General features: G+C 41.9%; 1 protein-coding gene across 1 annotated transcript; it reads right to left on the bottom strand.

Moving 5' to 3' along the window:
* Positions 1-49,084: 49,084 nt before the first annotated feature.
* LOC147616169 (uncharacterized) lies at positions 49,085-69,564 on the bottom strand. The gene is made up of 7 exons (XM_086778815.1): positions 69,277-69,564; positions 68,176-68,286; positions 67,608-67,676; positions 67,280-67,411; positions 67,127-67,204; positions 66,912-67,040; positions 49,085-49,384 (listed from the first exon to the last, which is right to left on the bottom strand). Exons 1-7 carry the CDS (start codon positions 69,481-69,483, stop codon positions 49,190-49,192), a joined length of 921 nt encoding a protein of 306 aa, XP_086634941.1. The 5' UTR covers positions 69,484-69,564; the 3' UTR covers positions 49,085-49,189.
* Positions 69,565-72,089: the final 2,525 nt, after the last annotated feature.

Below are 72,089 nucleotides of genomic sequence, written 5' to 3'. Positions count from 1 at the left end.
TATTTTTATCTCAAATTCTAGTTTACTTATATATTCTTTGCTTACAATGGATTGGGTGTGATGAGATTTTTAAGCATACAAGAGACATGAAAACTCCAAAAGCTCACCATTTTCTCAGAAGCTCACAAAGAAAACTCACTAAGAAAACTCACTAAGAAAGCTCGAAAAAAATCACACCCAGCTTCTTCTAAGTTAGTTTAAAGTCCATTATAATCTTTGAACAAGGTTTTCATAACCTTCATTCAAGATGTTCAAGTCCATTGTTTTTGCTATGGTTGCAATACAAGTTAATTATGAAAGTCTCTTAATCTCAAGTTGTATGTAGAACCATTTTCACTTAGCAATTTGTTGAATATGGTTTTCAAGAGTGAGTATCTTAGATGTGCTTCTTGAGCTCCCAAACATCTCACTGTATTTAGGCAACCCAATTAATGAGAAGAATGTGGGGGAGAGTTTGAGCTGGAGCTCTTTAAGTGAACTTCTTCACACGCACATACATGACTAGAGAAGCACATAAGAGAGAGATGTATGGTCGAGTTTCCTTATTTCTTCTTACTCTATAACTATAACATAAAGATAAGAGTACATCTATAAGAAAAAGTACTCTATATACTATAAGGAAAAGTAGTCTACTACTAAAATACACAAGGTTCATAGTTTGAACCTGACTATATGAACTAGCACTATAACTATACCATAGCTCTAGACATTAATCTGGTTGTCATATAATCTATAAACCATTGGTTGGTGGCATATCAATCATTATATCACTAACCATGACAACATCATAAGTGTGGAGGTTTCGTCCTGGCGTGTTATCCATATCCGTACTATTTAAGCTTGATATCTCCATACTTCCCCTCAAGCTTAAGTTTATACCCTCCACTCCTAGTAGGAAGCTTCTTAACTTGCAAAGCTTCTTTATACCACCCAATGCCTTTTTTTGTGGAGATGCCAACCACCTAATCCCTTATGCTGACATAAACCGAATCCACAACATCACCTACTAGAAAGTTATCCCTTACTAAGTGATAATGTACCTCAATGTGCTTTGTCCTAACATGATACACTAGTGTTGTCACAATAAATAACAGTTGCCTTATCCATGGGCTTACCCATATCTATAAGTAGCTTCTGCAACCAAGCTACCTTAAATGTTGCCATAGTAGCACCCTTGTACTTAGTCTCTGTACTTGACAAAGTAACCATTAGCTACTTCTCTAATCTTGCTAACACATCACCGCTCCTAAAAGAGAACATAAAGCAGCTAGTGGATCTCTTGTCTAAACACTTCTAACCCAATGTACCCATTCACTTATATCCCAGCCTCACAGAGAAGTCCATAATGTACTATGAACATTATGTACCTAAGTATCCTCCTAGCTATATCTAAATGTGGCTTTCTTGGGGCTTGCATAAACTAACTCACCAATCCAATCAAATAGCTCAACTTTGGCCTAGTCGTAATATAAATCAAACTATCTACTATGCCCCTGTACATAGTAGGTAGGGTCTCCAAGAGATCACCTATATGTGTAGACAACCTCATGTTCTGCTCCTATGGCACTAATATTGGCTTACACCCTATCATCCCATACCTAGACAACAAGACCAAAGCATGTCCCATAACATGCCCAAAGCATGTTGTCTTTGTAACACTACAAGGGATCGGGCTCATACCCGCACTCCTAGCCGCTAAAAATGACTTGTGAAAAAAAGTAGTAGGCCCGTGTATCAGCGCGTGTATAATCGCGGCCAGAGACATGCGTGTAAAAGCGCGTGTATAGGAATATTCAAACGCGCTGATACACGGGTATATACATGCCTTCTGTCAGTTTAGTTGCGCTTAGACGTGCTGATAGAAGGGTGTATACACGCGTTTTGTCAATTTAGCTGCGCTTATACATGCGTATTTCATAGATTTGATGCGTCTATACACGCGTGTTTTACAGATTATCCGCATATATACACATGACTTTTTGCAGAGTTGACGCGTCTATACACGCGAACAGAGAGCCAAAAAAAAAATCCAGAGAGTGCTATTTGGTACCTGAATACTGTTCCAGCATTCTAGCACCCAATAACACTCTCTGGATTATTTTTTTTGGGTGCATTGGACCATCCACGAGGAAGATTTAAGACAAGAAAGACATGAATGCAGACATTGTCAATACACGATTCAAGACAGACATGAATGCAATACTATCGATTCACGATTCAATATTACTATCAAAATTTTATGTGTACACATATATACAAGGGAGTCCATATGTCGAAGTAGCCCATGGCTTCAGTTATTACAAAAATATATATACAACCGCATCCTCAATATGGAATGTGATACTATAAGTCTGAGTACTACTCATACCCAGATGATGGCTCGCTGCTTCCTCCATGATCAAATGAGCTCACATCGGTCAGAATGTCCGATGAGTAGTGCTCACGTCCACCCTCTGCAGTGGCGGCGATGGGTCGATCATCAGTAGCTTGTGCCTGTTCAAGTATTATATAGTATATAAGTATATATATATATGTAATTCAATAAACCAAAATCATTCGTTTAGAGTTTTCAAGTACCTGTCGACCGTATGGTCTCATGGCCATCTCAAACTACATGTCCGTAATATGTCCCTCGGCTCTGAAGAGGGCCCACGTGTCATGTCTGCTATGCCGGCGAGCATACCTAGTATCGTGGGCTGTGGGCTTCCTCCCCGTAACCCGTCGTTGTATCATAATCAACACAATTTGTAAGATTAAAACAATCATAGAATCAATAAATAAGTAAACAATCAAATAAAGTGACAAGATACTTACGAACTCTGCCTCCCATAACCAGATCCGAAATGCAAAGATCCAATGGTCTCCATCTAGATCCGTCGTGCCTCCACATGCTGCCTGCTCTTCACGCCACCCTCTGCTCGTTTTTTTGCCTCCTTCCACTCGCGTTTGTGCGCAGTGGTTGGCAGGTTTCTCGGCAGGATAGCCACCCGCAGCTACATTTAGCCCATCATCGTACGTGAGTTTTTTAAGGTGAGATCTTTTATTACTTAAGATCTCCCTTATTCGCGTCCTTCTCCATACATCCGAGAATGTAGCATGTGGGGGATTGGAGTACCGACTATGTACAGCCTCTATCACCTCCCCAACTAATCGGCTATTTTGATCTTTAAATCTAATAAAACAATTTCTATACAAGTTTGATACTACCCCATGCATGTACTCCATTACCTCTTTCCCCCCCTCGCATCCATCACTATCCCGCCCCTATCCGTCACATCATAGCACATCACTCCCTCCACCTCTCTCATCTCCTCCTCATCCTCACTGTCTGCTCTAACTCTTCTCCCTCTATCTCCTCTCTCTCACCGCGTGCCCTACTACCTCCCCCACCACCAAAGCGCCCGGCGCATCCTCCACTCCCACTCTTCCTACTGTTGCGGGTGGAGTCACGACTGGGGGATTGTCTACATGACAATGGCTATGAGCCGTGATGTGACGGTGGCTCTGAGGGAGTACGTGATGGTGGTTGTGTGTAAGATTCTTCCCTTGTAATCAATCCCTCTTCAGAAATATAAAGACCTTGTTTCTAACTATTTTAACCTAGAGAGAGAAAATAATCTAGAGAGAGAATATTCAGATTTTGAATATTTTTGGATAGAAAAATATCTCACCTTAGTAAAATAAATTCCCCTGAAACAGAAATTCAGAAATAATTTTTCAATGTGCAATTGGAATTAATTGGAAATAGGTATTAAGAATCTTAGTCTAAGGGTCTAGATTTTCAGAAATTTTTGGATTATGGTCCAATTAAGGTTCCTATGGGCCAATAGCATCAATCCATGTGTAGGGAGGAGATAAATCCTATTTGTAAAAGAAGATACCCAAAAATGAGTAAATGCTCACATAAGATGAAGAGTTGAAAATGTACAAGGTTTACTAGTAAAAAAAAAACTATGAGTAATATCAAAAAAATGAGATAAATTGAGTATCCAAAAATGAGTAAATGCTCACATAAGATGAAGAGTTGAAAATGTACAAGGTTTATTAGTAAAAAACTATGAGTAATATCAAAAAAATGAGATAAATTGAGTATCCAAAAATGAGTAAATGCTCACATAAGATGAAGAGTTGAAAATGTACAAGGTTTATTAGTAAAAAACTATGAGCAATATTAAAAATATGAGATATTTTGGGTATATTCATTCCATTTTGACACATATGTAAGAAAGGGGAGTTTTTAAAAGCAGGTGCATATTTCACATGCTTGAATGAGTTTTAAACTCAAAAATAATGTGATATTTTTATCTCTCATCTCTCTTGAACCAAACCAAATCAAAATGGAACCAAACCGAATCAAAAAGTAACCAAACTAGGTCCAAATCTAGTCCAAATTCAACCAAACTGACTTGAAAAATTCTAGAATCAGTTTGTTTGGTTAGGAGCTCAATTTTTCCTATAAATAGAAGCCTCCCCTTGTTCAAAAAAATATAGTGTCTTATGCATTGTTACTCTACTCCACCTAAGCCAAGAACTGTGAATTCTTTAATAATTCACTAGTTTTTGACACTTCTCTCTTTCTTCAATCTCCATTGGTGGCTCCATCAACATACTAAACCAATTGATTGGTTGGGGGCCTCTACCGTGAACAAAGAATCAAGCAATTTGTAAGGTAAGTATAGTGAATTTTGCTCTTTTCTATAATTTCTCAATGTTTTATCTCTTCTCAACCCCTCTCAAGCTTGAGAAGCTTAATTGGTATGGTTTTTGAATGCTATTGAAGTTAATTGATTAATGATAGTAAAGAATTACATAAATTTCCATTTATATTTAATTCTAATGGCTTTTTCTCTCTCTCACTCAAGAAATGGTCATACTCATGACCATTTCTCAATCCAAATGAAGCTTTTCATAAAGTTTTTCCTTAATCCAAGATTAATCTATGCTTAAGACCAAATTAATGGCTTTCCCTATGCTTTTAGTTTATGTATTTCATGAATATTGATGATTCAATCCATTATGGGTTAATGATCCAATTAGGGATCATTCTAACCATTCCCTTAATGATAAGCTTTATCTTTTTAGATAATTGAGATTTATCAGTCATAGCAGAGCGGAGCTATGGCAAAATTTTTATAAAAATTACACAACATAAAACAATTTCATTTAAAGCATGAAAAGAGGATTTCCTACCATATTCTAGGAACTATCATCCTAATTTAATTAAAAGAATTTTATTATGCATGGAGATGTGGATGTATGCATGTAGATGTAGATGTAGATGTATAGATGTGGATGTGAATGGAGATATGGATGTATGCATGTAGATGTAGATGTATAGATATGGATGTGAATGGAGATGTGGATGTATGCATGTAGATGTAGATGTATAGATGTGGATGTGAATGGAGGTGTGGATGTATGCATGTAGATGTAGATGTATAGATGTGGATGTGAATGGAGATGTGGATGTATGCATTTAGATGTATAGATGTGGATGTGAATGGAGATGTGGATGTATGCATGTAGATGTAGATGTATAGATGTGGATATGGATGTATGCATGGAGATGTAGATGTATGCATGTAGATGTATGGATGTGAGCGTGAATGCGGATGTGGATGTATGCATGGAGATGTGGATGTATGCATGTAGATGTAGATGTATAGATGATGTGAATGGAGATGTGGATGTATGCATATAGATGTAGATGGATAGATGTGGATGTGAATGGAGATATGGATGTATGCATGTAGATGTAGATGTATAGATGTGGATAAGAATGTGGAGGTGGGTGTATGCATGTAGACATAGATGTATGGATGTGAATATATGATATGTGATGTGAAGGAATCTAAAGTGAGGAGATGGAAAATGATGTGATTGGATGAGTACACATATAAATGGAATGTGGAATAAGTAATGTGGGTTGATGAGGGATAATGTGGAAAAATGAGAGTTAATATAGAAACTGTATTTGTAAACTGTTTGTAAATGCTGTTTGTAAATGACTGTTTTATGTCAAGAATGATGGGAAAGCATTTTGACCGTCTTGTGATTAAGGTCGTGATGATAAAGTTGCAACTGCTGACGGAGAGTCAATGGAGGACGTCTCGCGTAGCAAGGTCAGCCGAGGTCTTGACCAGCCTCAGTGTGATTAAAATGGTGAGCTTCCGGTACGGTGGATGAGGGGCCAAGGAAGCGGCCTATGAGTGAAGCGCTAGGTCACCTGCGAAGGATCCTAGAGGGTGCTGACCATACGGTGCTTGGGCTCTAGGTCGCCTAGGATACCCACGCGTGCGTCGAGGAAGATATTGGAACAAGGAGTAAGAGTTGTTTTCTGAAATCGGGCATGGATCTGGTTGATTGACCTTGCTGGTCTTCAATGGATGAGTCCATGGCTCTTTATATGGATCTGTTGGTTAATCTTGCTGATCTTCAACGAGAGTCCATCTTGATAAGTGATTATATTGCCGAGTATTATGGGCTAGGAACTAGGAAACGGCCCCTGAGTGGACAGGTGGTGAGCGTCCTAGTTGCCAATGATGCCATAGATACTCTGATGAAGGAATGATGGGAAAATTAAGAATCAACCGGATAAATTGGAAGATTCTGATCAGTGATACTATGGTTTTATTAAAGGATTGTTTTAAACTGGTTGAATCTGTGAAAAGGCAATTTCATATTGGGTGTGTGAGTGGTGTGACTAGTTTTATTTTTGCATGAACATCCGGCTAGGGGGCCTTGGAACTCTTTTCCTTGGTACCCGGGACAAAACCTAACCAAATTCTTAATTGGATCCCATCACTACAGTGGTTGGGCGGTTGGCTAACCCATGGGACTGGATGGGGTTAGGCTGGACTGATGGATCCGTAAATCGAGACTCAAACTTTTGTTTTTACGATAGATAAAATGAATCCCGGACAGTAACTTTTCTATGGATAGGAATCAACGGCTGTGCCTCTTGAATGGGGAAAAAAGCATTGATCCCAATGATCCAAGTGCAAGTTTCTTCTTTGATCTGACCAAGTATCTTATAGATGTAATTGGATCAGCTCGATCAGAAAAGATCTTGACTACATTAGAGTAAAAAGTTATCCTGGTGGAATCGCCCGTGCTTTCCGGTAAAGGAAGTTTTTTTGGGTTCGGTTTTGGAACAACCGACGGATTAGTCTCTTATCCGGATATCCGTGGGTGAGGCCTCGAATGTGGGACCCCTGTCCCACGCGAGAAGTGCTACTTCCGCTCTACTAGTATCCCGAATCTGTTGCTCGGTGGGAACAGGGATCTTACACTGTGAGCCCTGACATGACGGTGCATGAGTGTGTCTGGGACGAGGTATGTCTCCTCGGTGGGTGTGGAAGAGGAGAAGCTACATGCCGTCTCGTCGTCGGACTCGCAGGCATAGACGGCAGTGGAGTGCCCTGGATACTCGCGGTAGGGATATAGACACCACGCATGGAAGGAGGGGGATGGGCATACATGTACTCTATAAGCTCAACTGGACCAGGATGGCGCCCAAAATGATTTAGCGTCTCCATCAGCCAATTGTTATACGCAAATGGATCGAATGAAGAACCTGGATCCATAAAGAATCTGCAAAAATAAAAGTATATACATGATTGCATCAAAGCACAAATACAAGCTAGCACATATGATTTTTCACCATCAAACTGACATCACTATCTAGAGAATTCACATCTTCAACAACACTCAGAACTATAGAGTTATCCTCCTACAACTCTTCAAAAACTACATCACTATCACCACAACATCCATCTTGTGTGGTTATCTTCAAAGGTTGCACACACATTATTGCATGCATAACTATCACCATCCTCATGTACATCATGGGCTGTCTCTTGACTCACATTGAGAGATAAGTCATCATGATAGCATACTTGTATTCATCACATAAGCCATAGTTCACCTCCACATTAGTACCAAGTGAATCAGCACAAACACAAATACCATCATCCAAGCCACCTATCAGCTCTAAGACCATAGTATGGGGTAAACACAGTCACGTGTATACACCCGTCCAAAAATGCATGTATACACCCGTCCAAAAATGCGTATATATGCGCGTGAACCGTCTGTGCAGGCAGGATACACGCAGACATACACGCGTTCCTACACGCAGCCTGCGAAAAAAAATTTTGAAAGCGACCGACCTCCGACAAATCGTCCTTATAAAAAGCCCATTATCGCCCCCTGTCACAATCGTTCACCAGATGGACGGAGACAAACCCATAAAGGAAAGAGACAATAGCATAAACAAATGGAAGGAAAGAGACAGGGCAAACGACAAACTGACTCACCTCTGAAAAAGTGAGTCTTCTTTTTGGCTGGTTTCTTTCACCCGTGTGTTCTCCTTGTCTGCTCCTTGCACTTAGGTTTAGTGCTCTGTTGGAGGAGGCAACGATGAAGGAGAGCAGATCTATATTTTGAAAATGTCTATTTGGGAAAGGCGGGTTATTTTTAGGTTGAACAAGTCGTCGCGTGTAAAAGCGCGTGTATTTTTGCGTTTATCATAAATCAGTCACGTTTATCATAAATCAGTCACGTTTATCATAAATCAGTCACGTTTATACACGTGATTTTTAGGATGTAGCTGCGTTCATACACGCGATTTTAAAGATGTGGCCGCGTTGATACACGCGATTTTTAGGATGTAGCCGCGTTAATATACGTGATTTTTAGGATGTAGCTGCGTTAATACATGCGATTTTTATACTTTCATTAAAAATTGATTATGATTTTGTGTTTTCTGGTTTGTACATAGGATGTCATCAACCTCCTCAAGCAGTTCTGGTGAGGATGAGACAATGCGTCATCGTAATCGCGATGTGTGGTTGGGACAAAGGATCAAGTGTATGTGTAATCGATGTCAAGGATGCATTGTACGAGCATGTCGAATTACCTTGAATCACATCTCCATGTATGGAGAATGGAATCAAACAGGTTTAGAGGTGAGTAGATGTACCGCAATTATATAGAATCCCTGACTTGCTTGAGGCCTAGACATGATGGTATTAACCTTATAAATCCAAGGGCCGTGACTACCGTATATACCGAGAGTATAACTGCAGCTCTTTACTGACAGTATATACGAGTAAATCTAAGACTTGAAATTATAAGCGTTAATGCTATCCAGATGATGATTTTGAATGTGATTGATATGATTTTTAATTCTGTTTGAGAATTGATGAATTGATTTGGATTCTGATTGAAAATTTTGATTAAAAAATGATGATTTTTAAAAATTAGTTGAAATATAATGAAACCACAATGAGGGGGAATGGGACGAGTCCCTGTGATGATATTCATAACTAGAATGATGATAATGAATTCAGCAAATCACTATGAGATTAGTGGGTTGTGCTGTCAGATTGCTACTGTTAATACTTGACCGATAGATCAAGTTAAGGGATGTCAAATTGAGAACTTGCTTCATTGAAATTTCCGTGGAGGAATGTTCCGAAAAGGAAACTTTTTGGTCTAATGGACCATTATCATGTTAAAGATATGAATGATATGATCTGAATGAATTGTTATTTAATGATGAGTTCTATATAAGGGATATTTATCCCAGTGTTCTGTTGGGTTGACCAGAATATAAGGAACCCCAGAATAAAATTGGATCTTAAGAAAAAGAGCTGTCCTCTACCTTGCGAGATGAGGACATCTCGCACTTTTTTAAGTGGGGTAGAATGTAAGATTCCTCCCCAGCCATCGAGGTATATAGGAGTAAGAATCTCCCTTTCTGATCTTATAATTATTCCCTCTCTAAAATAAAAGAAAGTTTCTGTTTAAAAAAAGGAAGACCCTTTCCCTAGAATACTTCTCCCGAGTCCCACCTGTTTTAAGGATTTAGAACAATGAGTTCAGGAGTGAGAATCGGTGTTTTGGATACCAAGGTTTTGGTTTTCATTCGAGTACGGCCCAAAAGAAGTTCTTTATCTCTTGGGAAGTATAAGAAGTTATCCCCCAGATATTGTGGGCCTTATATTTGAATTCAATGAAAGTAGGTGACTTAACCTACAAGCTTCTTTTACCTCCTCATCTCAAAGTTCTTAATGTATTTCATAGAAATATGTGCCAAACCCAAATCAAGGAAAGACGGTAAAACTTCAGTAGCAAGATACTGTTGGCTTCTAAGTTACGCTAGCTCCTTCCTTTATATAAGTCGTAACCTTTAACTGTCGCTCACAGTAATCTTACTTCCATCGATCTCCCTTCTTCTTAATCTCCTTCATGGCTTGGCAACAGGAATTAGTTTTATCCATGATGATTTCTCACCTTCAAGACGCAAGAGTCTGTGAAGAAAGATTTTATAGAACAGTATGAGCGCTCACTTTTCCCTCACTTGGGAACTTCTGTAGCGCAAGTGACCAAATGGCGGACCTATCAAGACATAACTAGGGTAACACCCTGGGGTCAGCAGCACTTTCGTAACAATGTCCGCTTGGCCATGGTTATTGAAGCCTTAGGTTTGGGTCCCCGATACTACTGCGTCATGAGATCAAGGCATCTTGGGTTTTCTGAGCGGGTCTTCTTACTGGCGTGTTTTCTTCCTCATGAGAAGATATGCCTTTACCCCATTTTTGGCTTGCCTCTCAGAGGTCCTTTTGTTAGATCACCTCATACCACTGAGATAGATGCGGCAATAACCAGCAGAATCATTCCCATAGATGAGTTACCCTATACTTGTGCAGCTTGTGAGTGCTGCTTTTGTGACCATATGATGGACGGGCTTATGGAAGTGTAAAGAGTTCTTCTATCTTTACTGTATATGTTCCAAGAATGAATAAAGTTTAAATTTTGTTCTTGTCTTGAATCTTACTCTCTTTGAGACTTTTCTTGGTGGTTAATCTTTATTCGTGCATCTTGCGAAATTATCCCAAGTTGCAAGATGAGGACATCTCGCGTTTTTTAAGTGGGGTAGAATGTAAGATTCCTCCCCCAACCCCCTTTTGATGTCTAGTATCTTCCCTTGTAATCAATCCCTCTTCAGAAATATAAAGACCTTGTTTCTAACTATTTTAACCTAGAGAGAGAAAATATTCTAGAGAGATAATATTCAGATTTTTAATATTTTTGGATAGAAAAATATCTCACCTTATTAAAATACATTCCCCTGAAACAGAAATTCAGAAAGAATTTTCCAATGTGCAATTGGAATTAATTGGAAATAGGTATTAAGAACCTTAGTCTAAGGGTCTAGATTTTCAGAAATTTTTGGATTATGGTCCAATTAAGGTTCCTATGGGCCAATAGCATCAATCCATGTGTAGGGAGGAGATAAATCCTATTTGTAAAAGAAGATATCCAAAAATGAGTAAATGCTCACATAAGATGAAGAGTTGAAAATGTACAAGGTTTACTAGTTAAAAAAAACTATGAGTAATATCAAAAAAATGAGATAAATTGAGTATCCAAAAATGAGTAAATGCTCACATAAGATGAAGAGTTGAAAATGTACAAGGTTTATTAGTAAAAAACTATGAGTAATATCAAAAAAATGAGATAAATTGAGTATCCAAAAATGAGTAAATGCTCACATAAGATGAAGAGTTGAAAATGTACAAGGTTTATTAGTAAAAAACTATGAGCAATATTAAAAATAAGAGATATTTTGGGTATATTCATTCCATTTTGACACATATGTAAGAAAGGGGAGTTTTTTAAAGGAGGTGCATATTTCACATGCTTGAATGAGTTTTAAACTCAAAAATAATGTGATATTTTTATCTCTCATCTCTCTTGAACCAAACAAAATCAAAATGGAACCAAACCGAATCAAAAAGTAACCAAACTAGGTCCAAATCTAGTCCAAATCTAGTCCAAATTCAACCAAACTGACTTGGAAAATTCTAGAATCAATTTGTTTGGTTAGGAGCTCAATTTTTCCTATAAATAGAAGCCTCCCCTTGTTGAAAAAAATATAGTGTCTTATGCATTGTTACTCTACTCCACCTAAGCCAAGAACTGTGAATTCTTTAATAATTCACTAGTTTTTGACACTTCTCTCTTTCTTCAATCTCCATTGGTGGCTCCATCAACATACTAAACCAATTGATTGGTTGGGGGCCTCTACCGTGAACAAAAAATCAAGCAATTTGTAAGGTAAGTATAGTGAATTTTTGCTCTTTTCTATAATTTCTCAATGTTTTATCTCTTCTCAACCCCTCTCAAGCTTGAGAAGCTTAATTGGTATGGTTTTTGAATGCTATTGAAGTTAATTGATTAATGATAGTAAAGAATTACATAAATTTTCATTTATGTTTAATTCTAATGGCTTTTTCTCTCTCTCACTCAAGAAATGGTCATACTCATGACCATTTCTCAATCCAAATGAAGCTTTTCATAAAGTTTTTCCTTAATCCAAGATTAATCTATGCTTAAGACCAAATTAATGGCTTTCCCTATGCTTTTAGTTTATGTATTTCATGAATATTGATGATTCAATCCATTATGGGTTAATGATCCAATTAGGGATCATTCTAACCATTTCCTTAATGATAAGCTTTATCAGTCATAGCAGCAGAGCTATGGCAAAATTTTTATAAAAATTACACATAAAACAATTTCATTCAAAGCATGAAAAGAGGATTTCCTACCATATTCTAGGAACTATCATCCTAATTTAATTAAAAGAATTTTATTATGCATGGAGATGTGGATGTATGCATGTAGATGTAGATGTATAGATGTGGATGTGAATGGAGATATGGATGTATGCATGTAGATGAAGATGTATAGATATGGATGTGAATGGAGATGTGGATGTATGCATGTAGATGTAGATGTATAGATGTGGATGTGAATGGAGATGTGGATGTATGCATTTAGATGTATAGATGTGGATGTGAATGGAGATGTGGATGTATGCATGTAGATGTAGATGTATAGATGTGGATATGGATGTATGCATGGAGATGTAGATGTATGCATGTAGATGTAGATGTATGGATGTGAGCGTGAATGCGGATGTGGATGTATGCATGGAGATGTGGATGTATGCATGTAGATGTAGATGTATAGATGATGTGAATGGAGATGTGGATGTATGCATATAGATGTAGATGTATAGATGTGGATGTGAATGGAGATATGGATGTATGCATGTAGATGTGGATGAGAATGTGGAGGTGGGTGTATGCATGTAGACATCGATGTATGGATGTGAATATATGATATGTGATGTGAAGGAATCTAAAGTGAGGAGATGGAAAATGATGTGATTGGATGAGTACACATATAAATGGAATGTGGAATAAGTAATGTGGGTTGATGAGGAATAATGTGGAAAAATGAGAGTTAATATAGAAACTGTATTTGTAAACTGTTTGTAAATGCTGTTTGTAAATGACTGTTTTATGTCAAGAATGCTGGGGAAGCATTTTGACCGTCTTGTGATTAAGGTCGTGATGATAAAGTTGCAACTGCTGATGGAGAGTCAATGGAGGACGTCTCGCGTAGCAACGTCGGCCGAGGTCTTGACCAGCCTCGGTGCGATTAAAATGGTGAGCTTCCGGTACGGTGGATGAGGGGCCAAGGAAGCGGCCTATGAGTGAAGCGCTAGGTCACCTGTGAAGGATCCTAGAGGGTGCTGACCATACGGTGTTCGGGCTCTGAGTCGCCTAGGATACCCACCCGTGCGTCGAGGAAGATATTGGAACAAGGAGTAAGAGTTGTTTTCTGAAATCGGGCATGGATCTAGTTGATTGACCTTGCTGGTCTTCAATGGATGAGTCCATGGCTCTTTATATGGATCTGTTGGTTGATCTTGCTGATCTTCAACGAGAGTCCATCTTGATGAGTGATTATATTGTCGAGTATTATGGGCTAGGAACTAGGAAACGGCCCCTGAGTGGATAGGTGGTGAGCGTCCTAGTTGCCAATGATGCCATAGATACTCTGATGATGGGAAAATTAAGAATCAACCGGATAAATTGGAAGATTGTGATCAATGATACTATGGTTTTAATAAAGGATTGTTTTAAACTGGTTGAATCTGTGAAAAGGCAATTTCATATTGGGTGTGTGAGTGGTGTGACTAGTTTTATTTTTGCATGAACATCCGGCTAGGGGGCCTTGGAACTCTTTTCCTTGGTACCCGGGACAAAACCTAACCAAATTCTTAATTGGATCCCATCACTACAGTGGTTGGGCGGTTGGCTAACCCATGGGACTGGATGGGGTTAGGCTGGACTGATGGATCCGTAAATCGAGACTCAAACTTTTGTTTTTATGATAGATAAAATAAATCCCGGACAGTAACTTTTCTATGGATAGGAATCAACGGCTGTGCCTCTTGAATGGGGAAAAAAGCGTTGATCCCAATGATCCAAGTGCAAGTTTCTTCCTTGATCTGACCAAGTATCTTATAGATGTAATTGGATCAGCTCGATCAGAAATGATCTTGACTACATTAGAGTAAAAAGTTATCCTGGTGGAATCGCCCGTGCTTTCCAGTAAAGGAAGTTTTTCCGGGTTCGGTTTTGGAACAATCGACGGATTAGTCTCTTATCCGGATATCCGTGGGTGAGGCCCCGAATGTGGGACCCCTGTCCCACGCGAGAAGTGCTACTTCCGCTACTAGTATCCCGAATCTGTTGCTCGGTGGGAACAGGGATCTTACACTGTGAGCCCTGACATGACGGTGCATGAGTGTGTCTGGGACGAGGTATGTCTCCTCGGTGGGCGTGGAAAAGGAGAAGCTACATGCCGTCTTGTCGTCGGACTCACAGGCATAGACGGCAGTGGAATGCCCTGGATACTCACGGTAGGGGTATAGACACCACGCATGGAAGGAGGGGGATGGGCATACATGTACTCTGTAAGCTCAACTCGACTAGGATGGCGCCCAAAATGATTTAGCATCTCCATTCTGTACGCAAATGGATCGGATGAAGAACCTGGATCCATAAAGAATCTGCAAAAATAAAAGTATATACATGATTGCATCAAAGCACAAATACAAGCTAGCACATATGATTTTTCACCATCAAACTGACATCACTATCTAGAGAATTCACATCTTCAACAACACTCAGAACTATAGAGTTATCCTCCTACAACTCTTCAAAAACTACATCACTATCACCACAACATCCATCTTGTGTGGTTATCTTCAAAGGTTGCACACACATTATTGCATGCATGACTATCACCATCCTCATGTACATCATGGGCTGTCTCTTGACTCACATTGAGAGATAAGTCATCATGATAGCATACTTGTATTCATCACATAAGCCATAGTTCACCTCCACATTAGTACCAAGTGAATCAGCACAAACACAAATACCATCATCCAAGCCACCTATCAGCTCTAAGACCATAGTATGGGGTAAACACAGTCGCATGTATACATCCGTCCAAAAATGCATGTATACACCCGTCCAAAAATGCGTGTATATGCGCGTGAACCGTCTGTGCAGGCAGGATACACGCAAACATACACGCATTCCTACACGCGGCCTGTGAAAAAAAAAATTTGAAAGCGACCGACCTCCAAGAAATCGGCCTTATAAAAAGCCCACTGTCGCCCCCTGTCACAATCGTTCACCAGATGGCAACCAGAGAAGGAAAAGGACGGAGACAAACCCATAAGGAAAGAGACAATAGCATAAACAAATGGAAGGAAAGAGACAGGGCAAAGGACAAACTGACTCACCTCTGAAAAAGTGAGTCTTCTTTTTGGCTGGTTTCTTTCACCCGTGTGTGCTCCTTGCACTTAGGTTTAGTGCTCTGTTGGAAGAGGCAACAATGAAGGAGAGAAGATCTATATTTTGAAAATGTTTATTTGGGAAAGGCGGGTTATTTTTAGGTTGAACAGGTCGTCGTGTGTAAAAGCGCGTGTATTTTCGCGTTTATCATAAATCAGTCACGTTTATACACGTGATTTTTAGGATGTAGCCGCATTCATACACGCGATTTTAAAGATGTAGCCGCGTTGATACACGTAATTTTTAGGATGTAGCCGCGTTAATACACGCGATTTTTAGGATGTAGCTGCGTTAATACACGTGATTTTTATACTTTCATTAAAAATTGATTATGATTTTGTGTTTTCTGGTTTGTACATAGGATGTCATCAACCTCCTCAAGCAGTTCTGGTGAGGATGAGACAATGCGTCATCGTAATCGCGATGTGTGGTTGGGACAAAGGATCGAGTGTATGTGTAATCGATGTCAAGGATGCATTGTACGAGCACGTCGAATTACCTTGAATCACATCTCCATGTATGGAGAATGGAATCAAATAGGTTTAGAGGTGAGTAGATATAAATTGATAGTATTCAAATGACTCATGGTATCCAAATTAAATTAATGGAGTTGTAATATATATACTCTAATTGAAGTAGGATGCAGTACCACACCCTAACATGGTGCCCTATGCACAGCGAGAGCATGCAAAGCGTGACGAGATGATGCTGGAGCTTCGAGATCTATTGTCAGAGATGAGTGAGAAAGGGATGACAATAGCCCTGCACCCCACGAAGTTGTGGAAGAGGAAGTGTTTGATGATATGGTGTGGTATCTTTTTAAGGATGATCCCAAAGGTATGGACGACGATGATATGGAACAAGAGCATCTTTACAAGGCTTCATCGACACCGGTTTTTGAAGGGTGCACATTCTCTATTTTACGTGCTTCACTTGAACTACTCAATATACAAACAGTTTATGGATGGAGCAATGCAAGTCTTGACGCATTATTTAAGTAAGCATTCTAACTTGCAAATTTGAATTAGTGGTTTAGGGTTAGGGTTTAGGACTAATTGTTGATGATATTGGATGCAGGCTATTATCAAACATGCTTCCAAAGGGAAATAGACTACCCACCTCAAGAGACATAGCGAGGCGCTATGTGACATCTCTTGGGTGGAGGATTGGATTATGATCGCATACATGCATGCATCAATGATTGCATTCTCTTTTGTGGGATGCATAAGGAGACTCGACATTGTCCCACTTGTGGTGAAACAAGGTATAGAACAGATGTGAAGAGTTTTGATGTACCTCATAAAGTCTTGCGACACTTTCCTATAATTCCTCGCATCAAACACATGTTCAAGTGCAAATCCATAGCAGAGCTCATGTCATGGCATTCCTCACATCGATCGGATGATGGCATGTGGAGAATTCCCGCAGACACTCCTGCTTTGGAAGCAGATGAGTGGCCCGGCTTTAAAACAGAGCCCAGAAACTTGAGACTTGGCCTAGGTATGGATAGAGTGAATCCATTTGGTTTCAAAAGCACTGCATACAGTGTGTGGCCAGTTGTATTGGTGAATTACAACCTTCCACCATCAATGGCAATCAAGAAGGGACATCTTATGTTATCCCTTCTAATTCCAGGGAAACATAAAGTCAAGCATATGGATGGTTATCTCGAACCGTTGATTGATGAGTTGGAGGAACTATGGAGAGGTGTTGCGGTGGTGGACATTAGTAGGCCTCCCTCCTCTTGACACTTCGACTTAAAAGCAGTGTTGATGTGGACAATGCATGACTTTCCAGGATACAGTGATTGTTGGCTCTTCGTTATTTGATAATCATCATCGATTTCTCCCATCAGATCATCCTAAATATGTTGCAAGTAAGAGTAACATTCCTCCACAAACACTTTGTGCAAAAGATTGGAAGCGTATTTGGGAGTCTACAAATATTCTTCCTCCAGATGGCATGAACAGGTATAGTAATGTTTTTCAATCTTGTTTTGTGTAGTCTCTAATTGGATTAAAGGTCACATAGAGCAATCCCTTGTGTAGGTACTCCATTTTTTTTCGGCTACCATATTGGACCCATCTTAAGATCAACCATCTTCTTGATCCCATGCACATCTTCAAGAATATGGGATCTGGTATTTGGGAACATGTTATTGGTAAACGAGACAATGTTAGCGTATGGGAGGACTTGCGGGTCGCAGGACATATGCGTCAAGCTTGGCCACGAGAGGAGGGTGGGCACGTTCGTCTTCCGCCTACACCATGGATTATATCAAAGAAAGAGGAGAAGCAGGTAAAGCAGGCCATCACCACTTTGCGTACTCCCACATGCATGAGATCATTGAAGGGAGCCTTTACAACCACTAAGAAAAGAGGCGTTGAGCAACTATATGGGTTGAAGTCCCACGATTGGCACAAGATGCTCCAAGTAAGTGTTTTCCAAGTCTTGTACATTGAAATTAACCTTTGTAATGCCATAAACCATACATACATGTGCTCTTATGTGCGTAGTTCATACTACCTACTAGCATCGACCATTGTGTAAATAAGAGTTTGAAAAAATGTATTTATAAGATGGGCAAGCTTGTGAGGTATGTAAAACCCATGTCAGATCACCCTTCATTATACCTTGCAAAATGAACGTGCATGAGGTGAGCATGAGGTATAACGTACTATTCATTTATTTTTCAGATATGTTAGTTCCAAAGCAATTGATCCAGCCACGTTGGATGATGCGCGTGTTATGGCAGTGGAGGTGGTTTGTTTGGTAGAGGAGACTTCTCTGCAAACCATTCTCACAAGTCAACTACATCTCATTGTGCATTTAGTGGACGAAATTGCTTTATGTGGCACTGTGCATGCACGTTGGATGTTCTTCCTAGAGCGCTTCATGAAGACCTTAAAAGACTTTGTGAGGCAAAGTGCAAGGCCCGAAGGAAGCATGGTCGAGGGTTGGTTGATACAAGAGTCTCTTGTATATATTTCAGAATTTCTTGGTCAGGTGGATAGCTCTTTGCCACGACTATGGAGCAATGAAGAGGACTTGAGGATGACCTCTATTGTGCCTCAAGGAAAAGGACAGAGTAAAGTAATTGACAAAACATTGATTGATGATCTCAATTTCACTTGCATCCTTAATAGTGATGTGATGAGCAGATGGGTTACAAGATATGAGGATGCAAAGACAAAAAGGCAAGCAGAAAGAGCTCTCTTTCGGAGGCAACATGGCTCTCGTAAGGCATACCCTAAGCATCTAGCAACACTTCTGAATGATATCCATGTTGATTGGTTACATGAGGAAATGGAGAGAGCAGAGAGCGACGAGGGGCTGTATATCACGGGCGGAAGAATGGGAGTATGCACGAGGATGCATGTTAAAGATACATAGAACTAATGTTTTGCATTAGTTGTAAGTGATTTGCTTTTAATATTTATTCACATTGCTTACACAAATATTGCTTCTATTTTGGTCCAGTGCACGTGTGAAGGCAAGCATTTTCGAACACAAAGAATTGATGAAAAGAGGAATACACAAGATTGCGGTGTCATTAGTAGCTTTGAGGGAGCTAATGGAAAAATGGATGATTATTGTGGCACAATCCAAGACATATTTAGGCTTGACTTTCGTCGCTTCTTTGTGTATGTTTTGGATGTCAAATGGCAAATGAACATGGTGGAAAAAGGACCTAATGCAACGATAAAACGCCATGCAAGTGGCTATGTAACTATTGACTCTACAAAGTTTTGGCAAACAAAGAAAGATAGGCTCGTATTGCCACAACAATGTGAGCAAGTATGCATTTTTTTACTAATGTGTTTCATGTACATATATATCTAAGCTCGCGTACCCCTTGACTTTTGATATGCTAATTAATTACTGCAGTATGTGTATTTGAGTAGGTTATCTATCTACCAATGGTGCATGACATTAAATGGTGGTATGTCATCCCTATTGCACCATGTTCCAAAGTGATGTATAATACATTCACTGATATGGAGCATATGGAGGATGTAACAAGCCACAATGAAGATGATGATTTGTTTTTTGTGTATTGAACAGAATTTTGAGACACACACACACACACACACACACATATACAAGATATATACATATATTTGCTTCTTGTGTATTAGTGGTGCATATGAGAAGTTTGGTAGATATTTGTAATTATTTATTTTTTTGTGTACTGATGGTGCATATGTAGCTTCTACTTATGTAACATGAGAACTTTGGTTAGCTTCTACTTGTGTAAAATTTGATCATGCATAGTTATCGAGTCAGTTTTATTTTATTTATAGTAAGTACTCATGGTGCATATGAGACTTTTGGTGTAGCTTCTCCTTGTGTAAAATCTGATTATGCAAAATTATTGGGTGAATTTATTTTAATTTTATTTTTTCAACTTGGTTAAGTAGAATGTGTAACAAAAACATGTAGCCCAAAGTGGATAAGGGTACATCATTGTAAGGGAATGACTCATGTTTGAATCTTGATAAGACATAATATATCACTTAGAATAATGCAGCACACAATCTAGACCATCATTGTAACATAAAAACCTATTTTTGGTCCTCATATTGTCATCAAGAAGGAGACATTGACCTCAATATTATAGGGACACAAACTTCTTTCATGGGGGTAAGCATTACTATACACTACAAGAGAATTGGGGGGGGGGGAGGGTGTGTGTGTGTTATATCTATGAAACTTAACTGTATAATTTAGAGAGAAGGAAGTGAGAGAAGTGCTTGTCATCTTGTTGGTAAGAACACGGTTATACATAAATGAATTCATACATGCATTCATACATGCATTTATGCATGCGGTTATACATGCGGCTAAATCATGGTCATCCACGATTTAGCCGCACTATGTATAGTTATACACATGTGTATAACCATGTTTATAATTGGAAAAACTAGGATTTAATGTTGATGCATAGCACACATCATGTACAACTCACTCCCTTAACTATAGGTACAATCACTCCCTTAACTGCATGTACAACCACTCCATTACTCCCCTTCTTGATGAAAGCCCCACTTTTCATGCAAGGGATCATCTCTAATCAATCACTTATCTGCTCTTTCCCTCCTATCTACTCACTCTCATTCCCCTCTTCCCTCTTTCTCCACAAGCAAGCAAGCAATCTTGCCTCTTCCCCTTCCTCCAAAAGTAAGCAAGCAATCTTCCCTCTTCCCCTTCCTCCATAAGAAAGCAAGCAATCATCCCTCTTCAATCTTGCTCTCTCTTACCTGATCTCCCCCCACTCCCCTCTTCTCTCTTCCTCTCTCCTATCTATTCTCCTTTCTATTTATTGTTGTAAACAATTCTATGAGATTGAGAATGGTATTGGAAAAGACTATGGTCAATATCTATTCAAACTAAGGAAAATTTAGAACTTTCAAGACCTTATAGCCCTTTTGATCAACAGTGAAGATATGACTATTGGAAATACTTGATTCTCCAATAATATAAAAGAAAAGTCCATCTACATAGACACAGGTAGAGGTAAAGTCACATCTTCATCTAGAGGCAAAGGTGTGGGCCGATATGGAAACAAGAATCATAGACAGCAATAACAGGAATCCAGTTCATAAATAGGTGGAAGAGATTTCTCTAGAGGTAGGGGAAGCCACAAAGGTTGCGGTGGATGGTAAAGAAATCAGAGTGAGAATAGCATAGAGTGCTATTATATAGCAAACCATGGCATATAAATAAGGACTACTATAAATAGCAGATTGACATAAAAAGTATAAAGTTGCAACAAAAGAACTATGCATCACCATGTAGGTAGGATGAAGATAGAAGTGAGTAACTTTTTATGATGTAGCATATGCTTAATTCCACAACTACGGATGCACCAATTTCAAGAGATGTATGGTATGTTGATTCGGGTGCCTCTAGCCACATGACCGGCCACCATGGTGAGTGGTTCAAAGAATTAAGGGATTTAGAAAAACAAAGTTATGTTAAAATAAGTGATGATATAGCACACTTGTTGGGAAAGTCCCTATGTCTATGCAAGATGGAAAAATAAACTATCTCACCGATGTTCTCTTTACCGATATGCTTCATGTGCCAAACATAACAAAGAACTTGGTTTAATTAAGCATGGTCTACAAAGTGAGGTTTAAACCTTAGGGGATGTTATATAGAAGATTTCAATAACTAGTGCCACTTGGTTGCAAAGAGAAATAGAGTTCGTAAAATGCTTATATTAGATGTTAGCATGTCTATATTAGTGAAAGCTATAATGTTTGCATATGGTATAAGTGTAATTATAGCTGTTGATTTTTAAATAATGCATTAGATGACTTGAAGCAAGCACCTAGAGCATGGATGAGAAAAGATAGGGAAGTATCTTGTCACTATTTTAGATACCCAATGCTATTTTTTCATTTTATGTGAGAAAGACTAATAGGGGGATTATGCTAGTGGTCATCTATGTTGATGACTTGATTTTCCGGGAGATTATGCTAGTGGTCATCTATGTTGATGACTTGATTGTCAGGGAGATTATGCTGTAGTGGTAATCTATGTTGATGACTTGATTGTCAGGTGATAGTGATGATGGTATTTATAAGGTGAAGATTCTTCTTCAAAAGAAGTCTAAAGTGAAAGATTTGGGTGAGCTATGATACTTCTTTTGGTATATAGGTGATTTGGCTTTTACAAAGACAACATGCTTTGGGCATGTTATGGGACATGCTTTGGTCTTGTTGTCTAGGTATGGGATGATAGGGTGTAAGCCAATATTAGTGCCGTAGGATCAGAACATGAGGTTGTCTACACATATAGGTGATCTCTTGGAGACCCTAGTATGTATAGCCTACTATGTACAGGGACATAGTAGATAGTTTGATTTATATTACTACTAGGCCAAACTTGAGCTATTTGATTGGCTTGGTGAGTTAGTTTATGCAAGCCCGAAGGAAGCCACATTTAGCACATTTAGATATAGCTAGGAGGATACTTAGGTACATAAAGTTCATAGTACATTATGGACTTCTCTATGAGGTTGGGATATATATCTAAATGTGTTTAGCACATTTAGATATAGCTAGGAGGATACTTAGGTACATAAAGTTCATAGTACATTATGGACTTCTCTATGAGGTTGGGATATAGGTACATGGGTACATTAGGTTAGAAGTGTCTTAGACAAGAGATCCAATAGCTGCCTTATGCTCTCTTTTTAGGAGCGATGATGTGCTAGCAAGATTTGAGAAGAAGCTAATGGTTACTTTGTCAAGTACAGAGACTAAGTACAAGGGTGCTACTATGGCAACATTTAAGGTAGCTTGGTTGCAGAAGCTACTTATAGATATGGGTAAGCCCATGGATAAGGCAACTGTTATTTATTGTGACAACACTAGTGTATCATGTTAGGACAAAGCACATTGAGGTACATTATCACTTAGTAAGGGATAACGTTCTAGTAGGTGATGTTGTGGATTTGGTTTATGTCAGCATAAGGGATTAGGTGGTTGGCATCTCCAGAAAAAAAGACATTAGGTAGTATAAAGAAGCTTTGCAAGTTAATAAGCTTCCTACTAGTAGGAGTGGAGGGTATAAAGTTAAGCTTGAGGGGAAGTATGGAGATATCAAGCTTAAATAGTACAGATATGGATAACACGCCAGGACAAAACCTCCACACTTATGATGTTGTCATGGTTGGTGATATTATGATTGATATGCCACCAATGGTTTATAGATTATATAACAACCAGATTAATTTCTAGAGCTATGGTATAGTTATAGTGCTAGCTCATATAGTCAGGTTCAAACTATGAACCTTGTGTATTTTAGTAGTAGACTACTGTTCCTTATAGTATATAGAGTACTTTTCCTTATAGATGTACTCTTATCTTTATGTTATAGTTATAGAGTAAGAAGAAATAAGGAAACTCGGCCATACATCTCTCTCTTATGTGCTTCTCTACTCGTGTGTGTGCGTGTGAAGAAGTTCACTTAAAGAGCTCCAGCTCAAACTCTCCCCCACATTCTTCTCATTAATTGGGTTGCCTAAATATAGTGAGATGTTTGGGAGCTCAAGAAGCACATCTAAGATACTGACTCTCAAAAACCATAATCAACAAATTGCTAAGTGAAAATGGTTCTACATACAACTTGAGATTAAGAGACTTTCATAATTAACTTGTATTGCAACCATAGCAAAAACAATGGACTTGAACATCTTGAATGAAGGTTATGAAAACCTTGTTCAAAGAATATAATGGACTTTAAACTAGCATAGAAGAAGTTGGGTGTGATTTTTTTTCGAGCTTTCTTAGTGAACTTTCTTTGTGATCTTCTGAAAATGGCGAGGGCAATTACATGGTCAGGGGAGAAGGCATTAGGAAGTGAATGGGGTCTTCTTGGGCCCTTTAATTTGCCCAAGCCTAATCAAGGTGATTAAGGAATAGCCAAATGGGGGGTTGCCATGTGGACTGAAATGTTGGGTTTTTAAGAGAGGTGTAAGAGTGGTCAAAGGGTGCACTTTTTCCCCCAAAAGGGGGGGGGGGGGGGGGGGGGGCAATTTTACAATTTTCGGACCTCCATAACTTCTACATACAAGCTCCGATTTGAGCGGAGATTACAGATCCGTGATCTACGCATCAAGAGCTTTCCATAGATATGTTACATGATATGGTTTTATCCGCTAGATTTTAAATTCCATTTTCCCCCCAAAATTCAAATTCGAATAAAGTAGCCGTTTTGAAGCTTTTAATTAGAAAACGTTTCTTCTTAAGAGAAAAGGTTTGACTCCCTTAAACTGCCAAATAAAAGGGCCCAAGAAGCCTTCCATTGAGGTCCTAATGGTTAAGGAGGAAGCATTAGAATGTCGAGCGTGAGTACATGCTCCCCCTTTCCTTGGGTAGATCATATTTTTTGCAATGATGTTGCAACCTCTTGGAACCAATTTGTCCAGCGGGTCATAGGTGGTGATGTGGGCAGATAGCTTTTTATGACCCTTGTGGCCACATCAAATTGCAAAGATGGTAGTGTATGCTCCCATGAACGAATGGAGGAAATGGTTTCCAACGATACTTTTACAAAGGGTGTCATGTCTCTTGTATGCTTAAAAATCTCATCACACCCAATCCATTGTAAGCAAAGAATATATAAGTAAACTAGAATTTGAGATACCATGATGAGGAGACTATCTATGATCATTACATTTAAGAACTAGATAAATGGTTAGTGTATTTCAACTTACTACTTAATTTCTAACACCATTAAGAAATATGTTCCATAAATGTAATATGATCACACATATGTTGAAATATACAAGTAAATAGGGTGTGTGCGGGAACAAGCCCTTAGCAAGAGGCTATAAAAGAGAATATGTAAATGTGAGAGAAGCTATAAAAAGGTGAGAAGTATCTACTGGGAGAGAATAAAGGGTAGCATAAGGAGATTTAGGAGATGTGGAGATATTCTGGGAAGAGGTGGAGAGAATCAAGGAGAAATCAATGGGATTAGATGCTTGGATATAAACTCTATAAATTGAGGCATAGACCTAATGAGAATTTGCTAGTTTTTTATTATCCATGCCTACATTAAGCTATCAATTAATTGATCACTAATCATGTCTTAATTATCATCTAATCTCTTTTCTAATGATGTTGATTCTAGCATTTGATCCACCATAGCTCATCACATTGCTGCAAATTTAACATGGTATCAGAGCCTAGCCTAGAATCCATCAAATTTATGAGCCCATTATCTTGCTAATTACCTAGCTAATCAAGATTAGTAGATAATTAAGTTTTTTCCTCTTTTTCAATTAGCCTCTGTACCCCCAGCTCGTGGTGGAGGAGCTCTCTCTCCCTTCGTACAAAAAAATGGCCCAAACCACTTTAGCCACACATAGCCACAAGCCTTGTGCTTCAACCCATCAAGACAAACCAGCAAACCGCCGGTGCAAGTAGCAGAAAATCGCATTTTGTCCAGCGCTTGTTTTTTTGAAGAAAATTGAAATCTTGTCTACACTAGATGGAATGGCTCTAATTCCTCTTAGCCCTAGGGGTTTTCAAGGGTACTCTACAAATTGGTGAAGATAGTTTTTTATTTGATCAAGTCTATAGTGAGATGATCCAAGCTATTGATCAAATCTGCAAGTGACTTTGGCAAAATAGAGATTAAGCATTCAATGTTTGGTCAAATATTGTGTTTCTTGGCTTAATCCTCTACTCGACTAATTGCTATTGATGGCCTTGAAGGATTTGAGCTCATTTGAACTCTAAGGCCCCAGATCTGGACTCCCCGCATACTCTATTTTTTGCACACAAAACAGAGGATTAATTTGCTAATCAGTGATTAATCAACACTAATCACTATTTTTGGTGCAGTTGAGGGTTCAAATTAACCATTGGGCATGTGATACAGATCCCTATAACTTTAGATTGCAATTCGGAGATGGTTTGATACTCTAACCATTTCGTACAGATTTGTTATCCTTGGTTTAATGTAATTTCTGGTGAATTTATGCTGTTGTAATCATCACCTAAACACCAGATTGAGTTGTAAAAGGGTAGACGCTGCCCTTGAATCTTGAAATTGGATCAAGAGGTAAGACCCGCTTCACATCATCATGAGTACGGCACAAGAGATAGCCAAATTTAATGAGGAGCAATTTTACACATGGCAGACAAAAACCATGTATCTGCTTATGAGGAAAAATCTGTGGGGGGGCTAGTTGAAGGAAGAGATGAATGCCCATAGGTGAGAGGGAAAAATGAGTGGAAGAGCATGAATGAGAAAGCATTAGGACTTATCGCACTCAGTTTAAATGATGAAATCATTCATTACATCACAGGGATACAATGAGCAAAAGATGAATGGGATGAACTCAATAAATTATTTGGCACTCAAGCAAAAAATTTAAAGATAAATGTGTTAATGCAATTCTACAAACTGGATATGAAGGAAAGTGAACCTTTAATCACACACTTGAACAAATATAAAAGCATTAAGCAACAACTGCCAGCCCCATTGGCAAAAAGGTAGAAGATGATGAGGCACTAGTAGTGCTTCTGAAGAGTGTGGACAAAGGTGAATATGAAAACATTGTAGCAACATTAAAGAATGTACCTAAATTAAAGCTGCACAACGAGATAGAAGGAGCTCTACTAGAGCAAGAGACCAGAGGTAAAGAGAAGAAATGGCTCGACTCAACAACAAGAGAAGAAAAAGCATTCTTCACCTGAGGAGGATTCTCTCGAGGACGAGGACGAGGAAGAGGCAGAGTAGGAGGAAGGACCTTCACTCGCCATAACTGTGGAAAGCCAAGACACATGGCAAGAGACTGCTACATCAAACCCAGTGGAGAAGGAACGACATTGGCAAACTCCTAAGGAAGCGAAGTCAGATCATCTTTTCATGGAGGCTCCTAAGGAAGGGGAGTCAGATCATCTTTTCAGAGAGAGAGAGAGAGAGAGAGAGAGAGAGAGAGAAACCCCACAACCCAATGTAACCTACCCCAATAGAGTAAAACCACATCTGAGGAGCCACCGATGATGTAGGCCATGTGGTAGATGTATGTGTGAGCAATTTAGTCAAGGTCACGGGCACTTGTAGTAGCCTTGGACACATAGAGAGAGAGAGTGTCAAGGACTATGAGTTTAGGGACTTGAGGCACTGGTCGCGGAGTATCAAGTAAGAGGGAAACTTGGTATAGGGTCCAAGTGTGCTAGGAGTATTCACTTGAGGGGAGGTGTTGAAATATACAAGTGAATAGGGTGTGTGCAGGAACAAGCCCTTAGCAAGAGGCTGTAAAAAAGAATTTGTAAATGTGAGAGAAGCTGTGAAAAGGTGAGAAGTATCTACTGGGAGAGAATAGGGTAACATGAGGAGATTTAGGAGGTGTGGAGATATTCTCGGAAGAGGTGGAGAGAATCAAGGGGAAATCAGTGGGATTAGATGCTTGGATGTAAACTCTATAAATTGAGGCATTGGCCTAATGAGAATTTGCTGGTTTTTGATTATCCATGCCTACATTAAGCTATCAATTAATTGCTCACTAATCACATCTTAATTATCATCTAATCTCTTTTCTAATGATGTTGATTCTAGCATTTGATCCACCATAGCTCATCACATTGCTGTAAATTTAACAACATATTCATGCAAAAAGATAAAAATGGTTCATAAATGTAATATGATCAACCATAAATCATAATACCAATCTTGTAGTTGCAACTCAAAAGTAAAACAACAAAGAATTCTCATAACATGCATGATAAGCACATTTAAGATGACATGTGTTTCAAAAGACATTGATAAAACAACATAACAATGCTTAATTAAATAAAAATAACAATTTCATCTCCTGAATCCAAACTAATAATCCCAAAAAGATATTGTCCGCATGACTAACAATCCAAACTATTTGCTTGTGCTAAGCATTAAGGACAATTTGGACTCAAAATAGGCCTTTTAAGGATTTCAACATGTTCTCTCTAATTAGTGAGTTATGTACCTTTATATGCATTAAGTGATGATATCATATGCAATTAGTGAGTTATGTACCTTTATATGCATTTTCTTAGCCTGACTATTTTGTGTAACAGCTTATTGAAACATCAAATATTGCTAGAAGATAATGAGCTTATTCAAGTAGACCGCACAAAGATATGGACTTACCAAAGGGACACATTTGTGCTACCAGAGCACTGTGAAGCAAGTCATCTTTGTGGAAGACCTGACAGATCATAAATGGTTGTTTGTGATCCAAATAAATCCAAGTGGGAAACAAATATTCGAAGAGGTGAAAACAGCAGTTGACTGTTTGCCAGATACTGAGGAACTCCCCCCAGATCATGTGATGGTTGAGCATACACCACTAGCACCTATTGAACAACAAGAAGAACAAGAAGAAGACATACTAGTTGAGGAAGTAGGTGAGGCTCACACGGGATTAGGATTGGATGAAGGTGTACTCATTGAGCAAATACATCTTAAACGAGGAACAGACACAAGAGATAATCCAGAAGAAGAAGAGATTCATGCTGAGTATGATCATGGTGCATCGACAACTCTCATGCTAGATCTAGAAGAGGATGACGACATGGATGAATTACCTTCTACTACTACAAGACAATTGGTTCCGCCAATTGACAACAATGATGGAGTATTTCTAGAAATAGATTTATTTGGAGCCATGGATCTTGCTGAGACTCCCTCGAAAGCTACCACATCATGCATTGGCTTGTGGTTGAAGGTGAAAGCTACAAAACTAGTTGGCTTGCAGGGGGAAGCTAAGGAAGCAGGAGGTGTAGAGGGCCTCCATGACTCATCAATATGGCACTGCAGAATGAGGCAGAGGAGGTAACAGACAAAGAAAAGACTCGAGGCTCAATGAAACAAATTCAACTCCAAAGTATGCATACTAACTATCCCCTTCTCCTTGATATGTCATGTCCATGATGCTTATATTTATCCCCCTGACCATAAAAATTATGCTTGTCATCACCATCATAACTATACTCATGATATATGCCATGTTCATATCCTTGCACATGATGTTTATCCCTATGAGCATCATGACCATGTCCACATGTTTGTGATGACCATCATATCTATACACATAATGTTTACTGCTCTCCATGCCTTCCCAACACATAAAAAAAGGGGGCAATGTGTCCTCCGAAAGCTAGCACATGCACGCTAGCTTCCAACAAAGAACACATTGCCCCTTTTTTATCGGCATTTTTGGACTTTGCTTAATCAAATGGTGGAAATGAGTGGTCATGAAAGAGCTGATTTCCATGGCTTTATGGTAGATGAAGCACAAGCCAGTTAGAATGCCATAAGAATAATGTACAACAAAGGGGCGAATAAGAAGATGGAAGTTCATGAAAGATCATGTCTTTTCCATTGGGAACAGAGCTTGATAAATCACAATACTCCATATGTTAGAAAATAAGATCAAACGAAACCCAAGGAATTGTGTGAGAAATGGAGAATTGCACGTTCAACAGAGGAGGCAATGTCTCAAAGTAGACATATTCATGCAACTCGTGGAGAAGCAAGCGAGTGAGGCAATCAAACATCCCTACCATGGATAGTTGGTTTAGTTTCTAGGAAATCCATATTACACATTAGGGGGGGATCGATGTCGGGGATACTCTTGCTAACTTTTTGTGTGATTACCATAACGTCTTTTAAGTTAAGTAAAGCTTAATACTTACACGTCAAAATTTTAGGTTGTCTCTACCGAGAGGAGGAGCTACCAAACACGCGAAGAACAAATCTTGCAAAGTCTAAACATGGGAGCCGGATGGCAGGAGAGAGTCATAAGAAAAAGATAAATATATGAGGGTGAAAGCATGGTTAGGTGGTACCAAAATTCCACTATTTTAGTAGTTCTAGAAAAGTGGTTTAGGATCCTTGAAAACCCCAAATAGAAAACCAAAAACCCCAAAACAAAGGTTTTTGGCCATTTCATGTAATCATGAAACCATACCAAGGTTCACTTTGTGCCACTTTTTCATGATAACTTCAAATTTGCACGCACGAGCAACTCCATCCCTCAATTTTCTTAGACCCTTAATCGCCTTCTTCAACTTCTGCATTGCATCTCTTCAACACAATGTTTTGAGCAATCTAAGCTCATCATGTGGAGGGCTTGATCAGAAAATTGACAAACTGGAGGAAGGTCGATTGCCCTCCGTGTGCTTCTAGGAGTGCAGCCTCAAAGAAGGGTGCTTCGAAGGTGAATGGCCCTCCGTGTGGTGCTAAGAGTGCAGCTCAGAGAAGGATACTTCCGAGGAGGGGTGGCTTCTCAGAGTGTAGACATCAAACCTCTTTGGGCACTGGCTACTTTTGAGATAATTCAGTAGGCAAACATGATCCCCTAGAGAGAAAAAGCAACTATGCTGAAGAAAGTTCAAATTTTGAGCCTTCGAAAAGCTGATTATGAGAGCAAGAGAGACAACATATTACGCCAAGAAGGAGTCTCGGTTGCGGTACAAATGTTCATGGTGGCTGAGCTGGATAGCTTGAAAAGACAGCTTGAGGAAATAAGAGCAACGGCTTCTCCGGATAGTATGCAAATAGGACGTGTGCAAGGGCAGATCAAAGCATGCAAGATAGGGTTGTCCTTATATGGCGTGGATCCACATACATTATCTAGCAACAAATACATATTTTAGGTGAAAAAATTATAAGTTTCTCACTGAAAAGCTTTGTCTGCATTAATAAGCACTTTTTAGGTGTTCCCAAAGCACTTTTGTAGTGCTCAATCAGAAGTTACATTTTTTTAGTGCCCAAAGTACTTTTACTGTATTTAGGGTCCTGGAAAGCACTTTTGGATAGTCCAAAAGTCCTTTTATAGTGCCCAAAAGTCCTTTTATAGTGCCCAAAAGTACTTTTTATTGTGTTTAGGATGATGGAAAGCACTTTTCACTTTTGGGGAGCTTAATAGTACTTTTATTTTCTTTAGGATCTTGAAAAACACTTTTGTAGAGCCCAAAAGTCTTTATGTAGTGCCCAAAGCACTTTTTTTAATCTTTAGGATATTGGAAAGCACTTTTATAGTGCCAAGAGCACTTTTTATTCTATTTAAGATTTTGGAAAACACTTTTGTAAAGCCTAACCAAAACACTTTCTTATCTTTAGGATATTGGAAATCACTTTTGTAGTGCCCAAAGCACTTTTTATTATCTTTAGGATATTAGAAAGCTTTTTTTTAGTGCCCAAAGCACTTTTTATTGTATTTAAGATCTTGGAAAGCACTTTTGCTGAGCCCATAGCACTTTTGTAGGAACTAAAGCACTTTTGTAGTGGCTTAAGATCTTTAAAAAGGTGTCTAAAACTGCCTACTAGCAAGTGGTTACTTTGTGTGGTCTTGTATTGCTTAGTACTTAGTCTTTTCATGATAATGATGATGTTTTTTAAAATATTGATTTTAGTAAATGATATTCTCCTTGTAGGTAAGATACAAAAAGGCCTTGACTAAAGAGAAGCTAGCAATCTGCCACTTTGAATTTACAGAGGCATTAGTTCAGCAGCTTAGGGGTGCTGGATTGCTGACAATCACCCCTACACCATATAATGTAGAGGCTTGTGACTTTAGCACAATATATCTGGATGGGAACTGTGCTGGTCGTGGTCTAGAAATGGAGGCAAAGGATGTGGTTGTGATGTACATGATTGCATGTAGACATCGATATACCACCCTCTATGTTTTACTAGTACCTGTGCTACCAAGTAGACTTGTCTACATCCGGGGTGCCATCAAAAAATCCCTAAGTTTCTAGAATATAATTTGAAAAAAAATTGGTCTCCACTTTACTTTTTTGAATCTCATGTTGCACATCATGATTGTAAAGCAACAATCATTCAATAAGCAAGCAAATCATGGACACACTGGAGGATACTACAGTGGCAACTTATTTTGAAGCAATAGTTAAGAGAAATGTTGAGATAGGTACAGAGCTAGAGAAGCCTCAAACAGTTGAAGAGTTTCCTAAATAGGCCAAAAATGCACTCCACAGCCTCGGGGGGGGTCACTATATGTAAATCCTCTATATCACGTGCGTTCAAGGCCTATTTAAAAAGTCCCTTATCTGTGAATTTTTTAGTGAATATAATGTATCCTTTCCTATTCAAATCTGTAATTTTTTTTTAAAATACAATAAATAAATCCCCTCTAAATATATTTCTGTAAGTTTTAAATATTTAAAATGTCCTTCTGTTGAACCCACGTGATACTTACATATTTATACGAGTGACCCCCCCGAGTCCACAGCCAACTCTAGAACCAGGTCTAAGTTCTATGTTTAAGTCAGATTGTGGGAGTAATATAATGGAGAACGAAGAGATGGGACATGCAAAAAAAGGTGCTGAAGTGGCAAATGTCGTTTTGCATCAGGAAGAGGATGATGTTACACATAAGGATCTTGCTAAAATAAAGCAAACGATAGGTGAAGGGTAGGAAGACACTGGCACGAAACAGGGTGCAGATATAGAGAGGGAAACGCAGAATAGGATTTTGGATCTCCCACAAGTTTAGATAAGCTAGACTGTATAGTGAGACAGATGGCTTCCAAAATGAGTCGGAAGCCAGTGTATGACAGCAGTAATCCGGGTGTACCAACGAAGAAGGTTAAAGTTGCTGATGTGAAAGGCCAAGAAGATGTTAGTGCACTTGACTCCAGCTAATACGGTGTTGTTGCTCAGCTAGGAGCTTCTAATCCACGACCAAAAAAAAGTACTACGCCCACTCATCCTATGGCATCTTCTCATCCACCCAAGTCACATGCATGTAAAAATCTCTAAGACTGTTGTGTTTCCACTACCCCTACTTTCATGGTTATCTTCTTTGTATCAAGCTGCCAGCCTTTGCAGATGCCTGTAATGAAATATTTTGTTTCTTGCTCAACATGTCTTGCATGGCCCTATTCAATGCAACTCTTACTTGTCATTTCAATATGGTCTCATCATGTCTCTATGCAGCCATTCACCTGAACCATAAAAAATTATGTTGTTTTTTCCCTTGATTTGCAATACTTTGTATTTGTATAGGGGAAAAGGTTCCATAAGAAGTGAGGTTGAATTTGAAGTGATTGATAGAGGCAGCCACCAAAGCATGAGACGCCGATGAGATTTAGGGAAGGCATGACCAAGGGAGACAAGACTTAAATTATAGACATGAATAATACCTTGATGTATGCATTTGATGTCAACGATAGCAGTTAATCTGTACAAGAATTCAATCTTCATGATGTCACTCAGGTCAGAGATAGGGATAAATGGTACTATGTGAGGAAAGATGCAAAGTAGTTCTTGATACATGCGAACGTGCGCCAATGTGTTTATCTAGAGCTGTTTAAGGATGTACAATGTGGAGAAGAGGCTGCAACTTTGCTTGCCAAATGCCTCTAGATATTTGTGGGGATATGTGGGGCAAGAGAGCTACAAAGTGTTTAGCCTCCCCTTTCCTAGGGATAAGCCAATATTCTAAAGAACCTATAGCAACTTTGGAGAGGTATCAGCCATAGTTCAATGAGTCGAATGCTCTAATCATTGATGACTCTTTCCACAAGGTCTTTGGAAATCCAGAGGCCACTTTTTTTGTCGTGTCGTCAGGTATGACTGATTTGGATGAGGAACACTTCGGCAAGTTCTTAATGCAAGATCTAGGGTAGTGGTGGCTGTATAAGTGGGTGAACTCAATGGAACCTAGAGAGTGGGAAAAGGCGGATCCTTGGGGTATGTAAACAAATCAAAAACAATTAAGGGAAGTGAAGAATGTGAAAGACAACCTAGAAGCAGGTTATGAAATGAGTAATGAGGAGTGGATTTCTTATACATATTCCCAATAATAAAGGACAAGCCAAGCGAGGCAAGGTCAAAAGTACAAACGACCGTAATGCTCAAAGTGAGATTAGGCCATTAAGCTGGGCAATGATATTTTGATTGCAAAGACTATACTATCATTTTTTGTGTTGACTTTGTATATCTATGTAATTTCAATATGAATGAAGATTGTAAAGGATTTGCTACAGTGATACGAATATATATGGCAATTTTATCCTTGTAGATTTTGGTGTAGTTCAACTCACACTTTCATCATTTGTTTTTAAAGAAGAGTAGAAATTTATAATAAAAGAAAATCACTATACAAGAGAGACAAGTGTGGAAATAAAACTTCACACATGGGATGAAGTAGAAGCTCAAGGTACAAAGTAGATAAAACATGAGTAAAGGCACAAAAAAAGAACTGTTGAAATTTCACCCTGACAAAAGAAGTTCAAGCACCTAAGTTTCAAGAGGAGAACTACAGGTCAAAAGGCATGGAGCAAAGTAGGATCAAACTATAGGTTAAAAAGCATGTTGTTATAAATATTTTCTTTGGTCTCTTGATCCAACCTATAAAGGTTTGTATGACCAAGTATAGGCTCCATATGGAACTTGACGACCCGGACCAAGTGTGAGTACATGAGAATAGGAGGCTTATCTATAAGCAGCTGCCAAACATCATCGTGGAGTTTTTCGTAGTAGTGTTCTATAACTACCAATGAACGTGTAGCCAAAACATTACCCCAATTGTTCGATCATGCTCTACCAAGTTTTTACTTTATAGCAATGCAATTAATGATGTAAAACTCTATACCATTCTAGATGTCTTGCACATTTACAACAAAGTTGTCTCCCACACACAAGGTATCACTCAAGGCATATGAGTGACCTGCATACAATAGGACATCAGTATTATCCTCATCACTTGAGCTAACCTCACCCTGTTCAGCATTAGCCAAGGGTTCAATAGTGTGGTACTCCCAACTCTGTACAACTAGCTTATTCCTACATCTTCTCCAATGCCCATCGATACATTGATCACAAAAGCATGATAGTGTTTGACATCTTATAGCACATGTATCAGTGGTGGAATATCCATTCACTGAATGCATAGAGAGGGACTTGTCTATGGGATTGTAATCCCACTTATTTTTTCTTAACACATCATGTACCTTGATCTCCCAAAAGACCCTATGCACATCATTGTGAGAAAACCGTGCCCTCAAGAAAGTAACACAATTGCGTGCACATTTTAGCATGCATCCATTTGGATTTAGTTGTTCATGTGTCAACTCTCATTTTATAACTGCACCTACTCCATCGTGTTCTCCCTTTCCATGCCTTGAACATGGAAAATTCCATGACATCTCCAAGCCAAATGTGGTGGCAAAGTATCTCGCCACAAAATAGAATGGACACTCCAACTTGAATTGTGCTGCAAAACCATCTGACCACACCCAATGATATTTCAACTCATGCCCTTGATCCTTAAGCCACCTATCATGCAAAAGCAGACAATGCTAGATGACAAACAATGTGTCATGTGTTTTATCATCAGAGATATAGAAGTGATAAGTCTTTTTCATGTCATCTTTGTTGGCGTGAATATAAGTAATGTGTACTAATATTGTGACTTGCTCACAGTACCAATGCGCGTAGATTAAATCTCATTATGTTCCTTAAACGAGTAGTTCTCTGCAAATTCAATCATTGATACCACTACATCATTAGGAAATCTTGTCAAATAGTCTTTGCACTATTGTGCTTGCCACCTATAGATGAAGTTATGCACCATGAAGCTCTTGATTTTGTCTTAGAAAAAGGATATGAAATCCAGACATCCCATTTGCACCACTATGAGATTTTTCCTCTTTTTCTTTACACCATCCTCATTGACTCATTCTATGTCTTGAAACACTTTAATAGGCAGCAAGAATAATGTATTGCTTGTCTCAATTGGACACAAAGCCAGCTTTTTTGTGCCACAATGAGAACACACTCCAAAAATATATTTTTTGTCATGAAACGCAAAATCTCAGCTTTTGTGCAAAGCAAAGACCCGCAAATAGATGTGATGCCACTATAAAGAGAATGAGGTACTACATAGGTAAAATTTCCCACACTCTTGACATAAAGAGATCAAATACACATTCATGTTCTATCATGAAGCCTTCGACAGATATAATTGAAAGCATCAGAAACATCATTTGCACATGAGCTATGCAGTAACAAGTATATTTGTCTTTCAATTGTCATTGTCATTGAAGTAGGGCTTAAGCCCCTCAAAGCACCTCAACAAGATCTGAACATGGGGATAGGTTGACTTAAATATCTTGAATAGCTCTCTGCCTACATGAAGGAAACATTTTCAGTCACATGAGAGAGCTTAAAGCATGAAACAACCATTACAATATGGGAAAACAAAACAAATGGCATTTGAGAAAACAAATAGCTAGTAACAACAGCATAAAGAACTTGTTTGCCCCTGAAAATCACATTTCAAATCTCAAATAGCTTACATCTTCTGATAAGTACTTTTCAAATAGCTTACATCATAAGCACTTTTTCAAATCTCAAAAATCGCTTCCAGTACTTTTAGCAAACAACAATAGCACAAAACACTTATGGGATTCTCAAAAGTGCTTTTTTAAGATGAAAAGTGGTTTTTGTGTGATGAAAAGTGCTTCTCATCAAAAGTGCTTGTTTTAAGTTGAAAAGTGCTTTTTTCTAATAGATCTACATAATAAAAACCACTTATGTCTTCTGAAAAGCGCTTTACAAATCTTAGAAAGTACTTGTGAAATGCTTTAACACTTATGTGCTTCTTAGAAGTGCTTTTCTCAACAAGATAAACATAGTAAAAACCAGTTATGACTTTTGAAAATCACCTTTCCAATCTCAAAACCACTTATGACTTTTGAAAAGCATTTTTCCAATCTCAAAACCACATGACTTTTGAAAATCACTTTTATAATCTCAAAAAGTGTTTTTGGACTGCTTTTAGCAAATAACAATAGCAAAAAGCACTTTTCAAACTAAAAGTGTTTTTTTGACTTCTCTTTTCATGTCAATAAACATAGTAAAAAATGCTGATTTGCTCAAGCAGTTTTTCAATCTCAAAAGTGCTTTTGGACTACTATAAGTACATATAACAATAGTAAAAAAACACTTATGTGCTTCTCGAAAGTTATTTATCAAACTCTTAAGTGCTTTTTCACTGTGCTTGAAGCAGATAAACACACAAAAAGACACTAATGTGCTTCTCAAAAGTACTTGTGGAGGACAGTCTAGATTGTAAGAACAACTACTATGTAAGTAATTTCGATTAGTCTAGATTATTGTAATAATAAGAACAAGAGGAGTAAGGAGCACTGGAGCATGGCCTAAGATCATAATAACACATGTTTTAACAAGAAAAGGTTACATGAATTCTCTATGACAAAGTAGCGTATATGCATAATTCACAAGCCAACACATGTCACAAAATGTTGGTGAAAAATTAGCCAATTCCTGTTCAACGACGAATGGGCCAAGAACCCCAAAGTACTTCTCCCATCATGGAAGCGACTGTGTGCCTCCCTCTGCATAAGAAGCGACTGCTACTATGGACATTCGAAAGAAACAAGCTCAAGGAAATACCTACTAGTAAGGAGCTAGTAAGACTTCTATGTAATGCATTCAGTGATTGAGTGTGCTAAAAAAAACAAAACATAGCAACAAAAAGCACTGTAGAAAATAAAACATGGAGAAGAAACTAGATGAGGTTGAGGAAGGCAACCATTGTCATTCCTCAATTTTGAATGTTGTAGGAGCTCCTTAAAAATCTCTTTTTGAGTTTCTGTGCCAATGCCCTCTGTTGTCGAAGCAAACAGCTAGCCACAACTTTGCAAATCTTCTTTTTCCTACTGTCATCAACGTACGATGGTTCAATAACCCTAACATTGCTCTTCACTCTCTATCGATGCTCCCTTTGCCTCACACCCAGTATTCGCTGATTACTCTTATACCTTCTTACCTAATGTCATTTGAGCTAACTATTGGTAGTGCATCCAACTGAAAACTCAGTTCGTGTCCCCTGTCATGTCGAACATTTTCAGCTTCATGCTGCTGGGTAGTTTTAACATCATGTTGAGAACTTTTAGCTTGGCTAGGATGGTGCCCAAGCAACTGAAAATCCATCTCCTCCAAGTATTGACCTAGAAAGACGTGATCAGAGCATGTTTTTGAGGCAACCTACTGTCCAAAGCCTCAATGGGTGCTTTGGGGAGAGAGAGAGGGGGAGAGAGGGAGAGAGAGCGCATGTCATTCAAATAAGCGGGAAAGGAGAGGAGTTGCTGAACGACATGGGCCACTGGGTTGGTGAAGCTGTTATGGGACAAGAAGATGTGGAAGGGAAAAAACAAAGAAAATATTTTTTCCAAAGAGCATGTCGAGGAGTGGTTGAACGATGTGGGCCATTGGGCTAGTGAAGCTGTTATGGGACAAAAAGACATGGGAGGGAAAAAATAAAGACAATATTTTTTTTCTCAAATCTTGAAAAATGTCCTCAAAACCACTAGAAAAGAAGTGTCAATGACACCACTTTTTGGTACCACACCTAACCGTGCTTCCACCCATGATGCATGCGTATTAGACATGGCCAACTCTCTATTGCAAAGTGCAAACAACATACACCACACCTAACCATGCTTTCACCCATGATGCATGCATATTAGACATGGCCAACTCTCTATTGCAAAGTGCAAACAACATACATACATGTTGGAAAAGCATGTAGGATCTGGACCTCATCTAGAGACATTGATGGTGGCTAGGATTTTTAATAAGAATGTTTCTCGTACAATTGAAGTGGCTCGCCTTGTGGAAGGACCAGTTATTGGTGGAACTCCAATGTATCAAGACACTCAGGTATTAGAAGGTGATAGGGAAGCAAACAGCTAGCCACAACTTTGCAAATCTTCTTTTTCCTACTGTCATCAATGTACGATGGTTCAATACCCCTAACATTGCTCTTCCATCTCTGTCGATGCACCCTTTGCCTCACACCCAATATTCGCTGATTACTCTTATACCTTCTTACCTAATGTCATTTGAACTGACTATTGGTTGTGCATCCAACTGAAAACTCCAATTGTGTCCCCTGTCATGTCGAACATTTTCAGCTTCATGCTGGGTAGTTTTAACATCATGTTGAGAACTTTTAGCTTGGCTAGGATGGTTCCCAAGCAACTGAAAATCCATCTCCTCCAAGTATCAACCTAGGAAGGCATGATCGGAGCATGTTTTTGAGGCAACCTACTGTCCAAAGCCTCAATGGGTGCTTTGGGGGGAGAGAGAGAGAGAGAGAGAGAGAGAGAGAGAGAGAGAGAGAGAGAGAGAGAGAGAGAGAGAGAGAGAGAGAGAGCATGTCATTCAAATCATAAGCGGGAAAGGAGAGGAGTGGCTGAACGACATGGGCCACTGGGTTGGTGAAGCTGTTATGGGACAAGAAGATGTGGGAGGGAAAAAACAAAGAAAATTTTTTTTCCAAAGAGCATGTCATTCGAATCACAAGCGGGAAAGGAGAGGAGTGGCTGAACGATGTGGGCCATTGGGCTGGTGAAGCTGTTATGGGACAAGAAGACGTGGGAGGGAAAAAACAAAGATAATATTTTTTTTCTCAAATCTTGAAAAATGTCCTCAAAACCACTAGAAAAGAAGTGTCAATGACACCACTTTTTGGAACCACACCTAACCATGCTTCCACCCATGATGCATGCGTATTAGACATGGCCAACTCTCTATTGCAAAGTGCAAACAACATACATACATGTTGGAAAAGCATGTAGGATCTGGACCTCATCTAGAGACATTGCTGGCTAGGATTTCTAATAAGAATGTTTCTCGTACAATTGAAGTGGCTCGCCTTGTGGAAGGACCAGTTATTGGTGGAACTCCAATGTATCAAGACACTCGGGTATTAGAAGGTGATAGGGAAGCAAACAGCTAGCCACAACTTTGCAAATCTTCTTTTTCCTACTGTCATCAACGTACAATGGTTCAATACCCCTAACATTGCTCTTCACTCTCTGTCAATGCACCCTTTGCCTCACACCCACCAGTATTCGCTGATTACTCTTAGACCTTCTTACCTAATGTCATTTGAACTGACTATTGGTTGTGCATCCAACTGAGAACTCCAATCGTGTCCCCTGTCATGTCGAACATTTTCAGCTTCATGCTGGGTAGTTTTAACATCATGTTGAGAACTTTTAGCTTGGCTAGGATGGTGCCCAAGCAACTGAAAGTCCACCTCCTCCAAGTATTGGCCTAGAAAGACGTGATCGGAGCATGTTTTTGAGGCAACCTACTGTCCAAAGCCTCAATGGATGCTTTGGGGAGAGAGAGAGAGAGAGAGAGAGAGAGAGAGAGAGAGAGAGAGAGAGAGAGAGAGAGAGAGAGAGAGAGAGAGAGAGAGCATGTCATTCAAATCATATGCGGGAAAGGAGAGGAGTGGTTGAACGACGTGGGCCACTAGGTTGGTGAAGCTGTTATTACGGGACAAGAAGATGTAGTAGGGAAAAAACAAAGAAAATATTTTTTCCAAAGAGCATGTCATTCGAATCACAAGCGGGAAAGGAGAGGAGTGGCTGAATGATGTGGGCCATTGGGCTGGTAAAGCTGTTATGGGACGAAGACGTGGGAGGGAAAAAAACAAAGACAATATTTTTTTCTCAAATCTTGAAAAATGTCCTCAAAACCACTAGAAAAGAAGTGTCAATGACAACACTTTTTTGGTACCACCTAACCATGCTTCCACCCATGATGCATGCGTATTAGACATGGCCAACTCTCTATTGCAAAGTGCAAACTACATACATGTTGGAAAAGCATGTAGGATCTGGACCTCATCTAGAGACGTATCAAGACACTTGGGTATTAGAAGGTGATAGGGAAACTCTGTGTCACAAAAGAAGGCCATTTCATGTGGTTAATGTGGAGGATATAAAAGTTTCCATCATCCCAAGTATAATTATGAGAATAAAAATAGACAGCCATGAGGCCAACCAAGGAGAAACTTTTTCATAGAGCGAGATCTGACACTTCAACATAACACACCTGCAACATAACTCCGATGTATGTTGGATTGAAGGTGTATTATGGAGCAATCCATTCATTGAATACAGTCGAAAATCAAGAGAGTGCCTTTAAATATTCATGTGAAATGCCTAGGATGATGAATCATTGAAGAAACAAGGAGGATAAAGTGCAATCAAATCATCTAAAATTATTCTATAGTTGTGCCATGTCCATGTTTCTTTTCAGAGAGAAATCACCTAGGACTAGGAGGCAAGAGGTCACAATTCATGTGGTTTTTTCCTCATGATGTAAATTTGGATTCTTGGCACCTAGATAGCAATATCTCACCCATACCAATTTTTCCTTATATTTGGCCCAAGAGGGAACAAAATTGACAAAAAAATGGCAAAGGCATTGGTTTATGCTGGATTTAGGTTGGATGGCATAGTAGTATAGCTGGTGAAATGTCAGTGCATCCCCGGATGGAAACATCAAACATCATAGGTGAAGGCACAAGTGAAAGTATTGCTAGTGCTGCATTAAAGACTCTTGCAAGTGTGAATTCAATAAGATGGGCATGGACTCAGTTGGGAGAAGTGGAGTTCGCATGAATTGGCAAATAGGAATTTCAATGGAAAATAGGATTTCAAGGGAAGCAAAAAATAGAATAGATTCTGCATTGACAATGGACCGAGTAGTATTGATTGAAAAGGTTGTTAATCTCAGTATGAGTATGAGATATTTGAGATAGAAGAAGATGGACCAAATAAGAAGTCTTATGAAGTGCATATACAATCTCAACCTTGGTGTACATTCCCAAATTTTTAGAAACATGTACAAGGAAAAAAGTATTATGTGGCATGCAAACACATTTACTACATGTTCATGTGAGTTTTGGGGCTTCATCAGAGTGAAAACATGTTTATACACCAGCCAAAGATATCCAATCATAATGTGAGGGAATCTCTCTCCCATCCATGGACCTATCCGTGATATGGCTCTTAGGTCATTAAACTTTATCTCATCGAGGGGCCTATCCGTGATTTTGCATTGGTGAAAAGAGAAGATCTACTGTTATGACACTTATACTATGCTTGGATAATTTTTTGGCACTTATGATTACACGATTTTTTGGATAATGTAGAGCTGATATTGTGACACTTATAGTTGAATACTTTTTTGGATAACGTAAGCCTTGTTATTATGTTTTTTATTATGTACATCTATCCACTTGCCATTGCCATGTTTTTTTCAATATAAAAATAATATATATTTACTTCAAAGGTACCATGGTATTAATAATTTTCGGATAGCATAAGCCTTGTTATTAGGTTTTTGATTATGTAGATCTAGATATCCATTTGCCGTTGCCATATTTATTTCAATATGTAAAAATATATTTTCCTCAAAGGTACCATGGTATTAAATAATGTTTATTGAATTGAGGTATCCTACTAAGAAAAACATGAGACCTTTCTCAAAAGCTCACTAAATGCTCTAAAAATATCACATGATAAGCTCGTTAAAAAAAATCCCCAAAGAAGGTTACGAGAAACATTAGGGAAATTTTAGGGTCTAAAAATTATATTGCAAGAAATGCCACCTCAAGTTAGAGAGAGAGTATGTAAAAATGGTATCTACATCAAAAAAATGATCGTGTAAGAAATGCCACATCAACTTAGACTGAGTCTACGTCAAAATATGTATCTTTATGGTAACAATTAATAATAAAATATAAGAAGAATGTTAAAAATTAATAAAATATAAAAAACCTAATTTATGATAATGAAACTTCTTGTAACCGAAATCATTGTGAAACTTTTTGCCTTTTCAAATGCACCCCTTTTTGGGTTTTGCCTCTATTTACTTGTTTTGGGTCCAAACTTGGAGATTCCCTTAGGCGAACTAACAGAATTATGTAGGTTTTCTATGGATTCTGAGCAAGGTGAACCATGAGGCTTATTGAGGAGCTCGAAAACCCAACAAAGAAGCATATTTACAATTTACACATAGAACTTGAAAAGGAGTATGCACCAATGTGGAAGTGCAACAAACAAAATACATTAACAAGCTTAGAGGTAAATAATCTTTTGTAGCACCTATTTTTGTTTACAGTAAATCATTTACCATATTTTTCAAAGTAAATATGTAAGCCTAGCTTTTTGGTCCATTCAAGATATGGAGAAGTCCCATTACCAAGCCAAGACTTCATTCTTCCGACACACAAGGAGAAATGGTGGATAGATAAGAGCAAATATTTTGTTGGAGGCATTCCAATGGTTTTATGATAGAATACTTCAGTGGAACGGACTGAAAGAACTAAATAAAGAATTTAAGGTAAAAATAATAATAAAACTTATTCATAAACAAAGAAAACACGCATGGCACACATCTCTAATGCAACATCTAAATGTTTTTAATGGAAAGCATTGCATCGACGGTACCAAAAAAAATGGGCCTCTGCATCAAAATTCAATATCTAGATTTCACAATCAAAAAGCATCATTCCTCGGACTTAGATATGGTCTCTTCTTTGTTACATAATCTTCTCTTTTTTGGTGGGAGATCATTCCCTGACCTATCTCAATCTATGGCCTCAAGACTATGAGGTTTTATTGTAACAAAGTAGCTTACGTTTTCCTTGCTTGGATCCTCTATTCCACATCCAAGTGCATATGATAAATATGTCAAATTCTAATTTTTATTGAATGAAAAAGCTCATGTTCCAAATCCAAATGTGCACAATGCTAATTCCTTCTCTAGAAACATCAATTTGGCTGCATTCCACTGTAGTGGATATCCACCTACAAATCTAGACAATGTTTTGATGACAAATAATGGCACCACTTCTTAATCATTGGTCCTCTTTCTTTGTGAGGGTATGCTACGAAATAGCTGTGTTGCTCTTGATGTACAAGAGAAGACTCGCGCAAGTAGGTATGGGCAACCAATCCTTTGAGTTTTTTGAGATTTGTTGGTCTTCCATATGGGTGACCCAATCATCAAGTACAAACAAGCTATAAAGATAAGGCAATCACAATGTGAACCCCATAGTTTCATTCATGCAGTCACATTTTGCAGAGCCTTTTTATCAAGTTTTAACATTTTATATCTACTCTATACCTCAGAAAGAAACCGAGTTTTTTGAGCTTTGTTGGTCTTCCATATAGGCAACCGAATCAAGTACAGCCATCATATCAAGGTAAGGCAATCACAATGCGAACCCATAGTTCTTTATAAACTAGCATTCATGTAGTCGTTATTTTAAATAACATTCCTATCACGATTTTACATTTTTAACCTATTATGTACCTCAAAAAACCACTACAATGCAATAATGCAAATAGAAAGTTAATTACACAAAAAGTTTACTTGATCACATTGTAATGCACTATTCTATTGCGTTTATACATTTCAGCCTATGTTGTAACACACAAGACTGCTACAACGTGAAAAGACAATATGTTTCACAAGGAGATACCTTGATCGCATTGTTCTAGAGAACTATTCTATCATGCTTGTGCATTTTGACCTATTGTGTACCTCACAAGATTGCTACATGCAAATACACAGTAATTGCACAAGGAGATACCTTGGTCATGTTGTGGAGAACTATTCTATCGTGTATGTATAGTTTGGCCTATTGTGTAACTCACAAGACTATAGCACAATGTACATATGTAATAAAATGAACAAAGGAGATACTTTAATCGCATTGGGGAGCTCATGTGGAGTGCAGTATTGAGGTGGTGTCCTTCCCATGGTATGAACTAAAAGTCCTAGAAAAGAAATAGGTTGAATATGCCTTGCATGCACCTAAAAACAAGTTGCCTTTGGTGACACTAACCACATGTCCCTAGTGCACCTTTTAAAGTGACATCCGGTACATGACCCGATGAGTTTATTGATGTCACCAAAAAAGGTATACTCACACGTGCCGATGTCGATCCCACATAATGTGCTTTTCTTTCCTATGATTTTTGGCATGTACATCTTCCAAGCGATGTATTCTCACGGTGTTCTTCACGTTGTAAAGCACTTCTATGAAAAAATTCAATAAGCCAATCTTCAGCCACCTCCTGCAAGCATAGTAAGGCTGAAGACTGGCAAGTTTAAATTCCATGCATATCGCTCTGACGACACGCTGGAATGAAAGCTTTCACATTGCCATGCTCGTGCACTTATAGGTTCTTTTGATTTCCCTCAGTGCATAAACATACTACTTGAACCTTTGTTTCCTTCCCTCCTTAACAAATTTAGTGGACTTTTCCCTTCCTGAACCTAATACATGTGTCCAACTTTCGGGTCTTCTGTCTTATTTTTTCTTACAGTCTTCTTGGTGCATGCCATTTGATGCATACAACAAGGTGGTGAAAAACAAACAAACTAAAATTAGAAACATTGATCAAATCATGGGTATATTTTGAAGTAAGTGGTTTATCTACGTGTTTAATAATTGTTGTTATTAAAACGTCTATATTGTATTGTAACTTCTTTATTTGGTTGCAGTATGATTGTAAGTACATATCTTGCAGATCTACAATGTAGGATATTTCATCTTGATTATTCTGCCATCTCACAAATCTTGCAAAATGACTCAAGAAGCTTCCTTGATATCTTTAATTGGTTCTCAAGGGTGAACTTCGAAGAGGTATAAATATATGTCATGGCGTATAAAAAAAAGTAAGTCGAATTTTCCCATGTAGAGATGTTCGTGGCTTATATAACAAAAAATAAGTTGAATTTTTCCATGTTCTCATTGTTAGAATTTAGTCCCTTAGATTGTTTTTAATATGTTTTGTAATTTGTAGTGGACATTGGAGCTTGGTGATTATCCATTTGATGCAAAGAACTTGTTATTGCACCAATCTGGTTAGAGGATTCCATGCCAAAGTAAAACTATAAGTCTTTCTCTTATCGTTTCATTTTTTGTTATGCTGATAGTGAATTGAATATTTAATCTATGTTATGTTGCCCCTGTTCAATGTAGGTTTGTTGCCCATTTTCAATGTAGGTTTGCTATGTTGACAATGAATTGAATATTTAATCTTTGTTATGTTTCCCATGTTCAACGTAGGTTTGTGCAAAAAAAATTGAATACTATAGAGGCTCTAACTCAAGAGCCAACTTATAATAACGACCAAATGAGATATATTAGATGTCAGGTTGTTGCAACCTAATTCTCATTCTTAATGTGGCTATCAAGCTTGCTTCAATGCAAGGCTGATGATAACATCATTGCTAAATTCGAGCTTCAATGGAGGTGAAATCTAAACCAACTCCTAACTAACCCAAGCAAATATTATATTATTTGTCTTAAATTTCTAATCTAAGAAGGCATGGGCCTATTTGTAGAGACAAATTTTATCATCATACACACCACTTGACTTGCTAGAATTTCACAACACGAAATGATTGTTGAAATATACAAGTGAATAGAGTGTGTGCGGGAACAAGCCCTTAGCAAGAGGCTGTAAAAGAGAATCTGTAAATGTGAGAGAACCTGTGAAAAGGTGAGAAGTATCTACTAGAAGAGAATAAAGGGTGGCATGAGGAGATTTAGGAGGTGTGGAGATATTCTGGGAGAGGTGGAGAGAATCAAGCAAAAGAGGTGAAGTGAATCAAGGAGAAATCAGTGGGATTAGATGCTTGGATGTAAACCCTATAAATTGAGGCATTGACCTAATGAGAATTTATTGGTTTTTTATTATCCATGCTTACATTAAGCTATCAGTTAATTGCTCACTAATTACATCTTAATTATCGTCTAATCTTTTTATTAATGATGTTGATTCTAGCATTTGATCCACCATAGCTCATCACATTGCTGTAATTTTAACATGGTATTAGAGCCTAGCCTAGAATCCATCAATTTGTGAACCCATTATCTTGCTAATCACCTAGCTAATTAGGATTAACAAATAATTAATATTTTTACCTCTTTTTCAACAAACCCTCTATACCCCCAGCTAGTGGAGGAGCTCTATCTCCCATCATACATCAAATTAGCTCAAGCCACTTTAGACAAACATAGCTAACACACTTGTGCTCCAACCCATCCAAACACAAGGTCAAACCGCCGTGCAGAGCTGGAGAAATTTGCTAATTTACTGGCGTCGTTTTTTTGAGGAGAAATTGAAATCTCTACTTCACCAAATGCAATGGGTCTAATTCCTCTTGGCCCTAGGGATTTTCAAGGGTGCTCTACAAGCTGGTGAAGACAGAATTTGATTTGATCAAGTCTACAGTGAGATCTAAGCTCTTCATCAAATCTGCAGGTGATTTTGGTAAAACAAAGATTAAGCATTCAATGTTTGGTCAAATCTTGTGTTTCTTCGCTTAATCCTCTACTAGACTAATTGCTATTGATGGCCTTGAAAGCATTTGAGCTCATTTGAACTCTAAGGCCTCAGATCTGGACTCCCCGCATACTCTATTTTTTGCACACAAAATAGAGGATTGATTTGCTAATCAATACTAATCACTATATTTTGGTGCACAAAATAGAGGATTAATTTGCTAATCAGTACTAATCACTATATTTTGGTGCAATTGAGAGTTCAAATTAACCACCATTAGATATCTGATACAGATCCCTATAACTTCATATTGCAATTCGGAGATGGCTTGATACTCCAACCATTCCGTAGTACAAATTGGTTACCCTTGATTTAATATAATTTTTGGTAATTTTATGCTGATAAATCTGTTGTAATCATCTCCTAAACACCAGATTGAGTTGTAAAAGGATAGAGACTGCCCTTGAATCTTGAAATTGGATCAAGAGGTAAGACCCCTTTCACATTATCACGAGTACGGCACAAGAAATAGCCAAATTTAATGGGGAGCAGTTTTATACATGGCAGACAAAAACCATGTATCTGCTCATGAGGAAAAATTTATGGGGGCTAGTTGAGGGAAGAGATGAATGCCCAAAGGTGAGAAGAAAAAATGAGTGAAAGAGCAAGAATGAAAAAGCATTGGGACTTATCACACTCAGTTTAAATGATGAAATCATTCATCACATCACATGGATACATACAATAGGCAAAAGATACATGGGATAAAGTCAATAAATTATTTGGCACACAAGCTAAAAATTCAAAGATGAATCTATTAATGCAATTCTACAAATTGGATATGAAGGAAAGTGAACCTTTAATCACACACTTGAACAAATATAAAAGCATTAAGCAACAACTGGTAGCCATTGGCAAAAAGGTCAAAGATAATAAGGCACTAGCAGTGCTTCTGAAGAGTGTGGACAAAGGTGAATATGAAAGCATTGTGGCAACACTAAAGAATGTACTTGAATGGGAGCTACACGAGATAGAAGGAGCTCTACTAGAGCAAGAGACCTGAGGCAAAGAGAAGAAATGGCTGGACTCAACAACATGAGAAGAAAAAGCATTCTTCACCCGAGGAGGATTCTCTCGAGGACGAGGACGAGGAAGAGGCAGAGTAGGAGGAAGGACCTTCACTTGCCACAACTGTGGAAAGCCAAGACATATGGCAAGAGACTGGCACAGCAAACCCAATGGAGAAGGAACGACATCGGCAAACTTCATGGAGGCTCCTAAAGGAAGTGGAGTCGGATCATCTTTTCTGAGAGAGAGAGAGAGAGAGAGAGAGAGAGAGAGAAACCTCACAACCCAATGTAACCTACCAACAGGTGAACCAGCCTCATTACCTCCTGAGTTCCCAGAGATATGATGATGAACCAGCCTCATAACCTCCTAAGTTCCCACAGATATGATGGTGCAACTTGAAAGCATGTACAATAAGTTGTCTAATCACAAAGGTTTTGAAACCTAAACCTAGCCTCACAACCTCTTGAGTGCCCAGAAAGATGATGGTACAACTTGCGAGTATGTACAATTTAGGGGGGCAAGCAGGAACACTTCAGTAGTCTAGCTGTGAACCTTTTGATAACCTAAAACTACTATGCACGTTGATCAACCAATTGGTTGCTCTTGAGAAAAGTGTAATTTTCTATTGATCGGGAGAATCAAAACTGAGCAACATACTGGCTGTTGGAATACATTTGCTCAATTAAAACACTTTGAAAACCTCGTCTTTTAGAGTTCAGTAGTTGTAGACTTGGACATTTCTGAATTTGAATTTCCAGACCACCACTTTTTAAACCAATTTGAGGCCTTCTTAATGTGTTTCTGAGTGCTCCAAAATGCTTCTTGTGTTCCACGTCTCATGGCACCCAAGAAGGATTCACCATGGTTTACAAGCTTGTTTGTTGCAGCGTCCTTGGATGTCCCCTGAAATACATCAAAACATGGTCAAGGTGACGCAGATGTAAGCTGCCCCAACTCATCCCACATGATTATTCAAGAGTTCCTCTTTTCTTATTTAAAAAAAGATGCTTTTAAATTGCATATTATGAGTCACAAATGTAGAGGCTGTGCCAAAAAGGAGGTAAAAGCTACATAAAAATACTTGACATCCCGTTACTTTTTAGACATCATTTATCTACTAGCCTGTAGCCAATATATGCCCATTGCTAAGAACCAGCACTAGCTATTCACACAAATGCACAATATCCAGTGATAAATTTTGCACACTAGCTATTCATATAAATGCACAGTATCAAGTGGCAATACTTTGCGCCAAGAAGAACGGATAATGCAGCCAGTGGGGAGCCACTACACCGCAGAGGCTTGAGCATACAATTGAAAAGAGGAATAAGGCAAGAGCCTATGCTGGTTTGCAAGATGGCATGCCAACTTTCAAGCCATGGCATTGAGATTTGTGGCCAGGCAAGAGAGGGAGAGACTGCATTTTCTAGTTTTACATGTATGGAACATTAGACGTGTTCAGAAGGTTAGACTCTAGAGGTCAAAATAAATGTAAAAGATGGAAGGTGGTGAAGTTGCATTGATAAAAACAACTGATTTATGTGTCACATGGAAGCTCATATGTGTTAAAATATTGCATCTTTCTCTATTTATGCTGTCGTGGAGCTGTCGGCCTGTTTCCTACAGCCGACTGCCTCATGCACAAGTATATAAGAGTTGCTCCCTTTATTCATTCAATCATATCATTCATTGCCCTATTTGCTGGCTCTTGTACTCTGTAACCTCAAGCTAATAAAGCTCAGTTCTTGCTTGCAATCTTTCTCTCTCGCATGTTCATTGCTTCCGCTTGTGCACATTCTTTCATGGTATCATTCGCCTAGGCTCTGGCTGCTGCACAATCTGTTCCTCTACGTTTTCTGCTTCCCCAGATTCTCCAGGCTGTAGATCCTTCAAACAGTGGCTGCGTTTCTTCTTTCTTAGCTGCGTTTTTGCTCTACAAGCTCTCCAACTGCTGTCAGCCAGCCCCCAAGCTGTGTTTTCTTCTACAAAGGCAAGTGGAGGAGTTCTAGCTGCAGATTCAGTGAGTGCATCAGACAAGTGGCACATCAGCTCTTCTCCCTCCAAGATCCCCTCCCTCTTTTATGGTAGGAGGTTCCCGGTGGTGTGTTTTTTGGGTTTCTTTTGCTGCTGTCCAGCCTGCATCTTCAGAGGGGGCTATTAGTCCCTAGTTGGATCCTGTGGAAAGGTGCTTGAGAGAGCACGTGGATTGCTTAGCTACAGAGGTTGTTTGAGACATAGCTTCTTTGAGGCAGACATGGGTCTCCCCCTGCACGAACAAGGAGGACAAGTTCAATGGTTCAAACTATGATCACTAGAAGCTACAGATGAAGATCTGGTTCACACACACGGGACTCTAGGAGATTGTTCAGGGCCACGAACGAAAGCTCGAACGCCCTACCAACTCTAGGAAGTGGACTCAAGACCACGAGGATGCCTTTCTCGCAGAATTTTCAGCTTGGGAGAATCAAGACTCAAAAGCTCACTCTGCACTTGTACGAGCCATCTCACCAGAGGTCTCCCCGCCGTGCAAACATTGGATTGTGCTGCTGCTGTTTGGAGAAAGCTGACAGATCTATATGCACGGGACTCTACAATGCGGTCTGTCAACCTATTGGATCAGCTCTTTTCTCTGGAGTTTACAACAGGGACTTCCATGCAATCATTTGTGATGAAGGTTAAGGTAATTCATGACCAATTAGTGGCAATGGGTACTACCCTGACCTCTTCTCAGTTAGCTGCTCTCCTCCTCATCAGGCTTCCTGCAAATTATGACATGGTTTCCTGAGCTTTGCGGGTTCAGATCACAACACGTTCCCTCGAGTTTGATGATCTGTGTACTCTCCTCTTGGAAGAGGAATCCATCCTAGTTTCACAGGGGAAATTGAAAGTTTCATCGTCTATCGGACCTGATCAGGCACTCTCGACGGTGCACAAGAAAGTTCAGAGCCGGTGTTACAAGTGTGGGAGAGAGATCAAAGCAAAACAACACAGCATGAAATAGGTGAGTGAGTCTATATATAAGGGTGAGTGAACATATGTACAAGAGCCCTCTGTTGTGAGGTGACTCTGAGTAGAAGAAGACCAGTGCAGAAGCAAAGACGATGTCGGAGATGAAGCACGGTCGGTGACCAAGGCTCGCGTCGATGTGAGGCAAAGGCACTCCGTGAGGTGGTCAGTGTCGAAGACTCGCGTCGGTGGATGCAGAGGCACTCCAAGGTGGTAGTGAGCAGCGGAAGGGATGCAGACTCTGGTGACAAGGATGCTGCGGTACCTGAGTGATGATGAGGAGCAAAGAAGGCTGCCATCCCGAGTGGTGGTGGTGGTGCAAGCTCTAGTGACAAATACCTAAGTGGTGGTGAGGAGCAAACAGGGCTGCCATCCCGAGTGGTGGTGGTGCAAGCTTTGGCGACAAGGGTGCTGCAATACCTAAAGGGTGGTGAGGAGCAGAGGGGGCTGCCGTCCCGATGATGTGAGATGGTGAGCAGAGAGTGGGCTACTGTCCCAAGGTAAACTGAAGAAGAAAAACGATGATAAACTGTAGTAGAGAGTGGGCTCCAAGATAGGTAGTGATGATAAAACACTGAAGTGCTGTACTGTGTAGCAGAGAGTGAGCTGCTGTCCCATGAGCTGAGGAAAAACGCTGAAGTCCTCTACTGTAGGAGAGAGTGGGCTGTTGTCCCAAAGGCTGGCCTGATATAAAACGCTGACGTACTGACCTGTGGTAGAGAGTGGGCTGCTGTCCCAAGGTGTGGCCTGATGTAAAACACTGATGTGCTGACCTGAAGAGCCAATGATGATGAAGCAGATGATGTGCAGTTCCCAGCAGCAGCAACAGCAACAGAAGTGGTACCGAATATGTCTATGAAGTCGTGATAAGGCAACGCTATATATAGTATGTGGGGCTGCTGGTGGGCCAGGCCAGGTGCTGTCGGCCAGCAGCAAGACCCACAAAACATGAATAAAACCTAAGAAAATCCAGAAAATTCCCCTTTCTAAGACAAATACCATTTTCAGACACCCCCTCTCAGGCCAAAAAAGGGGACCATGAGAGAAGATAAAGGATGCCAAGGTCCCACACTCACACACTGGCAGAAGGAATGTATCCCCCTCTGGAAGCAAAGTCTGACAAAGTCAGAGAGGTAGATCGTGATGGAAAAGGTGGTGAAGATGAGGTGATGTAGATGGAACGATCGTCCCCCAAAGTGAGATCTTCAACGGGGCTCTCCTTTGAGTAAGAAGTCCCATTCCCTGTGTGGTCCAGATCAGAGTTTGGAGAATCAACTTTTGGTGAGAAAAATTGGTCCTCCGGGAGTGTGGGTAGACGATCCATGTTGTGTGCTCTCGAGGTCTTCAATCCCTTTGCTCACGATAGCTCTGATACCATGTGAGGACAAAAGGACGAAAGGACAAGATGTACAAGAGATCAGAGCAGAACAACACAGCATGAAATAGGTGAGTGAGTCTATATATAAGGGTGAGGGAACGTATGTACAAAGGCCCTCTGATGTGAGGTGACTCTAAGTAGAAGAAGACCAGTGCAGAAGTAAAGACGATGTCGGAGCCGAGGAAAGAAAGTGAAGCAAATAGAAAACACAGATGTAGGCCAACGTACAAGACCTGTAAATGCTGGAAAATGATGTTTATTGCTAAAAACTGAGTACGAGGGAAGCCCGTAGGTGCTGTACAATGATAAGAAGCAAAAGCAACTGCTAATGACCTCAAGAGAATGCTGAAAAATGAGATCAAATGGGGGAAAGGGAGACAGCCCTTATATACTCTCCAGGAGAGCTGGTTGGCCAGCTGTAGCAGGCCGACATCTCCACAATAGCATAAAAATGCTATAAAAGCATTAAGAAATAGGAAAAAAAATACCTAAATAAAAATGCACATGCAAGGCCTCATAAATGGCCAGTACAAGCATGAAAATGATCAATAGATACATACACACATATATATATACACACACACACACACACACACACATATATACACACATACATATATACATATATATATATTTATGTATATAAAATAAGAAATATCTAGCATCCATACAAAAATAGCATGAAAGACAATGGTAATACTGAAATGAAAACTAATCTATTAACTACTGAGCAATGACCACTGACTAAAATAATTAAAAAACGGGCCAAATAAGTGTTGTACATTGAACCTCATGTTTGGTACGAAGAACTTATCCGTACGAGGTATGGTATGTATGGAGTGGTCCAGAGAGTACTAAAGGTACACATCGGATGAGTACGGGTACGGAATGCAACTATGGGTACAAGCTCTAGTAACAAGGGTGTTGCAATACCTGAGGGGTGGTGAGGAGCAGAGAGGGCTGCTGTCCCAATGATGTGAGATGGTGAGCAGAGAGTGGACTGCTGTCTCAAGGTAAACTCAAGAAGAAAAATGATGATAAACTGTAGCACAGAGTGAGCTGCTGTCCCAAGATAGGAACGTTGAAGTGTTGTGCTGTGTAGCAGAGAATGGGCTGCTGTCCCATGAGCTAAGGAAAAACGTTGAAGTCCTCTACTGTAGCAGAGAGTGGGCTGCTGTCCCAAAGGGTGGCCTAATATAAAACGCCGATGTACTGACCTGTAGCAGAGAGTGGGCTGCTGTCCCAAGGTGTGGCCTGATGTAAAACACTGATGTGCTGACCTGAAGAGCCGATGATGATGAAGCAGATGATGTGCACTCCTCGGCAGCAGCAACAGCAACAAAAGTGGTACCGAATATGTCTATGATGTGGTTGGAAGAGATCAGTGCTGCAAATGGCAACGCGCTTGGGCGGATGAAGCCAGATTACAACAATTCTTGTTGCTCAAGGTAGTGGGGCGGTAGAAACCGTTGCTTAAGGTCACGGACAAACTCGTCCCACACATAAGCTGCCATACCTAATCTGGTGTGGGCATGAGCCCACTGAGTCCACCAAGGAATGGCCTCACCTTCCAAGTACCAACTGGCTAAGATCACTCTGTCAGTATCTGTCTTTCTAACTGCGGCAAAGTAAGCTTCAAACTGATGCAACCATGAATAGAGAGTTGTGGGGTCGAGTTTACCATTATACTTACTGAAGTTCATTTTCTCGGGAAAATGATTCGAGGATGCCATCGGTGTCAATCTGGCGTCCAAAGCTGCTAGGTAACGCTCGTGTTCCACACGTCGCACGGCTTCGTCTTCACGTTGTCGGATCTCCAATGTACGCATCTGCAACTCAAGCAAAGAGCTCGGCTACGGTCGTGACCCCGCGAGAGGGTCCCTGTGTCGAGGATCTAGAATCTAGGGTACGGAAGGAGAGGGAGAAGGAGATGGAAAACGCGACGCTGGAGAACGGGTACGTTCTTCTAGAGCCTCAATCTACGCCTTCTGCTCTTCCAACTTGGTCGTCTGGTCTGCGATTGCTCGCATCATCTGCTCAAACATCTCTGCAACACTCAAGCTTGGTGCACTCTAGTCCCATGGTTCTTGGTCTCTCTCGTCGTCGAAGCTCGCCATAGCAGGAAAACGCACTTCCTTTCTGGAGTGCAATCTGAGCATCCACTATGTGTGTGGGAGACTTCCGGAGGCTTCCGGAGGCTGAAAACCAACCGTCCTTCGAGGGACAGGGGTCACTCCGAAAGGGGTAGCCCACCAGCGTCTGAAAACCAACCACACGAGCGAGAAAAAATTCTGGTTTCTTTGCTGAATCTTTGCACTTAAAGTAGGCTCTGATACCACTGTAACATGCGGAAGCTTCGGAGAAGATCGGTAACTTCAATGCTCAGAAATCAGCACTCTTTTCGCAACGGAATTAACGCACAAAACTGAATGAAGATGTGCAGAAAAGAGAGAGAGAGAGAGAGAGGACCAGTATTGGGTCCCAAATACCCTCTGTAGGGCCCCCACCACGGATGGTGTATTTGCTTTATTAGAATGTTGTAAATCTGAAAAGAAAATACAGAAATCTTGACCTTTCTTGGCTGAGAAATCTCTGCCCTTGACCTGCAGTCCTCCACCCCTTTGCTTTAGCAACTTCTTTGCTGTCCTAGCCCTGGTTTGCTTGAGCACTTGGTGAATGATGAGATAAAACCATTATTGACTCAATACACACATGGAAATGATTTTAAAAGTCCAATCTATATCTATCTCAAAAAGAGATAGATTTGCCACTACAGTGTAGGCTTTTTCTCGTACTGCCTTAGAAGTTTCCAGCTGCTCTACCTGTCTCCACTCTGAGGCGGTGGGAAGAAACCCGTATCTGGCCAATCGCAATCCGCATCTTTTCCCTTGGCTAGCTGGCACTAGGCGCCTGATTTAGGGTAGGACTGGACACTGTTTTAGACTGTTTTGGGGACTGGGCAACCTGTACGGGCTGCCCCATACTTGCCCTTACAGCCATAAGGGGCTGAACAGCCTGTAGGCTTCCCCTAGCCTGCCCCTAGGGCTGTCCTACAGCCCTCCATGGCCTATCCATGGCTGGTCGGTTCAGCCAAGGCCTTCCTGGCCCTCATGGGAGTGTTTCACACCATCCCCATGCCCACACTAAGACTTGGGGTAGCCCTATGGGCTGGCCCCTTGTTCTAAAAGCAAACCCTAACTAACTACACAGTGATCTGGCATCCGGTACCATACCAGATACACAAAATCATTGTCATCATTCCAAAGGGAGACTCACAGCACGGACTGGCACTGATTCATGTGCAGGACAATGCACACCTGACCTTGGACTCATGTGCAGGACAATGCACACCTGACCTCGGACGACTGGGATGGATCCCTGGCTGACTCGTCCCGGACTGGGCTCACATGGGACCAGTTTAACATCCCAGATCCTGCACCTTCTGTATAGATATGTCTACGTGGCATCCAAGTGCCGGATGCACGTGACAAGTCCCAAGCAATGGGATCATCTATCAATAATGGAAGACTAGGTCCATTCTCATCCCTCCACCAATTTTTGTGGCTTGGAAGGGATTAGAGTGGTGGAGGTTAAGCATGTTGTGGCGTGAACACTACTGGGATGGGTGACCTCCCGAGAAGCGGCCCCCCAATTTCCAACAAATGGATCTGACATTGTGTTTCAATGCCTTGTAACAGTATCAAAGCTAGGTTCGCGTGTCTTTCGCATACCTCTTTTAGAATGGCGTCATTCTGAACTAGGCATTTTAGTTAAACAATAGCCCACCACAATGATGGCAGCAAGCAAAGCTGTGCAGATCAACTTATCTAAGCCATAACTTTGAGCAGTTTCTCCTACCATGAGTGCCAGCAGGCAGCAAGCTGGCTGCATAATTTATCTGACCAAAAATAAGTGCAGCATCAGTCAACTGCCTCTCCACCTATCAAGCAAAGGCTATTGACATAGCCTCATATCAACTTCAGCTTTCAAATTGTTAGTAACCTTAGTCATGGGCAGTAGATCTACAAATCCCTTTCTTCTCTGAGCTGAAATGGCCCTCGGTCCAAATAACAACTTTCAGCAGCGCTGCTCTATAAACAAGAGACAACAAACTTTTTAGGTGCATGTGGAACATAGAATAAATCCTCAACTGGCCTCATCCCCCTCCCGTCTACCTTCCCCCTGCTGCTTCTCGCCGTCGCACGCCCCCCCTCTCCCCCTCCCCCCCCGCCTGTCCCCCGCCATCTCCTCCGCCTCTCTCCCCCGCCTCCTTCCTCGCTTCCTCCCCCACCATCTCTCCCCCCCCCCGCCTCCTTCCTCGCGTCCTCCCCCGCCATCTCCCCCCCCCCCCCCCCCCCCCCGCCTTCTCCCTCACCTCCCCCTCCGTCTCGCCCCTCCTCCCACCGCTAGCTCCCCCGCCTCAGCGCCCCCCCCCCCCCCCCCCCCCCCCCCGCGGCTCCGCCCCCGCTATCCTCTCTCCTTCCGCCTCTCCGTTTCCTCGTAGGGCTGTGTCCCTCCCGTTGGTGACCCCGGTCTCTGGCCTTTTCCCTCTAGAGGACTCCATGGAAGCCGCTCCGACTACCCCTGCCGATTCCGGTCTCCGTCTGGAGTTCACAGATGCAGATCATCAGTTGTTTGTTTCCACAGTATCCGCTCTTGAGGCCTCCTCCTTGGTCTGCAAGATAGTGGGTAGCCGTCCGATGCGGAGAGAGCTTCGCGACCTTCTGCAAGGCAGCCTCGTTGGCGTGCCTACCAAGATCGTCAACGTCGATTTTTTGGGACGTGGCTACCATAGTTTCCACGAGTTTCGGAAACGGGGGTGCGGAGCACGGCGGGAAACGGAGTTTCGGAGTTTCGGCCTTCGAGAAGAAACGGGGAAACGGAGTTTCGGTTTTAGGGTTTAATACATACATATATAATTAATAAAAACATTACAAAAGCTTGAAAAATACATCTTTGCTCAAGTTCAATGTCAAAGACTCAAATGATAGATCAGAATGGCGGAAATAAGCGCGCAGAATGGCGGCGAAAAACAGCACACGGGTTTCTAAACCCTGGAAAAACAGGGCCTTGGAAACGCCGTTTCTGGAAACGGAAACGTTTCCGAAACGTGTTCCACGTTTCGGTGGGCCAGAAACGGCGTTTCTGGAAACTATGGTGGCTACTACCAGGTGGATTTCGAGTCCCCCCCGGGCAGCTCAGACGGTGCTGGCTCGGAGCCCCATTGCCCTCCGCTCATCCTGGGCGTTCTTGGTGCGATGGACTCACGGTTTCGACCCCGCTTCTGACCCGCTAGCAGGCGCGACAGGTTTCCCCATCTTGTCATCCATTGGCAAGGCGTTCGGGCAGGTGGTGGAGACGCCTCAGACAGCGGCTTCAGTGATAGCTCGGGCAGCAGGACTCCCGGCCATTCGTGTTGTGGTTCCGTCACCGGAGTCCCTCCCGAAGACGATCCTCCTCCCTTGTCTTTCTAGAGGACATCTGATACAGCGCGTGGAGTATTCGGGCCTCCTCGGCCAGTGCTACATCTGTCGGGAGATGGGCCACCTCGCACGCGCCTGTCCCCGCAAGGGGGTTCATCCTTCACGCTCTGCCGCCTCTGGACCCCCTTCAGGAGGCCCGAGGGGTGGCCATCCACCTCAGAGACCGGACATCCCTGGCTCGTCTCAGCAGGCGCCATCATCTGACGAGCAGGCCCCGACGGAGGATGCCGCACAGACCCAGGAGGCTGGCGGATGGCAGGAGGTTCGCCGGCGGAAACGCCCGGCCCGCAGGGACCGTCGCAAACGCCAGCAGGCAGCACAGGCTGGCGGACAGGCGACTCCGGCTGGCGTCCAGGCACCTACCCGCACTTATGCTCCAGTCAGGGATAGGCGGCCAGCAGGTCCCACCCCGATGGACGAGGATTCAGTCTCAGTGCCCGTTGAGGCCGCCGGTGGAGCCCCCCACGTGGAGACCCCGCTCCCGCCTCCCCCCTCGGGGGGCCCCGCCCCCTCCATGGAGCAGATTCCTGAGGACCCCGAGCCGCACTCTGCGACCCCCGGCCCCTCTTCCCCTCACTCGGAGAGCACTCCTTCCCCGCCCAGCCCCCCCCTCCCGCCTCCCCCGGCGGCCCCCCCTGACACCTCTCCTTTGGCAGATGCCTCTCCTTCCTCTCCTCACTCTCCCCCCTCCTCTCCGTGAGCCACCATCCCTCCCTCGGCCTCTCCAGGATTCTCCTCCAGACCACCCACTGCCCCGGGGCAGCGCAGCTGGGTAGGCCAGAGTTCAATTCAGCGGCTGTTCCACCGCCACTCCGGGCCAGTGGAGATGGCGATCCTAGCTTCGCCCGCCACAGAGTTCTCTCCAGCCTCCCCTGGGGGGCCCCCGCGAGTGATGGGGCTCCCAGTGGATTACGGTTTTTTCAGGTGTCTCCAGCTGGATGCTGGCCCGTTCGAGACACTGTGTCATGTGCATCACAGATGCCATGGACATTCTCAGGGCTAGATCCAGAAGAGGCAGCCAGATAAAGAGCAGAACCAGACAGAGCCAGGGATTGGAGCACAAGTGGCCACTTTGGATGTGGAGAAGAACCAGGGTACAGTCGGCTGAGTATAGGAGCTGTCGGCTGTACCAGAAAGCATGTCGGCTGACGTCAGCAATGCCAGGAAGGTGTGGCAGTAGCAGGCGCATCAAGGACAAAAAGCACATCCAGTCGGCTGGATTAAAGGGGCTTTAATGAACATGTTACTGTCCGACCAGCAGTCGGCCAGTTCATCATTTATTCCAAGGGGCTATAAATAGCCCCCCTTGCTCATAGAATTAATCATTCAACCCACTAGGGGTTTGGATCAGTAGGGTCCTGGTCTAGGGCAGTTTTGGGTGTGTTATCACCTTTTCAAGAGGGCAGCCAAGGGCTGCAAAGATATGTACCTTTTTGTACCATAGTATATACTGAAATTCCAGCACTTCTCACTCTCTCTCTCTACTCTCTCTCTACCTGCGTTTTTGCATCGGATGGTGCGTTTTTGCATCGGAAGGTTTTCAAGAGTGTTTAGGGCTGAAAGAAGACTACCCAGAGCTTCCGCACGTTACATTGGTATCAGAGCATCAGGCTCAGCAAAGCTAAACGCTGAATCAGTCCCAGATGATGGTGTACAGGTCCAAGGTACAGGAAAGTACACGGAATCGAAGCCCAAGGCAGGAACACAGATCGGGAAGAACTCCCAGGAGGTGTGTTGGTGGTGTTCCACAGTGCCAGATGGGGATGGCAGTTCCGTGAGCCAGAAAGGTTCTCAGGTTACGGTCCCAAGGGAGGTTGATCCTCCAAGGGTGATGTGAGTGCCAGACTCAGTTCCAGACCAAGACCGTGTTCAGAGCCAGGGCAGGAATGGATTGTGGACTAGAGGAAGACCAGATGCATAGATCTTCATCAGAGACAGAGTGGTTTGGAGAACAGATCGGATTTTCAGAGAAAAAGGTTTGCCAGGGATGGATGATGACAGAGGGACTTCGGAACAGGATTGGGATGATGACAGTCATCCAAGAGCAGGTTGGATTCCCGTCATCAAGTTTAGCAGAGGGGGATGTCATGTGCATCACAGATGCCATGGACATTCTCAGGGCTAGATCCAGAAGAGGCAGCCAGATAAAGAGCAGAACCAGACAGAGCCAGGGATTGGAGCACAAGTGGCCACTTTGGATGTGGAGAAGAACCAGGGTACAGTCGGCTGAGTATAGGAGCTGTCGGCTGTACCAGAAAGCATGTCGGCTGACGTCAGCAATGCCAGGAAGGTGTGGCAGCAGCAGGCGCATCAAGGACAAAAAGCACATCCAGTCGGCTGGATTAAAGGGGCTTTAATGAACATGTTACTGTCCGACCAGCAGTCGGCCAGTTCATCATTTATTCCAAGGGGCTATAAATAGCCCCCCTTGCTCATAGAATTAATCATTCAACCCACTAGGGGTTTGGATCAGTAGGGTCCTGGTCTAGGGCAGTTTTGGGTGTGTTATCACCTTTTCAAGAGGGCAGCCAAGGGCTGCAAAGATATGTACCTTTTTGTACCATAGTATATACTGAAATTCCAGCACTTCTCACTCTCTCTCTCTCTACTCTCTCTCTACCTGCGTTTTTGCATCAGATGGTGCGTTTTTGCATCAGAAGGTTTTCAAGAGTGTTTAGGGCTGAAAGAAGACTACCCAGAGCTTCCGCACGTTACACACTGGTCGCGCCCTTGCGAGTTTGCGTGGTGTGCCATCCCTCTCGTTCTCCTTCAGTGTGGTGAGCAGCATGGTGGCCTTCTCCTTTCCTCTCAGTGTTGCCCCAGACACAGCATGGGATTGCAACTCTGTAGAGGAAGTTTTGCGTGATCAGATACTGGAGTTTTCTCACCACTTCAATGACTTGGGGCTCACGGATCTATTGCAGACCCGATTACACTCAGCCCGCATGAGCTTGTTTGGTATAGGAGATTGGCGGGCGGATCCGGTCCACACCTCAGTTGAGGCGGTGCTACTGATTCTCCTCCACGCCGCCCCGAGGATGCAGCCTACCTTTAGATACATATATGCAGAGGATTGGTCTCACGCCTATGCCTTGGACAGGGCGAAGGTGGAGTGGGGCTAGACACAGAGACAAGTCACCCTCTTTTTGGAGAGACTCCGCACCTGGACAAACAGTGACTATTCTCCCTCCAAGCCGGCGCCCAAGACTCACAGAGTGGAGGGCAGCTCATCCGGGCCGGCTGAGAGGGGTGAGCCAGTGGCGGCTGCTTCACTTGCCATAGCTCATCCATGAGGATCCTCTCATGGAACATCCAGGGTCTTGGTGGACCTCGCTGCTACATTGGTCGGGGCAGACTTCGCCAGGAGATCCGGAGGGCTCTCGTTGGAGGACCCATAGATATCCTTTTCATCCAGGAGCACCACCTTTCTGTCGGGCGTACCCGTACCTGCGGGAAGATCTTGCCAGGCAGGAGTCACACTTTTTGGTCACCGGCATATGGCTCCCAGGGGAACCAGGGTGGAGTATGCATGTCAGTCAGCGAGCAGCTTCTATCCGAGGTTGTGGATTCTGGCACTCTGGTCCAGGGTCGAGCGCAGTGGATCATCCTTCGGGTTGGGGAAGACCGCATTGGCTTCCTCAACTTCTACGCCCCTAATGGGGCGACCGGGAGAGCTGAGTTCTGGAGCACCATTAGGCAGTCCCTCCCCATGGCAGACCATTGGTGCCTAGGGGGGGGATTGCAACATGCTGGAGGATGCAGAGGACAGGATGGGGGGCAGCCAGGAGACCATTCATGGGCCGGAGCTCGCTGCCTGGGAGGAACTAGTGCTGCAGGTGAGAGGCCACGATCCGTGGACTCTCTCGGAGTTTGGCAGGTTGCAGGGGAGTTTATCTTTCTCGCGCTCGGATAGACGGGCCACAGGAGTTAACCTTTCCCGCATCGACAGGTTTTACATTGATGAGTGGGCTTGCGATAGAGGTGGCACTGTGGGTATACTTGCAGGCTCTTCGTTTTCAGACCACTTTCCAGTGCTTCTCCAGATCGAGGACCCTACGAGAGGAGAGCAAGGCCAGAGCGTCCGGATTCCAGATTGTCTCATAGAGGAGCCCGAGATTGCGACCAGAGTTGAGCAGGTCTAGCAGGAGCTTCAATTCAGGAGAGGATCGGCAACCAGCGATCTTGACAGGGGTTTACAGGAGATCGGTAGGATGCTCAGACAGGCTGCCCTGGACCGTCTGGAGGCTTTCAGAGAGCAGGAGAGGAGCCTGCGGAGGAGTCTAGCTTCCCTTCAGAGACTTCAGGAGAGGGATCCTACGCGCCCTTGGATTTCAGAGCAGATGGAGTCAGCTCGCACAGAGATCAGATCCATCGAGGAGAGGAGGGTGGAGTTCCGATTCCATGCTCGGGCTTCTTTTTGGACACAGGCTGGAGACAGAGTGACTCGAGATTTCTTTGAGGCGTGGGCCTCGCTTCAGACGAGAGGGTCTCAAGCGTCTTCGGCAGGTTGATGGCCAGGTAGTGGTGGATCCCCCCAGAGTTCGGGCGATCGCCACAGATTTTTACAGGGATCTGCTCTCTGCTGAGCCAACAGATGACAGGGTGAGAGAGGCTCGGGAGGCAGTCTGGAGCTTCACGAGACCGGTTGTGCCGGCCCATTTGCAGCACTCCCTTCTCTCCCCCTTCTCGGATACGAAACTGGAGGCGGCTCTTCAGGCACTTCCTCGGGGCAAATGCCCAGGAGAGGACGGTCTCTCAGTGGCTTTCTTCCAGAGGTACTGGGGTCTCTTGCATAGGGGTTTCAGATTGGCATTCCAGGAGATCATGGAGTCGGGAGACATGCCGGACAGCATGGCAGAGGGGTTGATTCACTTGATCCCCAAAGAGGGAGGAGACAGACTGGAGATTAGACAGTGGAGACCGATCACCTTGCTAGGCACGGCCTACAAGGTCCTAGCTAAGGCGATCAGCAGGCGGCTTCAGCCTCACCTTCCGGACATCATCCACTCCACACAGACAGGCTTCATCCAGGATAGGAACATCCTGGATAACATCTTCTCTTTCTGGGAGGCTACGGCTTTGGCTAGATTTCGGCAGGAGGATCTGGCAGTGCTCCTTCTCGACTTCGAGAAGGCATATGATCGGGTGGACTAGGCCTTCTTGGAAGGCACTATGGAGAGGATGGGCTTCCCCCCTCAGTGGATCCGTGGGGTCTCTGCACTCTACACATCGGCTCACAGCCAGGTGCTGATACAGGGCGTGCGCGGAGAGAGGTTCCAGCTCTCGCGTTCGGTGCGACAGGGGTGCCCCTTGGCGCCCTTTCTTTTTCTTTTTGTGGCGGAGGCCATGAGCACTTTCTTGACGGCACAGGATACAGGTTTGCGGGGCCTCCAGCTCCCCATCCGCACCTCGGAGGAGCTCCTAGACTCGGAGTTTGCAGATGACACCGCCGTCTATCTTCAGGGAGGGGAGGAGAACCTCCGCCGCTTCGCCTCAGCCATGGACAGGTTTTGCAGAGCTTCGGGCGAATTGATCAACTGGCACAAGTCGTGTGGGTTGTGGGTCAGTTCTGTGCCCCCCCCCCGACTTGGAGGCCAGTTGATGGGTTTCAGTGGCTGCCCCCCGGCACTACAGTGCGCTATTTGGGATGCTATGTGGGCATTGACATATCTCCGGAGCCGCAGATAGCCCCCCTTCTCCTGAGCATTCGGAAGAAGCTTCTGTATTGGAGTACCGCTCGTTTATCTCTGGCTGCCCGAGTGGTTGTGGCCAACCAGGTTCTGCTTGCTACCATGTGGTACATCACTTCTTGCTGGGGCCTTCTCTCGGGCGTGCATTGGCCAGGTGCAGAGGCTCATCAGGAACTTTCTTTGGTCCGGTGGCGACGGGCGGCCCGCCAGGGCCAAGGTGGCATGGGCTGTGATCACTCAGCCGAGGGAGAGAGGCGGCCTGGGCATAGTTGATCCTATTTGTCAGAGCCGAGCTTTACTTGGCAAGTTGGTGGTTCGTGGCCTCCTACCAGGCGCTGAGCCGTGGAAGGAGTTTCTTGTTTCCAGGATTCTCAGCCGCACTCCTTCTCTTAGTGGCCCCTGGACCCCCAGCATCAGGTGGATCTTTACAGAGCAGCGATTCAGAGGAGTGGGCCTTGGCTTCTAGGAGCGTTTTGCAGCTAGCCTTCTGAGGGCCTGGGAGCATCTGAGGCCGTCACTCTTCCAGACTCCCCCGGGCACCGATGAGGAGCGCCTGAGGCAGCCATTGATCTGGAACCCCTTGATCCGACTTCCCAGTGGTCATATCGTTGGATCACGATCTCACGTGTCGTGGGGCCCGTTGAGCTCCGGCCCAGCCCAGTCCCTAAACGACTGGATATGTTTTCAGCAGCTGCCTCTAGAGGTTCAGGAGAGGAGACTCAGCGGGATGAGGGGCAGAGAGTTGATGAGGCAGGACATTGAGACGGCCATCCCCCGGGAGTGGCGGACTCCAGTACAGGACCCTCCACCTCCACAGTGGATGGGCGTCTTTACTCGGCATGAGATCCTTCTAGCGGTCTGCGGCTCAGCAGAGAGAGTCGCCCCACTCACCTTCGAGGTGGGAGAGGGAGGCCAGCTTCAGAGGACCCGACTAGATTTGGATGAGTTCCAGGGTTGTATCTTTCAGAGGGTGCGGGTGGTCGGCTTTCATCAGAGACAGTGGCATGTAGACCCCTCACCGGCCTCGATAGGGGAGGACTATTCTTGGAGATTATGGGCTTGGGACAACAAGCCTCTTATTCGCCTTCAGTGGGATCCAGGCAAGTGGCTTTGGCGAGATCCCTACTCGGCCCCTACCAGCCCAGGCACCCCCTTTTTTCAGTACACAGCGAGGCTGGGGCGACGGATCCAGAGGCACAGGATAGCGGGCACCCCAGCGGCGGCCGAGCATTGGCGGCGACAGGGGCTCTCCCCTGCCTTCCTTAGGGACTTCTGGCAGCGCCTTTGGGCCAGCTTCCGGCCCCGGAAGGTGACACTTTTTCTCTGGCTTACAGCGCATAGTGGACTGGCTGTGGGGGCTTGGCTAGCTTTTGGCAGACACCCAGCGTCCTGCCCTCGGTGCGGCCATGTACAGGAGTCGCAGCGGCGCTGCTTATGGGATTGCCCACAAGCACAGCAGGTCTGGCAGCGCGCTCTCAGGATGGTTTTTGCAGGCTCGCCAGGTGAGATGATGGTGACGTGGGGTGCGGTGGCTTGGGCCACTGACAGCGGCCCGGCCCTTGGATACGAGGACGTCCCTGGCAGTGTGACCATCCAGGTCTTTGATAGGGCGATTGCGGTGGTTCCGACGCCAGACTTCTCTTCGGCACTCCCAGGAGGGGGACGGGCACAGATGGGAGATGATCAGCAACATGACGGCTTGGCACATATGGAGAGCCCGATGCAGGGAGGCCATAGACCGCCAGGCGACTCCACCGGCGGAGGTCATACAGGCCCTCTGGGTGGACATCATTCACACCTTGAGAGGACACTGGGGGAAACTTTAGGGCGACTCGGATCGCATGAGAGGTCGCCGCAAGGCGTTCCTCCGCACTTGGCAGCCTGGCCCTTGCCTCATCGCGAGGGGCGAGGATGTCACTTGGCACTACAGGCCTCCAGTTTGGCTCTTCTCACCTCCCGCATGTACTACTAGGTACCCCCCCCCCAAGAGAGCGGCCAGCCACGGGGGTGGAGCTCCGGTGTTCACTGTGTTTATTATCCCTCCTTGTGAGGTGAGCTTTGTAGCCTAATGGCGTTTTCTCATTAACTAATAGAAGGATCGTTTTTCAAGAGACAACAATCCCTGAGGTCTTGATCATCTTCAAAACTGCCTTCAATCTGGGCATTCGGCACCTTCTTCTGGGCTTTCATAAGCAACCAACTGCTCATAGGCAGTCCTCATTGGTAAGGTACTTTTCTTATGCAGCAGCACATTTCTTGCATATCAGCAGTTGACAAGCAACTCTCCAAGGCCAGGTGATCGATTGTGGTAGCATTCTCGTGTTGTATAAGCGAGTAGCTGCAGGCAACGTCATAAGCTCTCTCAACAGCAGAAAAACGGTGGCCATAGCATCTCATCAAAAGAGATCAGCCTATAAAGAGGCAACAGCAGCGGCACATTCTTCTTCAGCATGTGCAGCTCAGGAAAATTTTAGGTCCAATTATTTCTCTTGAAACCCACTAGTATGGGTTTACCTAAGTAGTCCCAAAAAGGCTATGCATGAGAAGCCCCAAAAAGTACTAAAGTTTCAAAAAAAATTGACGTCCTAAAATAATAAACCCTAACTAGCCACTCTCAGAGGAGTATACTACAGGAAAGGGGGAAAGAGCCACATGAGGGCCTATAACAGCAATAAAGACAATAAAGCGTCTAAGAAAACGGGCCCTTCCTCTCATTCCAGTGAAGAAACTCCTACATCCTATAGACTAATCAATCACCCTGGACACCCCCAAAGTACGCCAAATGTGCCATGTTGCCAAGCTACTAATAAACTGTTCATTCTTAAAGTGAAGAAAAACAAGCAAGAAAAAGAAAGAGCAAGTGCAGGACTCACTTTCTTTGGAGTCATATCCTCATTATCTTCTTCCTCATCCTCATCATCTTCATCTCCGCTTAAGTTAGGCATGCCATTCATAAGATCATCTTTGGAATACACTTTCATGCCAGGTGCCCCAGGCATATCCTGTAGAATAGCTTGGATGCATGATCCATGGCAAACATCAACATACATTTCTAAATCAATTCCTTGAAAATGTCACCAGTACTTACACTCATAGACCGCATGATCCTCTCAATCTCAGCATCTTTTGAGGACTTTGGAGTAAACAACTCTCCTGGTATCCTGTCCTGTGAGAGATGACAAAAAGGCCAGGTTACATCTGTTCACATCAATCCGAAGACACCTTTACTATCCATGTATACCTTTGGTACAGGGGGTATCTTGCCAAGACAAGCTTTACTGAGATCTTTGCAAAGAAACTTTGATAACTCATCTGTATGTACTGCTCCTTTGTACAGAAATTCAGCCACATCAGTATCATGATCACCCATAACCTGCAGAAAGCATAGCCATGTCTAAAAAATACAAGCTCAACGTAAATCCAGAAAATAAACAACTTCCTTGGTTTCATGATGTGCATAGAGTCCTATAACCCAGCAGAGTTGTACAAGTTGCATTTCTTTCACGAATCTATTTGTGAGAAATTAAAGAAAGCAAGGACATGGAAATCAATGGAAAACAAACACATACCTCTTGACAAGCCTTCTCAACCGTCTTGCACTTCATTTTGCATTCTCCTTCTTCCTTTCGTTCAACTAGCTGAAGACACAAAAGCCGATAAATTTTAGGCAAAAGGGCTTCCAACTCAATAACAAACGCTAAGGTAACGATTTTGGAGGCAAGAGGCCCTCTATGCATGTTTTAAATAAAAATTTGGTATCAAAAAGTTGCAAGCACTAATGATGAGGTTCAAGACCTCAAGCCCAACATATGTGCATCTAAATTTAGAGAGTACCTCAGACCCTGATGTTTGAAACTGTAAAACCATGAGGTTAGCATGCAGTCTCCATTGCTCAAATTTTAAGCAAAATTTTATTTTCAGGAAGACTGATTTGAAAACCAGATTGCACACGTTCAAAGCTGAGTCAACAAACTTAGGTGTTGCGTAATGAAAATAGGTAGCACAACTACAAGCTGTCATGCTCAGGCACCTACCTTGGCTGTATTATAATAGCTGCATTGAGACAGTAAAAAAGATCGTCAAAACTAGAACTTTCTCACTTAAGCATTAGCCACCATGATTGCTATGAGCAAATACCACTAGTTTGTCGCCTTCTTCCACAATATCCTCATATAGCATCCAATCACCCTCTGATCTCTTCAAATTACAAATGTTCTCTGCCAATTCTATAATTTGATACTCGGACAACTGCCAAAAAGGGGGGAAAAAATAAGAACTGTCATGAGAGATATATCATGCATCAAACTGCAGAATTGAGACTTAGGCAAGCCTAGCCACAGTTAAGGAACATGCTAGTAGGTCATTATATACACCATCCCTCCCCCAGCAGAGGCAGTTATCTCTTTGTGATATGGTACTATGTGCCATCTGTTAATGGTAGCCTAGTCATCCAAGCCCAAAGCTTTGAGGTCTACCACATCTTACTCTGACCCATGAGTGGTATATCAAGCATCAGATAATAAAATTGTGACTTAGATATACCTATCTACATTTAATGGATACCGGATCACAACATGCACCATCCTAGACAAAAGCAGGGTTTTTCTTCATACCATGGTACTAGTTGCCACCAACCAGTAAAATAGTAACTCTGCCCCATTCTTTTTTAGTGCCAAATGAGCCCCACTTTTCTTAAGTGCCTTCAAAAAATTATAGTTCTCTTTGGGACTGACAAAAATATGTCTACTGATGATGTATACCTCAGGCATCTCATCCATGCCCACTATGCATTAATTCCTTTACAGCACAGAAAGCAAATCATCATCAAAGTTGAGGTGCGGATCTGTTTAGCATAGTAACAAGAAACATCCGTTTCCTAGCCAAAACTCGCCGAAACTCTGTTGCGGAAGCGTGTTTATGAATTGATTGATTGTGACAAGCGTCTAATCAGAATTAAACCCATGCACAAACTGCGACCATAAAAAATATCCTTAATTTATATGGGGAGGAACTTAAAAGTCACAATGCTGTACGATGCAAAACCCAAATGCATGCCTAGTTGATGCATGAAACCAGATGAAATTGATGCTCTTTTGGATAGATGATATTCTCTGAAGGAGGAAAAAAATGCATTTCATGAGCTATATAAGATGGTTGCTTTGTGGTGCAATTTTATTCTGAGCAAGTAAACTGTGCTGAGTTGAGAGCTAGCAGAAGCAGAAGGGCTAGGGTTCACACCTGCTTTGGGGCCACTTCTTCTCGTTTCTTGTTGACCTGGCTGGAGAGGTGCTTGACGATCTCGTTGCAGACGGAGCACTTGATGTACTTGATGTCCTCCTTGCGAGCAACAGCCGGGGCGGACTTCGATGAAGGCTTCGCAACAGCGATGGCTATGGCTGCACACGCAAACATATAAAGAAAAGCAATGGCAATGCCTCTCGCCATTGGTCTCTCGTATCAAAGACTCTCTGGCTGATTAACGAAGCGAAATCTTATCGGTCTTCGTCTTTAAGCTTAATCTTCGTAGTGACTTTTATTTTTATTTTTCCTTTTCTCTAGTAGCAACTTGAGTTATCCTTGGGTTGTCCTTGGGTAATCCTTATGTAGTAGCAACTTGAGTGTCCACCCACCCAAAGGAGAGCCTATGGGGACTTGACCTCTCCCTTGCCCCATTAAATAGACTCATCAAAAGAAATATACATATTAAAAATCACTTGCTCTCCAAAAATCACTTGCTTTCCTTCCAGCTCGTGAGAAAATGTCTTCGTTTGTCTCCCTTTTTCTCTAATCTTTTCTCTGCATGCCCTCTCATGTTCATTCATGATTCATCCAAAATGAAACATATTGAACTTGGAAAGGTTTAAAACATCATTTAACTCCATATAGTCAATGCTTTAAGAGTAGCAATTTGAATAAATACATGCTTTACCTTGACTGTTATAGAACCTCAAAATTTCATAGACCTCCCCTCCCCACCCTTTTGTGGCTGTAGTATCTTCTTCTATTATTTTTCTCTTTTCTCTCTCCTCCCCTCCCCCTCTCTCTCCACCCTTTTATTGGTTATTGCTGTCTTTTCCCCTTCTGTCCCTTTATTGTTGCCAATAAACAAGGCAAGCATTTTATGAAGAGATACTTCTCTTAGTTTTAAAGGCACGATATATGGTGTATAAGACTAGTAGGTTTGGCAAAATGGTAGCAAGCTTTAAAAGATGTGGAAAAGAATTTGTTTTTTCATGTTTACAAAAAACACGTAAATTAATTAACTTTTTGTTAAAGTTGAGCAAGGTTTAGGTCTACAAAGATGCAAAGCGATGCCAATCATACCACTATAAAAGTTTTTCTACCGCCATTCATATTGGCTTGATGTGAATTACATCAATTGCCAAAGCAATCATCTAATCTAAGGAGAGACTTATGAGCATGCCTAAGAGCACATTATTCTCATCACCATTGAGGAGCTCAAATCATTTTTTTACTCAATTGCTTGATTAAAAAGGTCAATCCATCAAATAATAGTATAGCAACTCCAGAAGGTTTGACACCAAGCATAGTTTTATGCCTTGGAAAGTAGAGGTATCAAAAGACATTTTATGGAAACTTAGGCAACCTAGTAAACAAAAGATTTGCCACATATCAACTCAAGGGGGAATCAAAAATCAAATTACAATGCTCAAACACATTCTATGCTTAGTGTGTTATCTAAGAACACCTTATCCTCCAAAACACTAAACTACTGAAGGATGTGAGATTGTAGCAAAGATATAACATGACACATGACTTATCTTATGCACAAAATGGATCCATTTCTTTGCTAATATTTTTATTAATCACATTTTCATCCAATTCAACACTAACATGCTCTAAATTGTGGCCCTTTAAAACCTTGCATTCATCTTACTTCAATGAAAACTTTGATGTTTCTTCAATTTTATTCAACCCAACATTATGAGAACATCAACCAACTTGCCACGTTGAATATACACTCCCTTCCTAGTGGGATTGTCTTAATAAGCCTTAAGGGCTTAGACATGAGGCCAAAGCCAAGAGTGCTACTATCTATCCGACTTTTTGAGTTTGGGCATTTGTAATTTTCATTTGGAGGTCCTAAACATGTAGATCTCTCAAGTGCCAAAATGATTCAAGTGCCATATCGCCATCTCTCAATGTTTTCTATCAAATTAACCCTTTCTCCAAGCCTTCTTTGAGTGTGCGTGTCAAGATAAGAGCCAAGTTTCACCTAACTTCATTAGATCTTGGAGTCTCCTTGTTATATTAATTCATCCTTTTGTCTACCTATTCTGTAACTTCTATCCTCACGCTTGGAGAACTTTTTATGGCATAACCACCTCTAAACCAAAAACAACTGTGAAAGCACTTTAGAATCTGGCTTTAGAATGTGATGGTCTTAATTACAATTCTGTTGGCCCATAATATTACATAAGACTTGTATTCCTAATCAGTTAGCCTCATAAGCTTTGGTCTATATTAGGAACAATGCCTTGTTTGGTGGCCTTTTCTTAGCCATTTTCTTATGGGTAATACAATGTGGGATTCCTGATGCACCACCATAAGTTCCACTACCATATCTTTTATCACATCTTTGATAAAGTGTATGTCCTTGGGCATCCTAATTGGCATCACTTGCTTATAAAGAAATTTGATGGATGATTTGGAATCTACATGTGCTCTATCCTTGCTTTTGTCTATTTTGCGAAATAATTAGTGGCTCCTACAATGTATGTGACTCTAATGTGCTTGTTTCTAGCCAAAATGGCCACATAGTCTATTTACCAATTCTTTGATGAGTTTCTATGCTACCATTGAGTTAAGGGGTATTAAATTCCAAAGTGCTAGATGGTTGGATCTTTGGAAAACACAACATCTCTAGTCTTGGTTGCCATAGGCTTTCTTTCATTATCAATTTCTATGTTGTTAGGTCGAATGTCCATTAGATATCCCTTCATGGTTTGCTCCTAGTAGGGTGTTATTTCAATCATCTCTCTTGCATCTCCTAAGATTCCATCTTTGGCATAGTGGGTTAAGTTGTCCAA

Source organism: Cibotium barometz, chromosome 39 (assembly GCF_041138505.1).
Source record: "Cibotium barometz isolate CiBa-2024 chromosome 39, ASM4113850v1, whole genome shotgun sequence".
In the NCBI taxonomy this organism is placed as follows: domain Eukaryota; kingdom Viridiplantae; phylum Streptophyta; class Polypodiopsida; order Cyatheales; family Cibotiaceae; genus Cibotium; species Cibotium barometz.
The sequence above is the reverse complement of the archived record's forward strand: the minus strand, read 5'-3'. Positions and strand labels throughout refer to the sequence as shown.

Bases quoted from the DNA above. Each gene is read 5' to 3' on its own strand.
- LOC147616169 (XM_086778815.1), bottom strand. From the start codon at position 69,483: ATGGCGAGAGGCATTGCCATTGCTTTTCTTTATATGTTTGCGTGTGCA. The intron at 67,412-67,607 runs GTATGTGTTTGT...TGCTTTCTGCAG, and splicing joins TTGAGAAGGCTTGTCAAGAG to GTTATGGGTGATCATGATAC. The intron at 67,205-67,279 runs GTATACATGGAT...CATCTCTCACAG, and splicing joins AGATACCCCCTGTACCAAAG to GACAGGATACCAGGAGAGTT.